The following is a 72089-nucleotide window of genomic DNA, read 5'->3' on the forward strand; positions in this document are numbered from 1 at the left end:
GAGGGCAGGAAACGGTTGCTAATGAGTACGGGGAAATGTTAAAATTAGATGTCGGACTGTTTGCACACATCTCCTAATGTTAGGCATGAACTTTAAGCTGTAAGTGGGTGAATTATATCTCAGTGAGATTATTTTTTATAAGGCATAATTCAATTTATGTTTTTGGAAAGGTCACCCTGGCAGTAGTGTGGGAAAAAGTCTGAGAAGTATAAAAAAAAAATTGAACACAGAAGGGCCAGTGGGGAGGCTACCCTAAAGGTCAAGGTATCTGTTGACAGACGAGACCAGAGAGGTGTGGAAGGAGGAAACTGTCTGAGGAAGGCCAAGATGTCACACCCAGGTCTTGGTGCCTGGTTGGCTCCTGAGCACCGGTACATCATGAAACCAGCAAAGCTCCTGGCTAGACTTGAGGCTTCATTCCTTATACTGAAGCAGAAAGCAAGGAGACCAAGCTTGTTGTGATGAAAGGACAGCTTGTGGCTGAGACTGGGTTCCAAGTTTTGATGGACGGCCAGAGGAGGACAAGCAGCATGGGAACTGCTGGAGAAGAGCCAAGCCATGTTCAGGAGAAAGCAAGGGAGGCCTCCCAAAGAAAAGCCGTGCTCAGGAGCAGAGCTGACTCAAGGGCACAGAGGCCATCTTCAAACCTTGGATCTGCTGACGTAGTGTCCCGGGGGCCCCATCTGAGAGCTGCCTCCTTAGAGTGATGGGGCCAGAAGCCACCCACACTCTCATGAAGAATGGAGTCAAGAAACAGAGGTGAGGCCTTTGAGTCAGATTCCACAAACACACACAGAACGCTTACATCTGGGATCCACAAGACTGGGCCAGCAAAGGAAGTGGGGACTGCTACCAAGGAAATGCCTCATTCTCTGAAAGGCCCTAGAATCAACCTGGATGCCACTGCATGCAAGCCAAACCACATTTCCTTAGTTGGCTTAAAAATAGATAAATTTGGGGGCCACTCGGTTGAGTAAAATGTGATCAGCCTCCCACTAGCTTGCTGAAGGTAACACTTCTGTTGGTGGTTACAATCACTGTTGCCTAGGTTACCTGACAGAAACTTGTAGGCCACTTTTGTTAAGAGTTCCTCTCTAAAGCCAACAAATATCTGATGGATGACTGGAATAGGATCCAAGGCACGGCCTGTTATCTTCCTTTTTAAAATTTATTAATTAAGTTTTTTTATTTTTACATCCTGACCACAGCTTTCCCTCCCCCCTCACATATCCTCCCCCACTTCCCCTCTGACCTACCTTCCCAATTCACCCTTCCTCCACCTCTATTCAGCCCCTTTCTGAACTTGAGGTAGGACTAAACTCCTCCCCTTGTATTAAGGCTGGGCAAGAAGACCCAGTACGAGGAATAGGTTCCCAAAAGCTAGCCAAAACATTAGGGACTAAACCTGCTCCCACTGCCAAGAGTTTCACAAGTAGACCAAGCCACACAGCCATCATACATGCAGAGAGCCTAGGCCTGTCCCTTTCAGGCTTCCTAGCTATCGGTTCATAGTCTGTGGGCTCCCAGGAGCAGACCAGTTGCTTCTGTGGGTTCCGTTAAGGATGATCCTGACCCTGCTGACTCAAACAATCCTTTCCCCCTCTCAACAAGATTAAGCAGGTTTGGATCAGTGCTTAGCTGTGTATTCTGTTTCCATCAGTCACTGAACAAAGGCTCTCCAATGACAACTGGGATAGTTACCAATTTGATTATAGAAAATGGCCAGTTCAGGCTACCTACCCACTATTGCTAGGACTCTTAGCTGAGGTCATCCTTGTAGATTCGTGGGAGATTCCTTTGCATCAGGTTGCTACCTGACCCTGAAATCACCTCCCCCCCCCCATCAAGACATCCTTTTCATTACTCTCCCCTTCCATTCACCCTCATGTTGCCATCCCCTCCTGGCCCCAGTCTGCCCAGGAGATCTATTTCCCCTTCCCAGGGAAATCCATGCATCCCCTTTGGGCCCTCCTCATTACCTAGTCTCTCTGGGATTGTAACATGGTTATCCTTTATGTTACAGCTGATATCCACTTATGAGTAAGTACATACCATGTTTGTCTTTCGGGGGTCTTCATTACCTCACTCAGGATGCTTTTTCTAGTTCCATTCATTTGACTGCAAATTCCATGATGTCATTGCTTTTAACAACTGAGTAATATTCCAATGTATCCATTCTTCAGTTGAGGGGCATCTAGGTTGTTTTCGGGTTCTGGCTATTACAAATAATGCTGCTATGAACATAGCTGAGAAGGTGTACTTGTAGTATGATTGAACATCCTGTGGGTATACGCCCAAGATTGGTTTAGCTGGGTGAAGCACAATTAATAAAAGCTCAGGGTCAGAAATTAGGGTTCAATCTGAAGATCTGAAAAGCAAAACAGTCATTGACTCTTACCTCAATCTCGGACCAAAATGGTGATCCTGCCTCCCAGAATCTCAGAATGAGACCATGTCTGATAGCTGCCTCACCCCATCTTACATAACTCTCTAGGGCAGGGATTAAAGGCATGCACCACCCAATTTTTATGGCAACTAGTGTGGCTACTGGGATTAAAGGTGTGTGTTACCATAACCTGGTGTGTAAGACTGACCAGTGGGACTGTTTTACTCTCAGATCTTCAGGAAGTCTTTATTTATTAAAATACAATTGAAATGCCACTACATCTTGGTCTTGAGGTAGATTGAGATTGATTCCCAATTTTCTGAGAAACCACCATATTGATTTTTAAAGAGGTTTGCACTCTCACCAGCAGTGGAGGAGTGTTCTGTTTGCTCCACATCTTCTCCAGCATGAGCTGTCATTAGTGTTTTTGATCTTAGCCATTCTGACTAGGTGTAAGATGGAATCTCCGAGTCATTTTAATTTACATTTCCCTGATGGCTAAAGATGTTGAACAATTCTTTAAGTGTATCTCAGCCATTTGAGATTCTTCTGCTGAGAATTCTCTGTTTAAATCTGTACCCCATTTTTTGTTTGGTTTTTTGATATCTGGTTTCTTGAGTTCCTTATATATTTTGGAGATCAGCCTCTGTCAGATGTAAGATTGGTGAAGATCTTTTCCCATTCTGTAGGCTGCTGTTTTGTCTTATTGACAATATCCTTTGCCTTACAGAAGTGTTTCAGATTCATGAGGTCCCATTTATTCTCTATCTCAGTGCCTGTGCTACAGCCTTCACAATAGCCACAAATTGAGAATATCTTGAGGTAACTCTGTTTCTTTCATGTCCGTTCCCTTCCTCTTCCTGCTAACTTGGCTCAGATTTTGCTCAGCTTAGTATATAGACATAGTGATCATCTTTTAAAAAATATTTTATGTAAGAATGTAATACAATGAACTTGACCTAGAGTCCTTTGAAGCTGCCATGTTTCTTCCTGTAATTGTGTTCTTTCCACTGTCCCTACAAGCAACAAAACCCTAAAACCTGAAAATGTGGAAAAAAAAAAAAGTAGAGAAACCTATGCCCTGTAACACATTGTCAGTGAACGGCAAGTCCAAACTGGAAAAGATGGCCAGTGTGGGGAGATCTTCCCTTTAGCTTCCCCTTTGCTAATAGAAAAAAATTCACAGGAAGAAGAAACTGTGAAGTACTGTGGAAAGCTGTAACTGTGGGCTGTCTCCTTCTTGCTGAGGAAACTCTCCAGAAAGAAAATCTGTTCCTACACATTTGCAACACCCACAGAGTCATATTAGAAAGTTTCTATGAAGAGCATCCTTGAGGAAGTCTACAAGCTGGGATCTTTTTATTTGATAACAAAACCCACATGGGAAGAAAACCCTTTCTTCACAAGTAACTGAAGACTGATAGGAAAAGGAATCGCCAATGGGAGCTACTGCCTCTGAATGAGTCCTAAAGTCAGTATGATTCCCAAGGTGCCACTAGGTAAGAACACTAGATGGAGAAAGGCTAGCTGAAAATCTCACACAACACTGAATGAAGAGACGCATATGCTATATATGAACTCACTCACCAGCTCCATACACTATCTCTGGAGGCCACACATCATGTTAAGGCACAGGTTTCACTGAGGTAATTCTGAATGGACAGGCCCTTGGTTTACATGTGGAAGGAAATAGTGAAGGGGGGCGTGTTAGGAGGGGTGGAGAAGAGTAGAGGGTGAACGTAATAAAAATCCAGTGCACGAAATTCCTAAAGAATTATAAATATTTTAGAAAGTAATCTGAAATAGGATGTTTTTGTGATATATCAGAATGAAAACATCACTAAAACTAAGATACAGATACACAGATAGAGATTTAATATGGTGTGTCTTCATCCATCACTGTTTGGGTCTCAGATGTCCCTCATAGGTTTTGAAGGATCATACTCCAGTTGATGGTACTACAGGAAGGTGGTAGAACTCTTCAGGACCTGGGGCTTAGTGGGAGAATGCAAGGCCTGCATTTACCTGATGGTGTGGGAAACCCTTTCCATGTTCCCTTCCTGATCACCACAGGGTAATTTCATGTAGCCCCACCACATCACTTCTGAAACCATGAGCCAAACTAAACTTTGCCTCAACTTAACTTTCAGAGGTATTTTGTCAGAGCAATAAAATGGAAAGCTAACATAAAATTGTGGTACAATATTAACTTATGTTAAAATCATATACAAATTTGGCATGGTAACGATACTGTTTTAAATTTTTTTTTGAGGGCTGGAGAGATGGCTCCAGTGGTTAAGAGCACTGCCTGTTCGTCTAAAGGTCCTGAGTTCAATTCCCAGCAACCACATGGTAGCTTATAACCATCTGTAAGAGATCTGGTGCCCTCTTCTGGCCTGCATGCATGTATGCAGAATACTGTACACACAATAAGTAAATAAATCTTTTTTAAAAAATAGACTATTTCTTAAGCAAAGATGTTAAAGAATCGTTGTACAACAATACTACCTTATGCTAAAATCATATACGAATTTGATGTGGTAGTAATCATGTTTTAAATTAATATTCTAAGCAGAGCTATTGAAAATGAAACACTAGTGTTTTGTTGATGTAAGTAACAAGTAAAACATACTGAAGCTTCCAGATACATGAAAAAACTTTACTTGGGTTACTACAGGATAACAAAAAATGCTTTTATAAGAAGTGTAAAGGTGGGGCTGGAGAGATGGTTCTACTGTTAAGAGAGCTGGCTGCTCTTCCAGAGGACCTGGGTTCAATTCTCAACATCTTTACAGTGGCTCACAGTGATCTACTAACTCCAGTTCCAGCATATCCAACGCCCTATGGCCTGTGAGCAAGCACCGTACTCACCGTATGGTACACATACATACATGCAGCAAAAGCACCTACACACATAAAAATTTTTAAAAAAAAAAAAAAAAGTTAAAAGCATAAGTTACGCCGGGCGTGGTGGCGCACGCCTTTAATCCCAGCACTCGGGAGGCAGAGGCAGGCGGATCTCTGTGAGTTCGAGACCAGCCTGGTCTACAGAGCTAGTTCCAGGACAGGCTCCAAAGCCACAGAGAAACCCTGGCTCGAAAAACCAAAAAAAAAAAAAAAAAAAGCATAAGTTACTATCAAATTACATTCACCCCGTCTTACCAGAAACAAACATTACTGGTAAGGTGGAATTAGCTTCTGAGATATTTGGCTTGATACATTCTTTCTATGCTAAGCATGAGATTAAAAGTTGGAGAAAAAAGATAGACGTTCTTTTTACTCAACAAATTTTAATGGTAAATTTACAGTCCTTATCAGTACTTTTAACTGTGCAGTCAAACCCAGAAGGCATGAAGGAGGAACTAAGGATGGACTAGGGAGAAGTTAAGAGCACAAAAATGCTAGGGCATATTAAGAACACAATTTTGCTAGGCCACAGAGAGAAATTCTGCAAACTCCGTTTTCAACCAACACTTTAGAAATGCCAAAGTTTGACTTTTATAAGGGTTTTCCTTCTTTAGGCAAAACATCACAGTGTACCAGAAACTCTTACAATATCGTTACTCTTCAAGCTTCATGACATCCTAGAGAACCTGTTTAGGAAGCATCCTTTCTTGAGCAGCAATAACCAAGAACACACTGGAAATCAGCTCACAATAGACAAGCAGCAGATGCAGGCAGGACGCATGGCTGCCATTCAGCCCGGTCCAGCATGCAGCGTTTAACAGCGGCTCCTCTTTAGAGCATTGCACACGGACACACTCTTCCTACAAAGGGAACTCACACAGAAGATATTTTTCTAAAGGTCTTAAAAAAGTTGTATTCCATGAAATGTGCTTTAAGGCTGTAAAACGCTTAGCATTTTACCAGCTTGCTGTTCTGGATTCATCTATGTTTAAGCAATGGCGAAGAATTACAAACTTTATGGAACACTGCAGACGTGGATGAGAATTCACAAGCTCTCGGTTTTAGGCATCAGGTGCCAATTTCAGCTCTGCTGTAGAGTCAGCAAAACCTAAGGTTGCACCACCACATACACAAACAACAAAACCACTCAGGCAGGTTGAGTTCCCGAGCATGAAGCAGAGGCGGTCACCAGGACATGTGCTAGTGACAGTTATTTTATTGATGTTCAATTATTCCACATTTAGCTTATTTCTAGAAAACAGTAAAGAATGGCTCAAGGAACCACAATGCTTACACATGTGTATATAATCAGAGCTTTCTTTGAAATTCCTTAGTTTTTGTCCTAGCTAAACGACAATTAATAACCCATGGGTTTCATTTGGTTAGTCTGGGTTTGGGGGACAGGGTCTCATGTCTTTTTTAAAAATCTAAAAGATTTCTCTTCTTGAAACAAAAAAAATATTGATGGATTTTTTTCAGGTCACCTTGATTGGCTAGAGAAATGGGTCATATCATGTTCTACTGTGGCATGAGTCTTCCCCTCTGGTACCTTAGAACTAAACATAATCCTAAACTTAAGTCACGCAAGGAAGGGAAGGGAACTTGATCGACTAGATATCTTATTCGCTGTTCAAAGAAATCAGCCATTACTCTGACCTGATGAGACACCTCTTAATCTGACATTTCAAGTCATAATTATCAGGTCTTTCCAAAAGCACTGAAGCTCACATATCTATATTTTAAAAATTCCTTGCCGGGCGGTGGTGGCGCACACCTTTAATCCCAGCACTCGGGAGGCAGAGGCGGGTGGATCTCTGAGTTCGAGGCCAGCCTGGTCTACAAGAGCAAGTTCCAGGACAGGCTCCAAAGCTACAGAGAAACCCTGTCTCGGAAAAAAAAAAAAAAAAAAAGGTAAAAAATTCCTTTGAATATAGGCTGGAGAGATGGCTCAGCATTAAGAGCAGAGGGCTGGAGAGTGGTTCCAATCGCCCACATGAGCCTGTAACTGCAGCTTCAGAGGGCTACACGTCCCCCACTGCCCTCTTCAGTCAACTGCACTCACACACATACCCCTCCACACATATACATATAAAGGCAAATCGCTTTTTAAATCATTTTAACACAATTATTCTGAAGGCAAGACATCGGACACAAACGCTCCTCACCCACCACAGGATAATTACCAGCTCCCAACACTAATATTGAGAAGCTCCATTTACTTCTTTCCACGTTTTGCCTTCTTTGGGAAGTTGGATCGTTTTCTCAAACATAACCTAAACTTCAACAAAGAAAAAGCATCCAAAACACAATATACAAAAACACTCAATCCTGGGCTGGGATGTCTCCAAATAAGCAGTTTATGATGTGAAGGGAACTCCAGGCTCTGGCTCCTCTCACCATTGCGTCCTACCCTACTGCTGACACACACGTAAACCTCACCTATAAAGATCCGCGTTCAGGTGCTTTTTGTTCTCGATATCCTTTTTTTAACTTTTGATGCCTTAAGTAACTGAGATCAAGAAAAATTGTCTGGCTGGGTATGGTGATGTATACTACTTTAACCCCAGCACTTCTGAAGCAGAGGCAAGAGGATTCCTGAGTGCCAAACCATCCTGTTCTACATGGCAAGCCCCTCTCAAGAAGTGGGGAGGGGAGAGATGAAGGCATGGAAGACAGTCTGATGAGTACACAGCCCTAGGTTGAGTGTATCCTAACTGAAGCAATGGGGACTCTTCGCTAAAATGACACAGGCAAGCAGTGCACATGGACACACTCAACTGTCGTGCTCTAGTATGAGATGCTACGGTGCTTAGGAAAGGTGACGTCAGTCAACAAGCTCCCACCACTGAAATATCCGTCTACCTATCTCTTTACCTCCTGCACTCACTCTCTGGAGCATGCGCACGAGTACTGAAACAATTCTAATTTTTAAAATGAGAACTATATGATGGTAAGAAGTAGGCGAGTTTGAACAGAATGATTTTCTATGACTGAGGCAAAGAAGTGCACACACAACAAAAATAAACAGCCAAGTTTCTATCCTTTATTCTGGTTCCTTCCTCCCCTGTGAGGAAGGCTCTCACTGTGTGACGGTGGCTGACCTGGAACACTCAGTGTAGACCAGACAAACAGACTTGCCTGCATCTGCCTCTAAGTGCTGGGCTCAAAGCCGTGTGCGGCCAGCGCCAGCACTCACAGCTCTACCCTTCATTTGTCAGATTCCACTGTGGTTCAGAGTGTGCCCATTCTGCTGTGACCTGAGGAGCGCCGTGACAAGCACTGGGCATGCGGATGGCAGCGACTGAAGGACCAGCAGCCGCTGCACATGCTGGGCCAGCACTGCCCCGAGCTCCATCTCTCTCTTACTGCTTCGTTCCATGCAGTGCCAACCCTGCTGTTCCCCCAGTAGAAAAAAATCAGTGTACAAAACCAACAGTTTCAGGTGTGTATCCGCAAAGTCTCAATTTCTTAAAACGTAAGTCTGAGTATATTTATTTCTCTCAAATGCATACAAGACAATAATTACACAGCAACAAATCTTTTGTTCAACAGTGACTTGATTCATAAGCATTTAAAATTTACATAATTTCACATTGATACCCTTTTATTTTTAAATACAATAAGTAAAAAAGCCCCCCAAATAACCAATTTTTATATTTCCTATTTATCCTTCTATACATCCAAACTTTAAAAAGTTACAAACTGAACAATTGTACAGAACATATAAATCATGTTTAAAAACTTGAGGTTTTAAAATCACTGCTTCCTCAGTAAGATTCAGAAAAATTCTCCTATTGACACAGTCATAGATGCCAAAGCAAACTGGAGGAGAGGGAAGAAACAGACAGACACAAGTTTGCTGTCTTAATAGTTTACTAATCCTGTCAGTTAAAAATGGTGACGTGGTGAGAAATAACAGCTGGGGTTTAATATGAGGAATGGAGTTTGCCTCGGCCTGAGACGTACATTTCAAGTATTTTCCTATTTGATCTGAGCTCGCTTTAGCAAACTGGTGCCAAAACTAATTATTTTCTCCCATACATCCGCTCAATGTCTGCCTGGTAATGTGTCTTAAGTTCTTTGCGTTTCAACTTGAAGGCATCCGTCACCAGACCAGTTTCAGGAGTCCATGGGTCAGGGCTCAAACGAATTTTTACTGGAATTTCAAACTTTTCCAGACTTGCTGAGATGATGAAAACAAAAGAAAACACAACAATAAGAACCCACACACATTAAGAAGGCCGTCAAAGTGCTCAGCAAAAAGTAGAGTTCTTCGAGGCACACCCCCCAAATACCCAGAACAAACAGGCAACCCATCCGTACCAGTCTCACTTCTCAACCTCAAACATGCAAGTTTCTGAGACACGAGAATTACAACAGCAAAAACCATTTAACAAGTTAACTTATCTATAGGAGAATAACTTAAATAAATGGTATAGGTATAAAATGGAAGGCAGTTCTGTCATTAAAACAATTGCCTCTGTGTGGGTATATACCCCATTACTGAGCTAGAAAAGTGTAGCATGGAGCATTAACTAGACAGACAAGAGTACAAGCAGATTCACTGGACAGGGGTATACACCACACTAGCTTGTGCACCACCAGGGCTGGGACCAAGGAGGAAGAAAAATGGGGAATTTCACTACAAAAAGAATGAAATTAAGACATTTGCAGGAAAATGGATAGAACTAGAGATTGTTATGCCCAACAAAATATGCTAGACTCAGAAAGGCAAGCATTACATGTTGCCTTCACATACATAACCTAAATTAAATTTCTGTGTGTGTGTGTGTGTGTGTGTGTGTGTGTGTGTAGAACAAGCAAGTGAGAAGGGGTCTGTGAGGGGAGAGAAAAAAGCCTGAAGTTGAGAAAGAAAAAGGTACAGGATATGTATGACATTAAAACAGAGGGGAAATTACTTCGAAGAACTAGGATCGGAAAAGAACAAGAGAGGGGAGCAATGTACAGTGAAATGTATGTACAAATGTGTCACAATGGAACATTAATCTAGATGCTAAGTAGTAAAAAAACTACATCTTCTGGCTAAACTACTCCTGGGAAAATATATACCTAAATGATTATAACTCAGCATAGCACAGAGACACAGGTCCAGGTTTTCTGCTGCACTATTACAACAGTCAAGATGTGGGACCTGGCAGGTATAGTGTTATGCACCTCTAATCCAGAAAGAGAGAAAAATATGAGATTGGCCTAGCTATCCATCAACAGATCGGCTTACAAAGTGAGTTCAAGGTCAGCATGGGCTACACTCTATCTCGAAAACAAGCAAATCAGAGAGAACAAAGACTCTGAAAAAACATCTGCCAAAGAAGATATATAGGCCAGTAAGTCTGAAAGATAATCAGTAAACATAAAAAATGGCAATCAGCCCATAATAAGATTAACACAAAAGGTGCCTGGAATCAGAAAGCAATCAATAGGGCAGGGATGTGGAGAAGCTGAGATTCTTAAACAACAGAGGTTAAAAGGTACCAATTTGGCAAACCATATAGAAAATGATGAAATAATGTTTTAGAAAAAGTCTGTCTACTCTTTAAAAGGATTATGAAAAGTTAACCTAGAATCCATTACTTTCACTCACTGGCATGAATGATCATCAGCCCCACTTTCAACAGTCAAAAATGAGAGGCAAATGTCCATGATGAACACTCAAATGTGGCCCATATCCATCCACACAATAAGACACTATCTGACAGTAAAAGAGACTGAGGACTGATACACGCTACAACACAGGTGGACTTTGAAAACACGCTAAAACATCATCTACAAATCATGTATTATGAGTCCACTTATGGAAACATTCCCAAACTGGCAAGTCTGAAAAGACATAATGTCTATTAGTGGTTTCTGAGGACAGGAAACCTCAAGGTTAAGGGACAGTGGCTGCTAATAGGTAAGGACTTTTTTCTAGGGGTAGAGGTGGGTGATGTAAATTGACTATGGTAACGGCTGTGCTAAGCTGTTGAATATAAAAACCATGCAATTATACATACTAAAAGTGCCAGTTGTATGGTATGTTCACTGCACTGCAGTGAACTTGTTACATGTAAAAGTAAGTAAACGGTATATGGCCATTTTTTTTATTGGTGTGTGTCTGTATGTGAGTGCACGTAAGTCAAGTGTCTACACCAGAAAAGCATGTCAGGTGCCCTAGAGCTGTGAACTGACCACCATCCAGAGAGAGCAGCAAGCACCAACTGCTGAACCATCTCTCCAGACCACTATTCAAGCCCTAATGTTTCCATATTCTACCTTACTTAATAATGGCATATGTTTTAATGACTATTAATAATAGCATTAGTACTGGATATATATATAAAATCAATTTAGAATTAATCCAAAGTTTTAAGTTACAAACTAATTTCAAGCCCATAAATTCCCAAACATAATCAAATTGAAATAATGGATCAAAATATTACCTCATTTGGAAAATGCAAATTTAAATTTTTAAAAAATCATATTTAACAGATCCAGGTAAAAGTAAAATGTAATGCTTGTATTATATTTAGTGCCTGGTTCACTTAGACACAGATGTTTATTACTGAACAAACAATATTAGTCTTTGACAGAAAGAAAAGCAGAGGCCTCCAGGCAGCTGTGAACACTTGCCAGGAGCAGGAGCCACTCTCCAGTGGCGTGGCCACCAGTGCGATGCCCCTGCTCCTTCAAATGCCCCTTGTCCATGCTCCTGTAAGTCGTCCATGCAGAGAAAGTCGAAGTGGAACTAGCTGGGAAGAGGAAGGAACTAAGGACAACATAACAGGGGATAGTCAAAATACATCATATGCGGGTATGAAAATGTCATGAGACCTGTTATTACATATCATTAACATAAACTAGTCAAAACTTTAAAATACAAAAAGAGGTTACAGGACATCCCAGTATAACATACTGGGACCTTTCACCAAGGACTACTGCACCCTGGAAACAGCAGTGCCCTGAAGAACAGCAGAGAAAAGGCAAAGGCTAACAGGATGAGAACAGCCAAGGAACTGTAAATCCCAGGTTGGCACTTCATGGTTCAGTGCTTAATATTGTCAACTTAGTAAGACCTAGAGCCACCTGGAAAATGGGAGAATGCCTATGTGAGATTATCATGATTAGGTTAACTCAAGTGAGAAGATTTGCCCACTGTGAGAGGTACCATTCCCCACGCAGCATGAAAAGGATGAAAGCCAGTTGAAGACCAGCACTCACCTCTCTGCTTCCTGACCCTGATGCAATGTGCCTGGTTCCCTTGAGCTTTCTGCCACCATAACCTCCCCACCACGGTGGACTGTACCCTCAACTGGGAGCCAAAGTAGACTTTCCCTTCAGCGGCTTTTAGCAGGACATTTTATTATAGCAACAGAAAAAGCAACTAAGATGTTGATAAATTTCATACTACATAGCCATATACACATTTTTACAAGAAATTACAAATTTTTTAATTTATTTTTTAAAAAATCAGTTTAGAGTCAGGCAGTGATGGTGTATGCCTTTAATCCCAGCTCGGGAGGCAGAGGTAGGCAGATCTCTATGAGTTCAAAGCCAGACTAAACTACAGAGTGAGTTCCAGAACAGCCAGGGCTACAAAGAAACCCCATCTTGAAAAAAACCAAAAAGAAAAAAAGAAAAAAAAAATTCAGTTTAGTAGAGCAAAAAATTGAATGTCCTGCAGAATAGCCTGAATAATGGTTTAAGGTTTCCAAGAAGAAAAGGTTGCATTCTTGCCCTGATAATGTACAGGTTAAATAAATGCATGTAGTTTTTCACATCTCAGTTCTAAGAATCAGTTTACCAGAATACTCACCTGAAGTAGCAGCTTCAGAAAGCACTTTAAGAACTTCATTTTCCATTTCACTGCTGTTACACAGTTCTTCCCAAGTCCCTTTAAATCCTTTCGTTCTAGCTAGCTCCGTGAGTTCCTTTTGATTTGGCACAACAAATCCAATTACATAAGAGTGGTAACTGAAAACACACAGAAAGGGTAACTTAGAAAGGAACAAAACAGCATGCACTGTGCTTACTAATGAAACCAATTACCACGGCATTTTATAGCCAACTCTTCACTATTGGAAAAACTATGAACATACATAAAAACCACCATCATACCTACCTTATGCAATGCCTCTTACCACTTAGCACATCTGAGAGCTCTGGCAGAGTTCACTGCTAACAAACCTTATAAATTCTGTGTGCCTAACAATCAGAAATGGTAATGTAATATACACATTTTTAAAAGGAATTTACATTCTTTCTCAATTCTTTGAAATGATCAGTAAATTCTTAGAAACGAGATGAGAAAAGTAAAACCTATAAATTATGTTTCTGAAGAACTGCAGCAGCAAGACAAAATCTTGTGATGTGCTAGGTGTGGTGGCACAAGCCTTTATCCTAACACTTGGGAGGAAGAAGCAGGCAGATCTCTGAGTTTGAGGCCAACCAGGTCTATAGAGTTCAGGACACCAAGGGCTATACAGAGAAACCCTGCCTTGTCAAAAGAAAAGAGGGAGGGGAGGGAGGAGGAGGAGAAGGGAGAGAGAGAGAGAGAAAGAGAGAGAGAGAGAGAGAGAGAGAGAGAGAGAGAGAGAGAGAGAGAGAGAGAAGAAGAAGAAGAGGAGGAGGAGCAGGAGGAGGAGGAGGAGGAGGAGGAGGAGGAGGAGGAGAAGGGGAGAGGAGGGGAAGGGAGGGGAGGGGAGGAAGGAAGTCCTGCAATGATACTCATTTTCTTCAGATGAAGAATTTGATTACCAAAGAAACTTAGTATGCACAAAGACAGGTCTGTTTGAGGAATACAAAAACGGTGTAAGACAGTATACCTGCTGGGCAGAAAGGCGGTAGACCCCACACTAGAGAGGTTAAGGCAGGACTACCATGAATTCAAGGCCAGCCTGAACCTGAAGAAATAACAGCATCATGAAGAAAGGAGCATCTGGAGTTATCCTTTTGTTGTTGTTGTTTGGTTTTTGGTTTCTTTCTTTAACACCTCTGGCTATCCTGGAACTCACTTTATAAAGCAGGCTGGCCTGGAACTCAGACATCTACCTGCCTCTGTTTCTCTAGTGTGCCACCACCAGCAGGTTTGGAGGGATTCTTAAATAAGTAAAAACCAGCTCTGGAAAAATGCTGAAAAAAGCAAACGGCTGATTAAAGGGCAGAGTCACTGATGAGCCATGTACAGGGTGCTAACTAGTCAAATCTAGACAAATATTTTTAAAATCCACCATTTTGGGATGGGAGTGTGGTGCACGCCTTTAATTCCAGCAGCACTTAGGAGGCAGAGGCAGGGGCAGGGGGATTAATGGTGGCTTGGACTACACAGTGAGTTCCAAGACTGTCAGGACTTGTAGAGAGACCCTGCCTCAAAACAAGAATCCACGTCTCCAAAATCTAGAACGTTTCTTGTCCCAATTATTTCAGAAGACAACTATTCCATTGGACGCTCATCCCTAAGTCTACCTCTAAGGTGATTTTCCCATGAAGCCATAACTATGTCAACTGCTACAACAGGCTTCTCGACTTACTTATATATAAGCGACCAGGATCACTGGAGAAGAATTGCTACTTCATTATCATTTCTGCAACTTCTGTTACAGAAAATGTAGTCAGGTCTCATCTCCGATTCCATCACATTTCCCAATACAGCTCTAGGCTTCTAAACTTCCAGGGGCTGTGAGGTTGTGGCTACCACGGCCAGCAGTAAGCATGCTCAAACTGCAGGTCAGAAGGACAGGAAGAAGGCCGGTAGGAAGACACTGCTAATTCCCCTTGCCTCTGATTGGTTCTGCAAAGTTTCCCTGTGCAGACACACAGGTAACTAGGTGCTGAGGCAGCAGGAAGGAGAATTTATTTTCCTAAACTCTGTCACTCAGGACACTTACAGAGAGACAGACGTAAAGCAGCACACAACAGGAAGATGAAGGAGAACACTGCAGAGAAGTACCAGTTCACTAGCTGGAAAGAGGTGGTGGTGGCCATTAAGTCAGAACGGTTTGAGTGATCTCTCAACAGTCCATATGGGTTGTGACTGCTCACTGTATGTCCACCAACTCTATACACTCTGCGCAGACTCCACGGCTTACCTGTTTGCATATGCACAAATGTTATCTATCAGTGGGAGGTTCTTCAACGCCGCCTCTACTTTCCCAAGAGAAACATACTCTCCTGCCTGTAGTTTCACCAGATCCTTTTTACGATCTGCACAGAACAAAGGCAGAAACAATGAGAACAACAGTTAACATCTTAAGCACATATAGATACTGTCACCAAGTTATTTAAAATTTTGATCAATTAAGCATTGATGGATGCCCTAAAGTTGAGATTATATAATAAAATCAGACCCTAATTTTCTATAACTAAATAAATCCTTTAGAGGAAAATTTTACTTAAAGGACATCATCCTCACGGCTTCAATATATTCTACTGAGCAGATATGTTCCTGGCAGTCACTAGGACCCAGCAGGTAAGGCAGCTGTGCGAGACAATGGGCAAACGCATACTACCCAGGGCAGAGTGACACAAAACAGCATCCACACAGCACAGCATCTGTGGATTTGGAAGGGGTTCCTGCAAGTAGGGACTGAGATGAGTTTTGTTGATAAGAGTTGAAAGTATTCTGGTGGAACTGCACTGGCAAGGGCCATTCCATGAAGTCACTGGAGCATAAATGAGGGGGAAACAATCCCAACGAGACAGGGAGGTGCATGATGGCTGTGAAAAGAAACACCCTGAACTGAACTTCCAGCGGCCATTCAAGGCTTTTTAGAATAACAAGGTTTCCCCAAATACATGATGGAAGTAAAAATGTTTGGAGGGGTACAGAGAGGCAGAAAGAGAATCCTCATGAGAGGGTGGCAGAAGGCACAGGCCTGGCCTGCAAACGTAGAAAGAGAAAAAGATGTTGAGACACATGTCTCTTAGCGGTACATGAAGCAGGGATGCAGAGCTCGTGGAAAGGAAGCCTTCCAGTTATGGTGAGGTATGGTGCAGCAATTTCCCACAAGAAACCAATGGCTTTCCATCTGCAGGGAAGAGCCTCAACACTCAGACGTTATGAAGAAGGCTTACGTATGCCTATCTCATCTCTGCACAAACCTATGCAAAGGCTCTGGGACTGCAGTTCTCAACCTGCGGGTCGCGACCTCTGCTGGGAGTCAGAGGACCCTTTCAAAGAGACTGCCTAGGACCTTCAGAAAATAGAGATATTTACACTGTGGCAAAATTATAGTTATGAAGTAGCAAGGAAATAATTTTATGGTGGGGGTCATCAAACATGAGGAACTATATTAAAGGGTCGCAGCATTAGGAAGGTTGAGAACCAGTGGTCTCTAGGAAGTCCCTGATGCACTAGACCCCTCCCTTCTCAGGCTTATGTAAGCAGTAAAGGCTACTAAGAGATACTCTCAGATAATCCAAGCTGCCCAGAGAGGCTCAGACGAACTGAGCTGCCAAGAAGAGACCTCTTCAACTTATCAGTCTGCCAGCAAAGTCATGCAGGAAGCTCATGAGTTCCCACTTCACTCATGCTGGGGTGGACTTTTGCTGATGTCACTTGACTTTGAGTCGTTCCTGCTTCGATGCGCAATCTTTCGCCCATTCACCCACTCCTTAGTCACAACTTCCTGTAAGTCCAATAAAACGCCTTAGTGCACTATGTTGGACTTTGGTGATATCAACATCGACACAAACCATGGAGAATGACTAAGGTTAACTAACAATGATTACAAATCTATGGTCGAACAGCTTTTACAGCCTTATCCATAATGTGTCAAGCTTTAAGAACACTTGGTCCCTCTTTAATATGTTGTATTTTGGGGATAAGAGCCCTTATTATTACAGAGATAAGCTCTTTCACTGTTAAACAGTCTCTCTAAACACAGGCACCTCTCTGTAAAAGGCATTTCGGAAGCACTTACTTTCAAGATAGGATTCAGGGGCTGAAGAGATGGCTCAGCTTTTAACATCATGTACTTAGAGGACATGGGTTCAATTTCCCAGTGCCCACATGGTGACTTACAACCATCTGTAACTTCAGTTCCAGAGGATTTAATATCTTCTTCTAATATCAATACACCATGCACACATGTAATGCACATACATACATGTAGGCAAAACAGTCATACATATAATAAAAGATAATGAGGGAGGGAAGGAGGGAGGGAGGGAGGGAGGGAGGGAGGGAGGGAGGGAGGGAGGGAGGGAGGGAGGGAGGGAGGAAAAAAAGAGAGAGAGAGAGAGAGAGAGAAAGAAAGACAGACAGACAAAGAAACAAAGAACTCAATGGCTCACCAATAATCTTCAGACAGCCATCAGGGTCAAACTCTCCAATATCTCCAGTGCAGAGCCACCGCTGCCCATTTTCATCTTCAAAGAAATCAGTTTGTGTTTTTGCTTCATTTTTGTAGTACCCCATTGTCACATTTTGGCCACCAATAAGAATTTCACCTCTGGGATGTGGTTTATCAGTATTAAAATAGCCACCTGAAAAGCACAAATAAACCATATAGGTATTACATAAAAATTCAAAACTATTAGTTTCTAAGTATAGATCTTATTCTAACCAATTAGAGTCCCAGGATAAATTAAGCAGATACCGTGGCTTAACATTATCAATAAGCTAGCACCAAACTTTCAATCATTCAATAATGAGCATCCACACTTTTTAAGCTACTATTTCAAAAAACTGAATATTCTAAATTCCAGCATCCTTCACCTATTATGTAAAATAATTACAAAGTTTCTACTTGGTCCACATATCATGCTAGAAAAATTATAAAAGAATTGCCAAATATTAAATAATAGAACAAATCCCTTCATAAAAATCACACTAATATATACTTAGAAGCTTGTTCTTTCGGATAATTTTAGATTGACTGAGTTCAAATTTTATTGACTATTTCTAACGTATGCAAAAAACAGATGTTATCAGTCTTAGAATCTTTAGAAAGGAGAGGTATGTCCCGATAGACCACAAATAATCCATCCATATGCTTTGATATGACACAAATATCTCTACAGTGGTTTTTATTTTAAATAAAATAAACAATGAATTTTTATAGAATTAAAGTACAATTTTTTTCCTTAAAAAAAAAAAATCTTCGCTTGAAGCCCTCGGGGAAAAGGAAAATTATGATAATCCATATGGAATAAATGTGATTTTTTTTTCTTCTACTAAGTGAAATTATGACTACTCTTTTATTACATTTATTCTTCTCCCTTCCCATCTCAGCCCTGGTGTATGTGTTGTATGTATGTGTGTGTGTGTGTGCAAGCATGCATATGCATGTACACATAAACCACAGCATATATATAAAGGTCAGTTAATTCGGTTTTACAACCATGTGGGTTCTAGAGATTGACCTCGGGTACTGAGGATCAGAGATAAGTGCCTTTACCTGATGAGCCATCTTGTTGGCCCTCCTAACTTATAACACTATTCATGTAGCACATTGCTCAAATTTCTGCTATCATTTTCACTTTAGGTAACTTGGGTAATAAAATGGTAACCAATAGACTAGGGGAGACTACTCAGTCAGTAAAGAGTTTGCTGTGTAAGAAGACATAAGGTCAACTGCCAAAAATCATATTAAAAAGTCGTGCATGGTGCACAGGATTAACATCTCAGCACTCAGGAGACAGAGACAGATTCCTAGGGCTCACTGGCCAGCCAGCCTAGCCTAACCCACAGTTTCAGAAAACAAGGTAGACATGGCCTCTGAGGAATGACATCCAAGACTGAACTCTAGCCTCCACACATACGAACACACACACATATACAGTAAGTAAAAAACAAAAAATTCTATTCTTAAAAATCAATTCTGAAGCATGCAAATTAAGTACATCTGCTCAGTTCTGTATAAACACAGGTAATCAACAAAATGAATGCTTAAAATTTTACATTCTAAAATATGCAACAAAAGGAACTAGAGTACATTTCTATTTCAATCTTATAAAAGTTAATGTTCTGTGACTAAAATAAGTTTTACCTTCCTCCCAGTTCTTTAATTTGATTTCACAGCAAACTAATGGTGCTCCCACTCTGCCGGTATTGTAGTCCCACACTACGAGGCAAAGGGAGAAAAGGTATTTGAGAACTGTGGTTAACCAATTGCTTCCTTTTCCTAAGTGATTTAAAATGATGATTTTTCCTAAGCCTTGGATAGCCAGCCTCATCCCCAAGAGAATCCTTACCAACAGAAAGTGAGCCACAGGACACATGCTCTTCTCAGCCCAGGGACACTTTTTAAAGATCTGAATTATTACTGAAACTGATTTTACTTGTTATGCAGAGTTTGGGGCTTATTAAGACTTTTCAAACAGATTTTAAGCAAAAGAGTTACAGAAAGAGAGGCCTTCAGGAAGTAAAACACACCCAGGTACATGGGCATAGCCTTCTCTCAGTTTCAAATCGTCTGGAGTCTACATTAGCAACTGAAGAGTCATATGGAATCAGGCACACCTGCTCTACATCCCTGGAATCTCTGCCTATCACACGTCCTCACACATGTAAATGGCTGCCCACATCCTAAGCTGGGCGTCCTATCTTACAGGACAGAGGAGCACAGCAGCTTACACCTATCTACTTCCTTGCTAGATCTTACAGCATTGCAATGCTGACAGTCTCTTCCCATCTTTCCCCGTATCACTATTTCAAGGCTGTGGCATCTCTCACATCATCTTCAACAATCATACCATACTTAAGATTCTACAGTTACAGCTGAAAGCCAAAAGAAAACTCCCAAGATCTTGTAGCACAACCCCAGAATGATGAATTATTAGTACACTGTGATTCTTCATCAAAGATCATTAAAACACCAGAAATAAATCTGAGCTTTGGTACCTAAATGACTAGTTTTTAAAAAAAAAAAACAAAAAACACTAGTCTGTAATTGCTGGGATAAAATAAAAGTACAAAACAATGTTTCTTGCAAAACGTCTTTCCCAGAATATTCAGTTTTTAATATCATATGACAATATATAATACAAAAAGTTCTTGTAGATGAATTAACTACCACTTAATCCAATACATCCTAAAAATATCTATCAACAATTACAGTATCCGAGTTAATCACAATTCTATTATTCAAAACCTTGATTACTCGTGTATTTTTAAAAAATAATTCATAACAAATTGGGAGGGCTACACTATACCCCAGCCTCTGATAGGCACCCAGGGGACATCTCAGATGACAGCACCCACCTTCTGTAATCGTTCCAGCCCCTGTTGATTCCGTGAGTCCATACCCCTGACCAACGGGACAGCAGAAACAGATATTCATGAATCGTTGTGTCGTTGCAGAAAGTGGAGCACCACCACACAACAAAAGGCGAATATTTCCACCCAGTAGCCTTCGAACATTCCGGAAAACAAAGCTAAAAGTACCAATAGAAAATTCCAAGACTTTTAAAGCAGAGTGGTAGTTTGAATAAAAATGGGCAACACAGGCTCATATACTTGAGTGTTTGGTTTCCAACTGTTTCAAATCAGAAAGGATTAGTAGGTGTGCTCCTTCTGGAAAAGGGGCGACACAATGACTAGGCTTTAACGTCACAAAGACCAGCGCCATTCCTAGTTGGCTCCTTGGCTTAGGGTGCAAGCTCTCAGTTACTGATCCAGTGGCCAGCGGGGTGCCTGCCTGCCTGCTGCCATGCTCTCTGCAATGATGGGCATGGAGTAGACCCTCTAAAACTGTAAGCAAGACCCCAATTAAATGCTTTCTTCTATAAACTGCCTTAGTCATGGTGACTCTTTGCATCAATAGAAAAGTAACTAAGCCAGCAGAACGTAGTTTTCCAAATCTCTAACCTCTCTGTTAAATGGAGCTTTTGAGATTAAGTAATGTAATCGAAGTGATACAGCCAGTTCAGATTAGCCTGAGTCACTCTGTCTTAAATATCAGAGGTACACCAGCAAAGAAAATGTCATTTCCTCAGTTATTTTTCATGTAATAGACAGATATAAAATTGGTATACTTAACTGTTTATAGTAATAGATTTCCTTTTTAATGAACAGAGAATTTGCTATCATAAATGCATATTATATGCCACATCTTCAAATAATTTATTAGAAGCAAATTAACTTTCTGCTTGTATCTATTCATTAGAAATTAATGCCAGTTTTATGTACAGAAATCTCTTTTAAAAATCTGTCTAAAAAATCTATCTAATACAAACTTTGAGGTGTTTATATTATAGCTTTAAAAATATGCAAATCATCTGGAAGCAATTTTAAAAAAAAGTATTTCAAATATTTATTTGATGTGCTTCTGAAAAACACTAGCAAAAAGACTGCTTATAACTCAAGTAAAAAGCGAGGAGCAAGGCTGGGAGTGGCTTAGTGGTGCTGCTTGCTTACCGAGACGCACACCCTAGGGTTAGCTCCTAAGCTCTGGAAACTGAAGTTTGTTAAACATTTTCAAAAGGATGAAGACTACATGGCAATCATTTTATTAGTTGTATTAAGGCTGGATGTGGTGGCATACACCTTAAGTCTTATGCTTTAAAACTGAGCTATCCAGTCTCTTAACCTTAGCCCTCAGAAAGGAGACTCTATCATCAAAAAGAAAAAAATTTATTAGACTCTACATCTTCCTAAAATAGATAAAAAGTCTAAAACAAAAACAATACTGTAAAGCATCTGAAAACTATGCTTATATTCTCATAAAAAAATTAAACATATAGTTGAACAGTGGTGGTGCATGCTTTTACTCCCAGCACTTGGGAGGCAGCGGCGGGCGAATCTCTGTGAGTTCAAGGCCAGTCTGGTCTACAATGAAGTTCCAGGACAGCCATGGCTGTTACACAGTCAAACACTCAAAAGGAAAAAATCTTATTTTCACTTTAAAACTTTCAAACTATTTGGTACTCTTTATTAATAGTACAAAAACAGAGATGAAGGATGGGGGACAATCTTTTAAAGCTTTAAAAATAAAAGCTGATAATTTTCACCAATATGCATATCCAAATAAATTTTAAAGTAGTGTTTTGAAACTTACATCATTAAAAATCTAAGTACTATTAAACACAGCAAAATGATAACTAAAAATTTTTCAGTTCTTATGCAGGAAGGATTGTTATAGTCCCTTTGACTTTTCAAATGAATTTCTTAGTACACAGCTCAAAATGGCCTGGAACTTGCTATGAAGCACAGGCTGGCCTTGGACTTTTTTAAGAGGCCAGAAGGCAGCGCTGTTGTCCAGCTCTCGCATGCTCCCACCACCCACCCTTTCTGCAAAACACTGAATCACCTCGGCAGCCCCCAGCCACAGGGGTCTCAGGCCTGAGCCACCGCAACCATGGTGCGTAGGCCTCAATTCCCTGGCCTGCTGAAGGTAACTGGCATGAACACAAAGAACTGGCTTTACTCACCGGTCACACAGTGGAGTACTGCACCCTTTGGCAATCTGTTCCATCTTATAATTATAGGCCAAAATAAACAAGTTTCGTTGGAAACTACTCATTTCATTCACTTTATTCATGACGTTTTTGTAGATCCGATCCATGATTTCCTAGACATATAAATAAGTTCATTAATTATATGAGCAATCTTCATATTTATGTCATATCTATATCATCAATATTCCTAATTATCATGTATATTATGTAGGGTAGTTTTGGGGTGCATGTGCCATGGTGCATATGCAGCTGAGTCTCTCCTTCTGCCATCATCTGGGACCTAGGAATTGAACTCAGGTCCTCAGACTGTGTAACAAGCACTTTACCCACCCCACTTAGCTACCTTACTACCAAGACACTGAGTCACTTTAAAGATAAATTCTATCAGGACTAAAAAATATGAGTAGAATCACAGTTAGTTTTACCACCCCGTCACCTGCGGCTGGCAGCACGTCCTGTGTGCTTGGCATGAAGGAACGGGCAGTTCTTACCGGAACAGCTGCCATCAGGGTTGGCTTCAACATGGATGTGTCTCCTTTGCTTCCTTTTTTTATTTTTGAAGACTACAAAACACAAAAAATAACCTATATATATAAAGATCTTGAACTTAAGCCAGACGGTGCTGATGCACACATTTAATCCCAGCACTGGAACAGCAGAGGCAGGCGGATCTCTGCGAGTTCAAGGCCAGGCTGATCTACAAAGCTCCAGGACAACCAAGGCTACCCAGAGAAATCCTATCATGGAAAAAAAAAATCTTTAACTTAAAAACTTAATGGCATTCTTAGCTCGAAAGCATATGATAAACTTATCCCTTTCAATGTATTTATATTCTAAAATGTCTACTTAAAAATAACTAGCAATATGGCTGGGCAGTGGAGGCACACACCTTTCTCTGTGAGTTCAAGGCCAGCCTGGTCTACAAGAGCTAGTTCTAGGGCAGGCTCCAAAGCTACAGAGAAACCCCTGTCTTCGGGGGGAAAAAACAGCAATAATTTAACTGATTTAACTTGAAACTGATAGGGAAAGAAATGTTAAAAATACTTTTTAGTATATCAAGTCACAGATACTTAATTTACCTGATCTGCTAAAGTCTGTGGTGAAGAGTAGCCAATTCGACATCCATGAGAAAGACATACAAGCTCAGCACTCAATTCTAGAACATGGGCCAGGGGCAAATAGCCAATGTATACATCTTCCTCTCTGAAAGAAATGACAGATAAAAGCAAGGGTCATGGGAGCTCTCTGCCAAAGTGACTACAGCAAGCTTCTAGATACATGGTAGAATAGCTATACACCCACTAAAGCTCCCTGCTGATGGGGCACAGATAAGACAGACAGAAAGAAAAAAAAAAAACATTTCAATCCAAACTACCATCCAATCCAAAAAGAAAGAGAATGTGGTCTGTTGCAGAAGGCTGGGGTTTGGGGGGGGGGGGGGTCTTTTAAACGACAGGAAGCCACTGTGTAAGAGATGACCTTTAGAGTTAGTGGGTATCTACTGTGACTCTCTTAGAACAGATGCCGGTTCTAGGAGCTGGATCCAAAAATAAATTGTAAAGTATAACTTAATATGTAAGAAAATATGTGTACTCATGTATTTTTCAAGAAACGGCCCTGCATTTACGAACATGAAGAACAACTAAGGCAGTCTAAGGGAAAGCACCAGTGGTTCAGGTTTCCCAGCTCTGTTCCCACATCCCGTCCACAGCTAACTGCATGTGTCTCAATGCATGTGTGTCTGAGCAAAAAGGCAACAAAAATGGCAGTGCACCAGCTCTGTCATCAGAAGAATGATTTCATCTCTGAGGTATCATCTTAACTCCTCTCACCCCATCTGGTGTCTTCTACCATGTTTTGCCTACTCCACTCCACTCTCCCCTGATGCCCCAAGAGCACAACCTCAAAATCCAATCAGTTGACTATGACTACCTCTCTGCCCACCAAGGCTGCACGTAGCACACAGAAATGACTACATACACATGGAAGCAAAGCCAACTGACTGAAATAATTTAAACTTAAAGTGTTTACAACCACAAAGTCAGCTGAACCCTGCATCTTTAAAGTACTAAGCCACTGCACTATCATTTTAAAATCACATGAAGGTAACTATTTTAGGGGCAGGAGAGACGGCTCAGCAGTTAACACCTCATGTTATCTCAGTCTGGTTCTCAACACCTATGCTGGGCACTCACAGCTCCAGTTCCAGGGGATCTGATACTCTGGCCTCTGCAGCTTCATTCATGAGCAGGGATAGGGACACACATACACATGTGTACACTTAAAATAAATCTTTTTAACAGTGTTACTATTTTTTAATTAATGTTCTCTAAAGTGTCTACTTTCATAGACACTTGGGAATAACTTAACCATCTACTAAAAAGGCCCAAATGCTTGAATTCTAACAGGTACAAATACAAAGTTACTTTGCATTTTACCATGACATACCCCAGACTTGGAATCCTTCTTGCCATCCCAGTTATAGAAGCAACCATGTTGCTGTGGGAGATCATGACTCCCTTTGGGATTCCTGTGGACCCACTCGTATACATGATTACTGCAATGTCTGAGGGCAACGGCTTGCTGTGAGCTTTGTTTTCTATATTGGAGAAAAGAAAAACACACACCTCTGAGGAACTCGGCTACATCACCAACTTTCTTTTCATTCATTTTTATAATTCAACCAAAATACTCAAACAACAGTCAACACATAAGGAGGCATAAACAACACGGACAAACCGGTTACGTTCATAACATGGTAAGAGTCACAAAGAAAAATAACAACAAGGTGAGATAATAAAAGATGCTGCTCGGATACAGCATCTGGTAAAGTGTCTCTAAAGAGTAATTTTAGTAAAAACCTGAACGAGTGAGCAAAGTAGCCACAAAAGTCCTGGGGCTGGGAAGCCAGTACTTCAAGAAGTAAAAACAAACAGTGGGCATGGTAGCGGATGTCTGCAATTCCAGCACTCGGGACACTAAAATGAGATCTTGAGATCAAAGCCAGCCTAGGCCACAAGGTAAGCTCTGGACCATTTTAGAAACACTCTGTTCTGTTTCAAAAAACATAAAATAAAATAAAGTAGTACAAGTAGTAGTAGTGATGGCAGCTAGAATAGTAGTGGTAATGGTAGTTAGCAGCAATGGTAGTTAGAGTAGTAGTGATAGCAACAGTAGTTAGCAACAGTAATGGTAGTTAGAGTAGTGGTGGTAGTTAGCAGTAGTAATGGTAGTTAGCAGTAGTACTTGTAATGGTAGCTAGAGTAGTAGTGGTAGTAATGGTAGTTAGCCATAGTAGTAAATAACCCAGTACAAAAAAGCCTTAAAGTAGGAATGTGCTTGGCATCTATTATAAGACGAGGAACATGGTAGGACTGGAGTAAACCAGAAGTGACCACAAGTAACAGTGAGCAGCAACCAGGACCACAAGCAGCCTTGGCGGGCACACTGAGAACTGCACTTGGTCACTCTGGGGTCAAAAGAAAGGGAATTTTCAATAGCAGCAGGCCATCATCTGTGACAAAAATGAAATAAAAGAACTGAGAATCCAAAACCTACTCTAGTAACTTAAGAGATAAAAGGGGCTTGAGCTAACACACCTACAAACTTACAAAAATGTTCTCTGCTTCATGAGATGACTTTGTTGGTTACTCTAAGCACCTTAGTGTTGCCTGTCTGTGGTAACAAAACTATAAGCCTAAGGACAGCAACCAACACACTACGGAAAAGGCACAGGACATGGATGAAAGACATCAGCACCATCCACCTGCCTAACTCATCCCAAAACTAATGCACATGTGGACTTCTAAGGAAAATGTTCAAGTATACTTCCCTTCCGTCCTACCTGTCCAGACAATTTCTTAATGATAACCACACACCACATATTTCTTTTTTTTTCTCTAACTAGACATCATTGACCAAAAGTCTCTGAGTGTCCACCAACACCTAAAATTCAACATGCTCAAATATTGTTGTGCCTGTTATACCAAGAATGTCAGCATGATCCTGTCCCTGAGCAGCATCACCAAGTTTCCTACTACTGAGGAAACAATGGGCAGCAGTCTACACTTTCTGAAGCTCGTTTCTCTGGCAGTTATGAATTCTACAGTTTCTACGCCCTGTGTGGGTTCAAAGACAAAAACTCTACAAAGGCAAGTAAAAGTCTGAGAAAGAAGCAAAAAGGAGGGGCTCAGGCTTAGCGGCTCTAGCTGTAGACACACTAATTCTAATTGGGTAAACTTAAAGGTGTTACTTTAAAAATCCACTTCAAAACTTACAGAAAATTGAGTGATGTAGAAGTATTTTAAATTTAAAGCAAACACTACTATATTTTGGTTATTGTTATCAATGCTGTTTTTAAGATAGGGTCTCAGCCTCAGTTTGGTCTTGTACAAGCTACGCAGTCAATGATGATCTTCAATTTTTGACTTTCTTCCTCCACCTCCCGAGTGCCGAGATGTCAGGCATGTGCCCTCATGTCTAGGGTTATGCAATGCTGGGGATCAAATCCAGGACTTAGAGCAAGCTAGGCAAACATTCTGCCAATTGAGTTACATTCCCAGTCCATACTTAAAGAATAATAATAAATGCTGGCATTTTCCTTAAGTCTTTCTTTAAAGGCTAAATAAAGGCATTTGTAGAAAACCCCATTTCTACATTTCAGAGTCTAGGAAACTCTTGTGTCTTGTGATCTAACTCCAGGATCACACCTCTGGTTAGTTCTAGAGAACACAGTGAGCAGAGTGCACATATGGAATGGTGACCACACAACATACCCATGTTGGCCTTCACTCCGAGAGCCTGCACTGCAGTCATGGTGTGTACAATGACACCCTTGGGGAACTCAGACCAGGTTGGAGGCTTCCTATCAACCGTAATGATATGGCGCAGACGTGGGACCAAAGAGACTATATCCTGAAGAAACACAAACATTCACCGTGATATGTTAACCAAGTTCACCACACTGAATGACCAATTGATTTCTTGCCCCCAAAAAGTTCAGTGATGGGGCTGGGGAAGAAAGGAGGGAGAAAGAGAGGGAGGAAGGGAGATGCAGGAGGCGGGGCTACATTCACTGTTCTATAATATTATGCATACTGTTGTTTGATAAAATCCTTATCGAAATGGACATATAATCACAGAATACCTGAATTACATATAGGGAAGCCCCAAGTCCCTCAAAAACATAAGGGGAAGGGAGAAAATCCACTTGTAAATTTACTAAAAGAGAAAAACAAAAGCATGCCTGAGATGGTAATGTTTTCAGGGGAAATTGCCTAAGAAACTAAGAATCATTTTCCTATTATTTCATAAAATGTCTCCCATTTTAGTACTTAAAATCTTCAAGCAAATCATTACTCGGTGATTCCTAAATGAATTTAAAATATTCAGTGGTCTGGAGAGTGGTTAAGAGCACCCATATAGCAGCTTACAATTAACTCCAATTCCAGGGAACCCAATGCCCTCTTCTGGCATTCTTGTAGACTTCTTGGCACCCCTCCCTCCATCCTTCCTTCCCCTACTTCCGCTTTTCTCTCTTCTCTTCTCCTTTCTTTCTCTCTCCCTCGTTACTTCCCTCCATCTTTCTTTTCCTTTCCTTCTTCCTTCCTTTCTTTCAGGAGATAAGATCTCAAGCCCCTTAGGTCCTACTTTCAGCTCCCAATGCTGAGATTCTGTGTGCACGTGTAGGTGCCTACACACGATTCTGTGTGTGTTCCCCAAGCCTTCCCCCACAGGGTGCTGCGGCCTGGAACCCACCCACTAGTTCCACTCACACTGGTACTGGGAGTGTGAGCAGACACCACCACACCTGACTACTTACAGAGTTCGGGGAATCAAACGAAGGTCCTTGTGCTTACAAAGACAAGCATTTCACTTGAACTACATGGTACATATACATACATGCAGGCAAAATACCTATCCACATCCACATAAAATAAATATAAAATGTTGAGGGATCAGCAAGATAGCTCAGGAGGCAAGTGCACTTGTCACCAAGCCTGATGACCTGAATTCAGTGAAATCCACAAGGAATCTCATGGTGAACAGAAGGAGAATTGATTCCTATGGGTTGCCTGTAGAGGGCAAAAAAGCCTTGTGCACACAGGTAGACCCTGGAGAAGTCAGGAAAGTTAAATACACAGCTTACCTCTTCAATGGAATAATGTGCATAGCTGTTCTTCCTGGAACACTAGGAATGATGCCGTAGCTCCCACAATTTATGCTCTCGCTTATCTAGGCCCCTTTTCCCTAAATCCTGGGCACTGTTTTTAGACCATAAACCCCACTCTCATGAGTGATGTCACTTGAGCTTTACAGCAGCCAAAGTGACTTCTGTTATCTTGGGGCCAGGTCAGTCCTGACTCCCATAGACACTATGTTTACCTCAGTCAAGCTCCCTAGACCCTAAATCTTGGGTACTGTCTCTGAGTCAACAGTACTCATACTTGTGAAAGAAATCAGATGTACTTTGGAAGGAATCTCAATATAAAGATGTTTTAAATAGTTGTGCACTTGAGACTGAGTTATGTGAATACATATTCAAAAACTGTGCTGTGCTTAAATGTGACTAAAGTGAAACGATCTAGGCCAGACTCTGGACGTCCTGGTCCAGCACCAGTTACTTATAGTAAAACCCAGCTGAGCCGAATTTCATTCTTGTCTCATCATTTTTTCCCTACCTGCTGTAAAGCCTGCAGAGGAATCAGCACAGCTATCCTCATTTTTAACAGGTATGTCATGGCACATGTGACCACACGTATGCATGCACATGTGCACAGAAACACAAATTCAAAAAAAGTTTAATTTACTTTAAATACACTATGAAACAAGCACAATAAAGCTGTCATCCTTTCAACAGACACTAGCATAGTAGTAATTTTTAACAATTTTTTAATTCTGGTCTAATATATATGAAATCTGCTTTTACGTTCTAAAGATAAAGAACAAAATCTCACAAAGATAACTCAGGATCAGTATGATTCATCAAAGCATTACACACTGAGAGTTAACTCCAGTCCTCACCTTCAGCTTGGTCTGCAAAAGTTCTTTGCTAGTGATGATGTTGGTCACCTCTGTCTCATTTAGTCCATGAACAATGGCTGGACCTCCCAGGGTAGCATACAGTGTAACAACTACAAGGAAGAGGACACAGGTCACACGTGGAAGAAAGGCACAGCTGTTACACAGTGCGCTCCTCTTCCTCTCCTTCCTCTACCTGCTGAGAGTGAACATTCTCAGCATGTGTGCTTCACCTGCACATTCTTCTAGGACTAATGTCACACAAAGGAATTATACCTGATCCTACAATGTCAAAACCTTCCTTGTTGGCTGCTGGAACTAGAATGTGAAAAGAGACAAGTCCAGTGGTTCTCAACTGTCGTAAATCTGTGACCCTTTAGTACAGTTCCTCATGTTGTAGTGACCTCAACCATAAAATCATTTTCATTGCTACTTCATAATTTTGCTGTTATGAACGACAACGCAAATACATATGTAAAGTCTTATGCAACCCCTGTGAAAGGGCCCTCCCTCTCTTCCACACACACCCCAAATGGGATGAGGCCCACAGGTTGAGAACCAATGGACAAGCTGGCACAACAGCACATTGAATGTCAGATCTTAAGTATCACAAGTCAACAAAATAACACATGCCAGGAGTAGTGATGAGACCTATAATCCTAACACTTGGAAAGCAGAGACTGGAGGTCGCCCTTTATTACACAGTGAGTTTGATCACTAAATGAGACCCTGACTCAAAAGGTAAAAAATAAGGAAAAATAGTGTCCATACGTAGTGGTACAGCTTATTCTAGAATCAAAAAATCAAGTATTTTAGGAACACTGAAATCACATAATATAAACCACATGGGTTTCTTTTATGTTTACTTCCCATATAACTGGAAATAGAAATAGAATGATTTTGAAAACAATAATTCTTTCAAAACATTCTCAAAAAAAATGTAAACTCAAACCTTGGAAACAAAAAGGCAGTCCCTATTTTACAAAGTAGAAGAAGCAGGCTGGGTACAGCAGTACATATATTTAATCCCAAGCAGGATTCAGAGCCAGTGGGGTCTCCAGACCAGTCAGGGACAAACGGTGAAACCCTTGATACCTGTCTCAACTAAAGAAAGAAGAAAATGGGCCAGGCAGTGGTGGCGCACACCTTTAATTTCAGCACTTGGGAGGCAGAGGCAGGCGGATCTCTGTGAGTTTGAGGCCAGCCTGGTCTACAAGAGCTAGTTCCAGGACAGGCTCCAAAGCTACAGAGAAATCCTGTCTCAAAAAAAAAAAAGAAAAGAAAAGAAAAGAAAAGAAAAAGAAATGGCTCAGAGGTTATGAGTCCTTGCTCTTCTTGCAGAAAACCCAAGTTCAATTCCCAGTGGCTAACAATCACCTGTAACTCCAGTTCCAAGGGAATCTAGAGTTTCCTTCTGGCCTCCACAAGGAATGCATGCACCATCACATAAAATAAAAATAACTTAAAAAAAGAAGTCTGCCGGAAGCATCGTTTTTATCTCATGTTCATTTACCATGACAGTTGGCACCAAGGCTCCCTCCCAAACAACCCTCAAGGACTGCTTTGCAGGGTTAGCTGCCATGCTCACCACTCGAATAACTTCAGCAAATACTAAGATTCTTTATAATATAACCTAGTGCTTAGAAATTAACCAAGGTATGATAGGGATGTATTCTAGAAGTTAACTGTAGCTACTAGCAGAAGTGGATTAGCAAAATGGCAGCCGGGTTCAGAAAGGTCCCTGAGAGATGGTAGCCGAGCAGTGACCCTGTAAGCTAGGCCTAGTTTTCCAGATGCAGAAAGACCCCTTAATATTTGACCAGTAATATTTGACCCAAACTGATGCTTTTTGCAAAACAGACAAATGAATAAACAAATATCTGAAACATAATAAACACCCCTCCACTAAACAGATAAAGGAAAAAACTAGTATCAGAGTATCAACCTCTTGCTTAAATACTATTTTAGGGTCAAGTGTGGTGCAGACAACTCTACTACCAGCGCTGGGCAGGTAGAAAGAGGTGGGGACCTCATAGTTCCAGGACAGCAAAGGCTTCATAGAGACTTGTCTCAAAACAAGAGGACAAAAAAGAAACATTATTTTAAAAAGCGTGGTCCATACGTACGCTGGAAGTTATACATAAAACACGCCTGCGCAGCAATCATCCACTCAGCCCTGGTCTCACAGAAGATGGCGATGTTGGTCTTTGGTTTCTGGCCCAACATCTGCAATCCATTTCCAAAGTCAAGGGCTCGAGTGAAGACATCTTCATAGGAAAGCCAATTATAGTGCCCCAGAATAACCTGACAAAGCAAAGTATAAAAAGCACAAATGTCTTTCAACATGACCAAAATGCTAATTTATAGAAAGACATCAGAGCAAATTTCAAACTTCAAGTTATGTGAATATAAAACATATTCACTAATATGCATCTTAAAACTTAGCTTTGTGACACTGTCTGTGACATCCCAAATCCCATGCTAAGCTTTTAACTATGACAGAGGGGGAAGTTAACTTTATTCTTGGTATTTGAAATTATTCAGAATTGAGCTGAAACATCAGGATCTATACAGTTCAAAACCAGCAGAGTTATACAGTGAGGTCCTATTTTTTAACAAACCAAAAAGGGAAGCTGGCATGGTGACACACTTGAAATCTCAGCATTCAACTAGTGAGCGTGAGGTTACATAAGAAGGGGACAGGGGAGAAACCTGGATATGACTGACGGAATCATAAAGGTCAGTTTCCTAGACAAATGGCCCTATACTAATAATTCATTTAGAGCAAAACTTTACTTATTCTCTGCTTGAAAATTCTGGATTTCAGAAACGATGATATGTGGTCTATAGCTAGAAAGTGACCCTACTACCCATGTTCACAGAAATATTTATAGGAAATGAATCTGAATGACTACCCATCATGATAAGCAAAGTACAAAGTCTCTCTACAAGCAGGTGGAGACTGAGTTATATTATTCAAAGACGTCTGATACTTAGCGAGCCTGTAATATTTTATTTGGATTTGTCAGAAGTATAGGTAACAAGTTTACATTAATAATAAGCTCCTTTAAAAGCTGGTTAACATATTGTTGTCTTTAGGGATTTCAACTTAAACACAATCAGGAATTCTCCATTATAAGTAAACCTGAACAAAAACTACAAATACAGCTGGTTTCCAAGCATGGCTGTGTTAATTAATGTCTCAAGCATCTTAAAAACCATCTCAACAGGGACTAGAGATATGGCCCAGAGCCTGCTTTTCCAGAGGACCCTGTTTTTCCAGGCCACAAGTGGTGGCTCACAACCACTTGTAACTCCAAGTCCAGAGGAGCCAACATTCTCTTCTAGCCTCCAAAGACCCTGGCACAAAAGTTATGCACAGACATACATGCAGGCAAACATTCATACACATAAAATAAAAATCATCTGACCATATTTATTTCTAAAACTGCAGCATTCAAGAGAGTTCTCTAAGAGGTTAAATGAAGAAGACGAAGCATAAATGCTGCCCTCTGGTGTCCTATTGAATACAGATGTAAAATTATACTTCTTTAACTGTAGTAGTCCCAAACTCTCACCTTGCTCTGCACCCCCAGGAAAGGTTCATCATGGGAGCTCCAATGACTTCAAAAGGAGCTCTGTGTGGGTGAGAAGAAAGATGAGAATTTGGCCCAAATGTGTGGGAATCGGATTATAGTTACTAAGAACTATAAACTCCAAAGATAAAAATGGGGCACCTGCCTAGATTCTAAATCTAAATGACCAGTACTGTCCAACAATGTGAAAAAAAACAAAACACCTAATATACAACCCAAATACATAAACTCATGTGATGATGTCAGCATCTCACAAAAAAATGAAATTCTAAAATTTAATTCAAGTGCCCATGTCTATAATCCCAGTCAGTACTCGGCTGGCTGAGGGAAAGGACTGCTTTGAGTCTTAGGCCAGCCCAGGCTACATGAGAATTCAGGCCAGTCTAGGCTACAGTGTGAAACCCTGTCTTAACAACGAAGGAAGGAAGGAGGGAGGGAGGGAAAAAGAACTAGCCAGGCCTAGCAGCACAAACTTTTAATCCTAGCACTCAGGAAGCAGAGGCAGGCAACTCTCTCTAGGTTCAAGTTCAAGGCTATCCTAATCTACATTGAGATTCCAGAGCAGTCAAGGCTGTACAGTGAGACCCTGTCTCAAAAAAAAAAAAAAAAAAGGACAAAATAAAAAGGAAACCTGAATCTGTGCTTCATTATTTAAGTCACTGAGTACTGAGTGTTTTAGTTAATTACCTTTCCTATTAGATTACATTTGTGGACACGATTTACCTGCTCATCCTGAAGTTTCTAATCCTGCCTGTATGGCCAACTCAAAACTAAGCTCATTAACGTCACCCATGCTGTGAATGCAGCACTACAGATGTCATCAGCCCACAGTCTAAGACACCCCCTCCCCGGTTACTAATTTTCTCATCCTCTAGTAACTCTAAATGCTTCTTCTTTTTAAATATCCTTCCTCTCTACTTGAAGATGATCATCGTCGCTTACCTCACTAAGTCATTAGAATTTAAACAGAAATTCCTCAACCTTCAACTTCCAAACTTAAGAGCCTATATACACTGGTGCTCACATCCTGCGGTCCACACGGCTGAATGTCCCCGACAAAAGCCAGGCTCTCAACGACTGCTTCAGAAGCTCCTCAAACTTCCACCTCCACTGCACCTTCTGTTTTCACTTGCTCAGCAGGATACCAAACAGGTAGAGCAAACTTAGCAAGCCCCGAGCCAAACACTCTCCCGCTTCCTCTCTTTATCCATCTTCCTATGGTAGAGGACAGTGCACCATCCGCCCAAGTGCTCCACACAACTCAAGTTACTCACCTTTACATCCTCAGGCTCATTGCTAGATCTATCCAGAGTCTACCACCTTTACAAAGTATGGCCTGAACCCAACCACCTCTTTCATGTCCATTACTGTCATGCCAGGCCATCTTCTCCACAACTCATACCACTCTTAGCCTCCTACACACACATGAACACGGTCCTTTACTTCCCTTACTTCAGATGCAGCCTCTGCCCTTCCAGTAGCACTGAGGCCCAGAGGGACTGGAAGTTTTCTAAGCCTCTGTGTAATCTGCAAACCCCCTTTCCAAACTCACTTCCTAAAGCACAACCCCCATCCTTTCTGTTCTTCGGAAATGCTAGAATAAGGGAAGGAGGACCTTATATGATTCACCCCATGAACCTCGCTCAGATGAGCTCATTCTTGTCTGGGACCCACTACTCTGTCCTCCTGCCCAGAGGTTCTTTACCCCACTTTGCTAGATCCTGTTCAGGTCTCACTTAAACACAACCTATTCAGGCAGGCAGTCCTTAATCACCAATCTGTTTTCACACTGTGGATGGCCTTTCACCCTCTGGTGCCAAAAATGTAAGACCCATGAAAAATTACCCAGTGTGCCTTATTAGTGTTAAGACACTCAGTGATGGTTCGCTTAACGTGTGGAATAGCTGGAGCCATAACCTTCGCTCTCATCACCATTCAGTCACACAGGGTTTGCTATAGATGCAAACAGGTTCAGCATTCCTGGCAGCACAGTTCTCAACAATTCTCAGGCCTCCTCATTTTAACCTTCTTAAGCATTCGACCAGTGAGTTATACATCCCCAATCCTCATAGAAACCTTGGGGTCACCTTGTTTGTTCATACTTGACTATTTTTTTTATTCTGTCAAAGGAGTGACACACAATATCACTGTGCATGTCATAACATCAATTATCATTCAGAGCCAGGCGGTGATAGCACATGCCTTTAATCCCAGCACTTGGGAGGCAGAGGCAGGCCAATCTTTGTGAGTTCGAGGTCAGCCTGGTCTACAAAAGCTAGTCCCAGGAGAAGCTCCAAAGCTACAGAGAAACCCTGTCTCAAGAAAAAAAATTATCATCCACAGCATCCTGTCTAAAAGGAGTACAACTACCTGGAAAAAGAACATTAGTATTTTAGAGTTTTTCTAAGAACATAAAAAATGCAATGCTTTGATGACAGTGTCTTGCACCTCAAAAGACAAATAGTAATAGCATACAGAAATTATTAAAATAAAAGCACACCAATATTTAACCACTTAGACCTCTGGTCTAGTAGAAATCAAGATTTCAGGTAGTTTTAGCTACGAGGTTCTTGGTTTTTATCCTCATTTAATATCTAGAACTATTTCAAAATTACACATTTCCTGTCTTCTTCAACAAAGTATGCCTGGCTTTCTTTAACCTACACTTGTGTGGTTTGGGACAGGCAGTTAAGAAACAGAAAGTGGGGACAGCAAGCACAAAAGGAAAAGCCACAGGAGAGTGAAGAAAGAACAAAGCACAGATCCCAGGCCACAGAACCACTACTTTTCATATGAATTAGGATGTAAATGTTCCCACAAGTCAGGAAACGAGGAGGGGCATGTTTAAACAGGGTTATACTACGTAGTGCTGGCTGGCCTGGAACTTGTGTCTATCCTCTTGCCTCTGTCTCCTTCCTGAATGTTCGATCATAGGCTTACAGGGAGTGTGAACCCAGTCAAAAGGGGAAGGATGTTCTCTAATATTTTTGTTTGGATTTATTTGGGGATGGGGAACCACCTGAGGATTGAACCTAGAGTCTTGAGTGTAACAGGCAACTGATCTACCACGAAGCTGTAACTTCAGCATTTTTTTTCCTTTTTTGGTGCTTTGAGACAGGATCTTGATAGCCCAGGATAGTCTTGAACTCATATCACACTGCCTCAGCCTTCCCTGCTAGGACTGCGACCACACGTCACCACGCCACTTTCCAAAAGCAAGCATCATAACAAGCCGGAGTGATAAAAATGTGACTCTGAAGAAAGACAACACAAAAGCCAGCATTGAGAAATAACAAAGAAGGAAGCTACATTAGCTGACAAAGCCCGCTCGCTGACTTTCACGGTAACTCAGATGTCAGTGAAGTCTTCCATAACCACTGGCAGCTACATAATCCCTCATTCTTTACCCATATTATATTCTATGCTGCTGCTCCCCAAAGTAAGGACACTTTGAAATATTAATGCACACAAGCTTCTCAAACTGAAGGTTATCTTCAAATGCGGTAACTATTTCTAATGAAAACAAGTCACCAAAAACAGGTCTTCTGTCTACTGTAGTAGCGCAAACCAATGCAATCAGGGAAGTAGGAGGATCAAGAGCTTAATACCAGCCTGGCTGCAAGAGACTTTAAAAATAAATGAACAAATATAAGCCTTCTGACCTCCCTCTGCTGTTTGGCCAGTAGGAAAAACTAAGTTGTGTGACCCATTCCCCGCCATGACAGCTGCTGGTCATGACACAGGACAATGGGTGACAAGAACCCAGAGCGTGTGGGCGGGCGTACGGCTGGCTCCTTAACTCACTCTCTGGCTTGCAGTCCACTCCCACAGCTGCCACACAGCCCAACAGTAACATGGGTCTCAGCTATACTCTGACACAGACAACAGACAGTAGATTTCATTTGTTATACATACAAAACCTAAAAATTAACTCTAGGTCCCCAAAACAGCTAATTCTAGACAAGAAAAACAGAATGTTTTGTCAATCTATATATAGATTCTGAACAAACTGATAAACTACAGATGCAAATTTCACAAGTACTAATAATAGGCATATCTTCTAACATAAAGAATTAAAGGTAACATGCCTTGGCTCAGTGGTTAAGAGCATTACCTGCTCTTCCAAAGGTCCTGAGTTCAATTCCCAGCAACCACATGGTGGCTCACAACCATCTGTAAAGAGGTCCGGCGCCCTCTTCTGGCCTGCAGGCATACACACAGACAGAATATTGTATACATAATAAATAAATAAATATTTAAAGGTACATGCCTTTAATCCCAGCATTCTGTGGAGGCAGAAGGTGGGTGGACCTCTGAGTTTGAGAGCAGCCTGGTCTACATAGAGTTCCAAGACAGCTAGGACTACACAGAAAGAGACCACAATTTATAAATAACTAATAGACAGACAGACAGATGGGTAAATAAATAGGAAAATGATACAAATAATTGTTTTTTTTTCTCCTCTCCTATAATCCGTAGTTAGCTACAGAGTATGAGTTTTGGAGATGAAAGGCCTGAGTTCAAGCCTCAGCTTTGCCACTCAGCAGCCTTAGGGTCCTGAGGTAAGTTAGTTACCTAACTCATCTGTGTGTCAATGCTCTGGTCTTCAATAGAGACAGCATCATCTAATCCACAAGGTTACTTCCAGGTTGAAAACAACTTGGTACTAATTAAAACAGCCTGGCTCATAAATACTAATGCCACAGTCATTAAATAACTTTTCTAAAGCCACAAGACTAGTAAGTGGTGAAACCAAAATTTAAACTTGTGGTCTGGGTCTAAAGCCCATGGTCTTAACCACAATATTTCTGTCTGTAAAGACAGCTCATCTCCGTTTCAAGCCAAGATTCTCTACAGTAGTAAAAACAAAAAGTTAAACCATGCAACTGCCATAACCAAAGTACCAAGATATAAACACCCACTGTGAATCCCAGGAAAACCAAAACAAGTGACATGGTGCCAAGCACTCTAGAATAGGGCTCCCCACCCTAAACTATCTAGATGTTTTATCGCAAGCCATGGAGATGTCAGGTTCAAGAGCACCACACCAAGGCACATTCTCCATGTCTTCCTAAAAAATAAGTCAAATCGGTGGAAGTGAGGACAGAGGGATGAAAGAGTCTAGGGCCCTAGATGGAGACTTTCTACTGCAACACCAGCAGAACCCAGCTGCAGGAGACTACACTTCCCATAATGCTAAGTGTGTACACGGAGAGAAGACTTGTGGGTACAAGTATGAAGGGACTCAAGGCAGCAGACATCATCTCACCTTTTTAAAAATTTTTCCATTTGGTTGAATTTCATCTTCCTCATTCAAAATTTCACGCGTTCCCAATAGTCTCTTGTCCTTAAATTTATTTTTTGCATACAGAAAGACTTTATCAAGTGTATTGCAGCCAGGGTACAAAACTGAAGCCAAACTGTCCAAGCTGTCAATAGATCTGTATGCAGAATCCGGTTCTGAACTGACAGACTTTGCTTTAATTTGGTTTGATTTTTCTTGTCTTGACTCACATAAAAAGTAAAATGGAATGTATGTTAAAATAGTATAGACGTATATTACAAAACGTATGAAATATAAAAGTATAGGATTGATGGTCTGTTTTAGCTTCATGGTAGATGGTTTTGAAGACGCGTGGTTATTCATAAGTGTTCAAAAAATAGAATTAACAGATTTCAACACGAACCTACAAGAAGAAAAAAGAAATAGATTAGCTCAAAATCACTTTAAAAGAAAAACTCTTCAGTATTAGCTAGGCAACTAGAGTTGTCTTTGGGTCAGAGTTAGTATACTGGCCCTCTGTAATATCCTACATTTAAGAAACCTAATTTGTACCATATATCTACTAACAATGGAATTACATGGAAATTCTCCACATACTGTGAGCAAAGGTAGCCTTTCCAATCCAGCCTCAAGTATCCACAAATACTTCAAGTGGTGAGGACAATGAGAAAGAGGAAAAGAAACCATACATTTGCCTGCTTCGTGGTCTCAGGTTACACTGCATCAGCCCCTGTAAATACACACTGCCTATTTCCCAGTAATTTCTACCTGGACTCTACGTAGTAACACTGAACTTAACTGGCAAACACGCACACTAGATTTTATTTTCCATAGTAGTTCTGAATATTGGTCAGTTTTTGCAGACCAAATTATGAAGCAAGACAACAACGAATACCATTGTGTCTTTGTTTTAAGATTTATTCATTTTATACAGTGTTCTGACTGCATGTGTGCCTGCATGCGAGAAGAGGGCACCAGATCTCAGTATAAATGGTTGTGAGCCAACATGTAGTCGCTGGGAATTGAACTCAGGACCTCTGGAAAAGCTCTTAACCTCTGAGCTATCTCTCCAGTCCCTATTTATTTATTTATTTATTTATTTTTAACATATAAATTGTGTGTCTTTAGCATTTACCAATTCCCTGGTTGTCATTGGTAAAGTCATTATGGAAATCAGTATGAAGAATTCTCAAAAAGCTAAAAACCTACCATATGACCCCAAAGGACTCAGCATCCCACCCCACAGATACTTGCTCAGCATTTCCACTGCCACTCTATTCACCATAATCAGGAAATGAGAATAATCTAACTTCACCCAGAATGAATAATATGTGATACATATTCACAACACAATCCTACTAATATGTAAAGGACAATAAAATCATAAAATTTTCAGGTAATTGGGTGGGACCAGAAAATACACTGAAGAGGTAAGCCAGATCCAGGGAGACAAGTATCACATGTTCTCTCTATTTATGGATTCTACCTCTGAATCTGTAGATATGAGTATATAACCTGGAGTAACCACAGAAATCAGAAATCAGAAGAGACCATGAGGAGGGGCATTTCTCTGGTGGGGGAAATAGAAGGGCAAGGAGCTATAAAGGGAAAGATGGGAAAACTGGGAGGAGGTGGCTTACCTGGAAATGTAAAGGGAGGGAGAAAGGACAGGTTAAAAAATAACATAATGCTTGCACGCCATGGGGAAACACTTTGCTAACAAATACATTTAAAATATATGTATAAGTATGTGTACACATACATACATACATACTTTGAAGCTATGCCACTTGAGATGATAGTGCTCTCCCTAAGAGTCATATACTACCTAACAAAAACCCCAGTGTCAGGCAGGGGAAAACTTCAAGTTGGTCAAGAGAGTTGAAAAGACTCCCAGTAATAAAAGCTATTGTCGCTGGTTTGGTAGTCTTCCAGAACAGAGAGGCAAGATGCTATTGCTAAAGACACCAAATACTTGAGACACAGGACTCAGAAGAATCAAGCTGAACTGACCTGGAAGCCGCCTGGCTGAGGACTAGCTCTCACAGCATCTGAGGGTGCTACGCAAGCAGCCAAGGGAGAAGAGTCATCAGCAGTCCCGCTCAGCTGTGATGCCTATGAACCACAAGGGCCAGCAGGGAAATACCCTCAAGGGTAAAATAGTGATACAAACTTGAAGCAACCACAACTGTCTAACTGAACTTTAAGGCAGCTCAGTAGGAAGGAATTCATGCCTGGCTGTAACCCTAGCCAACTACCTGTGGCTTCAAGTTATGGAGCCTGAAGGAGAACATAAACATACTACTGCTGCTTTCCTAACCCAGCATAATTTCTAACTGCATTCTAAACACGTATCCTTGTACCCACGGATAAATGTAGTTTTTGCCCTTCATCAAAGAAGCTTTTTTTGCTGCAGATGGACATGGCTACAGAAACCACAACTGGTTAAAATGCAGACAACTGACTCTGCAGGATACAATCCCAACTGATACATCTATAACACAAGCCATACACCTAAGGCTCAGGGGACACACAGAAGAGTGGACAGAAGACTAGGAGCCTCTGGACATCATCTGTGAGATGCCTTCTAGATATGACAGGAAAGCTGTCTTAAAAATACTGCAGCTTAAATGGAACCTGTACAATCTGAACAGCAACTGACATGCCAGTGTGAACTGTGAAAATCTCACAAGGCCCTACCCCTAGATGAAGAACTGCAGACAAGTAAAGGCTGCTGAGAAGACCAAATCAGTCTTCTCCAGAGAGGAGGTCCTTGATAGATTATCCAATCCCAAGTGCCCAGTCCTAAACAACTGTGTGTGTGTGGACGTGCTCGCACACGCAATACTAAATGGACTCAGCAGGAGCTCCCCCCCTTGTAGATCATGGATTTGAGTAGGGAACACGGTAGAGGTGTTTAGAGAAGGAAGGGTGGAAATGATGTAGATACAATACTTGCATATAAATTTTCAAAACATTTATAGTAAGGGAGAGAGATAGTCAGTCAACCTAACTTACAGAATAAAAAAGATAGTTTAGCTAAGCCGGACGGTGGTATAAGCCTTTAATCCCAGCACTTGGGAGGCAGAGACAGGCAAATCTCTGGGAGTTTGAGGCCAGCCTGATCTACAGGATGAGTTCCAGGAAGGCTCCAAATCTACAGAAAAACCTTGTCTCAAACAACAACAACAACAAAGATACCCAAACCTGCTACATTCCACTAGTGGGAAGTCAGAACTCTCTACTGCACTGGATTCCTCACCAGGCTTCCCACTAGTAGTACGTAGCACTAGTGCAAGGCTGATATTTGTTCTGTTGTCAACAATCATTGCACAGAATTATGAAGACCAGTCCAGAGAATATGGATTTTTGTCCTACAGTGGGTGGGTATCGTCTGGCTATCAAAGCTTCTATACAGGTAAATGGAGTAGCAAGAAAATAAAATTGTCTTGGTAGTCCCAGAACATCACAATAGCAAAGAACAAATATATCCTAATAACTCCAAAAAACAGAATTATCTAATGTGGTGGTATGAGTAAGAATGCCCCATAGGCTCGTTTATTTGAAAGCTCAGTCACCAGGGACTAGAACAGAAAAGATTAGAAAGATAAGGAGGTGTGGCCTTGTTGGAGGAAGTGTGTCACTAGGGGTGAACCTTTATTTAGGTTTCAAAAGCCCATACCAAGCCCAGTATCTTTCTCTCTCCTGGCCTGTGGGTCAGGAGGTAGCTCTCAGCTGCTGCCCTAGTGCCATGAGTGCTGCCATGTTCCTGCCAGGCTCCCACCATGAAGAAAATGGACTAAACCTCTGAAACTAAGCTGGCTCCAGTTGAGCTGCCTTGGTCATGTGTCTCTTCTTTCATAGCAATAGAACACTGACTGAGACAGCTAGCTACTCCCTTTTAGACTTAATTTTAAATGTTTTTATTTAACGAAAAAGCTTGGTCCTTCACTACCTCTGAGGTTTTCTTCAGTCATCTGCATTCTATAGACACTGAAGAATGATCCAAAACAAGGAAGTGGATGCCTTGTGTACCACACTGCAGACTCACTCCCATCCCCGATCCAAAACAAGGAAGTGGATGCCTTGTGTACCACACTGAAGACTCACTCCCATCCCCGATCCAGCATAAAGTGTTAGAACTAGTAAGGACGACAGCTACCCTGATTTGCTAGTCCACGTACAATTTCCCAGGATGTAGAACCCTCACTACTGAAATGGAGGAAAAGTCCCACGCAAGCAGTGATGAACAGGTTGGTTTATCTATAGTTAATTATTTCCTGGAGTCAGCAAAATAATGGTGACCTAAGCTCTACCACTAATTAGGTTTGGTCTTTCATCAAGAAATAACTTTTTGTACCTGATTTCACCCATCTGTCACCATTTATCTAATGCACAAAATTAAAATAAGGATAAATGTGAAAAGCAGTAGGCACAAGCAGGGCTCTGGGAAAACACAAAGGCATCATGAAAAGTGGCCAATACAGAGCTAAATTAAGTAGAGTTCAGTTTCATGCATAGTTAACACAACATATAGGGGAAAAAAACATACAGAAACTTGTTTTATTTAGATGTCACATTGCTGTGAGACAATGGTCTTTTATCCTGTCACTTGTATTATTTTAATAAAATGCTGACTGACCAGTAGTCAGGCAGGAAGTAGAGGCAGAGGAGAATTCTGAGAAGAGGAAATGTCAGTCTGCAGTCGTCACCCAGCCACAGAAGAAGCAAGACGAGAATCCCTCGCTGACAAAGGTACCAAGCCATGTGGACAACACAGACAAGAACTATGGGCTAATATAAGTTATCAGAGTTAATAAGAAGCCTGAACTAATAGGTCAATCAGTTTATAATTAATGTAGGCCTCTGTATGTTTAAACGGGTGTGGGACCTGGTGGACAGAAACCTCAGCAACATCACATGACTGACTTAGTACTATTGCTGACAGAACTATTTTGATAACAAGTTTACAAAACCTCCAAAAGACTTGTTCCTTTTAGAGCAATGGTAATAAGGACTTGGTTTAACGCTGGCTCCCATTTACTCATCATGGAAATATGGTATGTCACTAACATCCTAAAGCTCCAGGTTCAAGTCTAAAGCTAAACAGACAATACCAAGTACTCCAAAAAGCTCCTACTAGAAGCAAACAAGAAAAACATGGGACAATCCCTACACATACTGCAAAATGCAATACATCTGCTAGCAAGACTTGATTTTCACCTATAAAACTACAAATCCCATAGTCTAACTTTACCTTAAGTACTTCTCACACCTCGCTCATCCTGAAACACTGAAGTCTGTTTAGCTTCATGCTTAAGCACTTAGGCTATGAAGCCAAATTCCAGGCTTGACTCTCAACAACTTACTAAAAATGCCACCTAAATTGTTTCTACTTCTTGTTTACAGGAGTGAAGAATTCTTTTATCATGATGTCACTATGAGGATTAAGGCATTAACATATTTCAAGTCTGTTGCACAGATCAAGGTGATCTCAGCCAGGCTTTCATCAATTTGCTTGCCACACTTAAGCTTCTAGGTTCATACCAGAGACTGAAGTCCTATCTACCCATGAAGTACCTTATGAAATGAAACAGTCATCAGAAGAAGTCACTCACTCAAGGGAGAGCCAGTGACAGCATCCTCAGCAGCAGCAACACTTTCTATACGACTGAGGTAAGGGTCCCAGCCAAGCACCACACACTAGGAAAGTCAGATAACCCAGAGCCTAAGTGCCCAAAGGTGCCCTTCGCCAACCATTCTCAACAACAAATCAGACTTGGTTTTACAAAGTAAATAAAGTAAATAAAAAGGAGCTAATTTATTTAATATATACTCAAGGTTACACAACAGTAACCTTTCCTATGTCTAGTTCATAGTACACTAGATTTTATAGCACACAACTATGAAAACAAGTGTTGAAAGTTACTTTCTAGACCTCACAGCAATTCCACAAGTAGAAAATGCATTTAGAAATAATTCAACACAAATTTTGACCAGTTCTACTTATACAACCTTCTAAACTACGGCCCTTTAAGAAGTCTCCTTAGGGTCCAGAGGAAGATATGACAGAACCCCTAAAGTGCTGTGGTCCACTCCACTGCCTTGGCTGTTTCACTGACTCACTCACAACTCTACACACACACACACACACACACACTTGCTCACCCCAGGAAAATCTATTCCTACTGTTCTAATTTACTTTTCCAACCCACAATCTAATCTTCATACTATATCCAAAGGAAGTGGTCTGAAGTTTTCTCCATTCAAAGATGCAATTTTATATGAGGATTTGATTAAAGGGAAGGGAATGAGGAGGAATGGCACAAGTCCAACTATCTTTGTATTATCAAATGTAAAAGCAGAGTGACTGGAGCTGGGTACCCACATCCCACTGACAGCGATTGTGTTATCAGTAATGTACCAACCAGCCAACGACTGAATGTCTTGTGTAGTAACACAATAATGACTAGAACGATGTACTTTGTATGCTACTTCGTATGTACTCAATCATTTTCTGCAAGTGAGAGCCAGACATATAACATATATACATTCATATACACATATATACATACATTCGCCACCCCCAGATCATTTGCTGCTAGATTACATGACAATCCAACCGTTTGTCTTAACAATTCCAGATCCAGAAATAATACATTCAGTATTCCACGAACCCAGTCCATTAAAGTAAACTGCCTAGTTTTTAGGTAAAGGCTGTTTTAAGTAAATAAATAACCTCATTTTTGAACTTTCTTTCCTAGAAAAATAACAAGAGCGTGGAGGTGGTGGCACTCGCCTTTAATTCCAGCACTTGGAAGACAGAGCCAAATGAATCTCTGAGAGTGCAAGGCCAGTCTGGTCTACAAAGTGAGTTCCAGGTAAGCCAGAACTTTTGTTACACAGAGAAACTCCATCTCGAAAAATAAAAAATAAATAGAATGATGTAGAACCCGGCCAGTTTGCGGATTTAAGCCACACTGCAGGCTCGGATTTCAAGCTCCTCCGTATCCACCTACCACTCCAATTTCGTCCTACTTAGACTACTCTGTTCCACCTCCCAGACCTCATCTCAGCCCTAGCAGTCATTCCCTCTCCCTTACTGGGTTTTTTTTTTTCTCGTACCCAGAAAATATACAAACTAAACATCTTTATTGTGTAAGAGAAGTCTCTAATAGCTTCAAACATCAATGCTCATGTCAGGTCTAGTTCGAATTCTACAAGTCTAATAACCAGGCAGTGGTGGCACATGCCATTAATCCCGGCACTTGGGAGACAGAGGCAGAGGCAGATGGATCTCTGTGAGTTCTAATCCAGCCTGCTCTAACAAAGTGAATTCCAGGACAGCCAGGGCTACACAGACAAAGCCTTTTTAGAAAAAAAAAAAAAAAAAATTGTTCAAGTCAGAGACAGCTTAATGGGTAAAAATATTTGTCACCAATACCTGTCAGGCTCTATCTTGGGAACTTTCAGGACGGAGGGAGCTGTCCTGTGAATTCCACAAGAGGGCAACAGCATGCACCAATATGCACACACACAAATAACAAGTCTTTATAATGTTTCTGTTACTACTTTCTGGGTACAGAAGAAATAATTTTTATTTAATACGGAATTGCTTAAACGCAGATTTTCAAAACCATACTTTCTTCATAAGCAGTCCAGTTCTAGCAATCCTATCCCACCCTTCTCTGACCATCAACGCCTCCATTTTCTTGGACATCTCATGGACTTTCTGGCTCTAATTCATCTCTGCAACCCAAGTGCTGCCTTCTCCTCTCCCTTCCACCGCCATGGCACATCCGTGCCTCTCTAGTCTGTACTAGCCGTTCTTCTACCCCACGGCCTTCCCCAGTCTCTATCACCCACATTCTGGAAGGTAAACCCCATGACTTAACATCACTACTTTAGACTAAGCCACCCTTTATTCACTCCATCCCTTCAAACAGCTATCTTCTCTACTCATTTGGTGTTGATCTGAAAGTAAAGAGAGTATCTTAAAGACATAAAGTTATCATTTGCTAATGCTCAAGCACCTGTTGCCGATGGGCATGTGCCCAGTGATGGAGTGCACACCCTAGCCCTTGTGAGGTCCAGCTGCTGGAGGATTTCATACACCATTGGACAGGGCCATCATAGCTACTCGGAGGATTTACAAATCTCCCTATTTTTCTCCTCCCAACTTGAATCCCAGTGCTTTTTAGACAGCTCCAACTGTCCCAACTCTGATGTCACCTCTATGAAACCTATCAACTGCTTGTAGTCTTTCCCTCTAAGAACCCAATACTTTGAATAGATCTCTACAGATTTTGCTTGTTTCCAACTACACTTGAAATAAGTGGGGATATTAATGAGTCAGCTATGAAATATTTAGACCAAGAAAACCAGAAAACATTATATACCATGTATGCAATAAATGTTTATAGTTTAACTTTTTGTTGTTTTATGAACTTATTTCCAACAGTAAAACAAGAACCATCACATGAAAATAATAAGGAATTTTGTGTCTTTGCTTCTGAAAAACAGGCTGGAAATCTCAAAGAAAGTAAGGGGTTTTTCTATAAACTCACTCAACAGTCAGGCAATCACTAAAGGGTTATCACCTACATTGTCCTGTCTTCAGATCTTTCAGTAGAATATAGGATATTGCTAAGTATGGTGGCTACTGAAATCAGAACATCACTGAGTCTGGCTTAACCAAAACACTCAAGAGGCTAAGTAGTTTGGGGAGAGTCATTTTGTGAAATTATATGTCACACTAAGAATAACAGATGAATCTCTGTGAGTTCAAGATCATCCTGGTTGGTGTACATAAGTTCCAGGGCAGCCAGTGTTACATAACCTTGTCTCAAAAAAAGGGGGTGCTTTCTTCTTGGCTACATAAATGCAATCACCAATAAAATGTAAGTCACCCTCATGGTAAGGACACAAGAATGAAGGACCACCACTTAGAAAGCCAGTTGTGATTTTTATTAAGAGCAATGAACTTACCCAGTATTTTCACTTCTAGGAATCTTTAATAAAAAAAATTCCAAGTTTTCCATAGTCATTTGTAACAGGCATTCAAATAGAAATAAGCAAATACACAGTAACACTGTGACACATACATTCACTAGATTATTATATAGCCACTAAAAATATTTCAAACATCTATTAACATGGTAATTGCTTGTGACATAATGACAAGGAAAAGTAGGCTGAATATTAAAGATACACAATATAGTTTCACCTGTTAACAAACAATAACACCAAAGTATCAGCAGTGGCCATATTGGGGGATGAAGAATTAGTACTGATTTTTAATTTTTCATCTTCATGTTTTTACACATTTTTTATTTTTCATATAGAACATAATAAACAAAGAAATATGTATATAATGATTTCTACACATTCAGACAGGAACAAATTTTATATACTAAAAATCACAAATTATTGAGCTAGTATATGACCTTTTTAAACAAGAAACAAAACCTGGAAAACCCAAACACTAACTTGAAATGTGGTTCCTGATGATCTCAGCATTTAAAAGAAGCAGAGGCAGGTGGATCTATGCGAGCTCCAGGCCAGCCTGGTCTATAAAGCAAGTTCCAGGACAGCCAGGGTACACAGAGAGATCTTATTATAAGTAGATAGGTTGGGGGGATGAGGGGGGCTAAAACAGAAAAATAGCTACAAATTTAAATCCAGAGTTTTAGTACAACGGAGTCCAAAACACTGCTCAAAACTTAAAAGCACGCAGTAAAATCCTCATTCTCCTTTATTCTTCAGATCTCTTGCCAAGTGACTGTTTTACTTCCTATCATCCATCCCTCCTGCCCATGTTCACTCTGACTTCTACAAGCTGAGGTCTTTAACTCTCACCCCATCAATACATATCAATACATCCAGCAAGCACACTGCCAGCTTGGCACCCACACTCCTTTAACATAGACATCAGCACACCTAAACCCTTTACAAGTCTTATTTCCTCTACAATGCCTAAAAGAAGAAATAAAACATAATTTCAAATGTCTATGCAAAGCATTTAAGGCCCTCCACAACTGACTTCTCAATACTCCCAATTCCCTGTCACACTTTATTCTTAAATTCTAGTCACTTCCATCTATTTCACTGTGTTCGCCAATCTCTAAATTTGTTCACTTTGCCTGTTAACTCTTCCTAGAATACTTTCGGGATTGTTTGTTTTTTTAAGCCAAGTTCTCACTCTCTAGCCTCAAGTAAATGATCCTTTTGCCTAGGCCTCTCAGAATGCTGGATTACATATAGGTGCCACTACATCAGGAACTATTAATTTAATATCTAGAGTAATTGAGCAGTCTTTGCTGCCCATGATTCCTCTGCCCTATCCCAGCCTGAACTTCTGTCCACTCACTGATCCCTCTTTAATCCTAGGACAGGACCTACATAGGTACTCTAGCTTATGGTAGTCATTTTTCCCATTTCTGACTTTATCACATATCTCAAAATGGAATAGAAACTCTTTACTAGATAAAAATGTCTTATTTCTACAATGTGGCTGAACTACACAGTGTTCTGCCAATTAAGTAAATGTCCGTGAAGCACTATGAAACAACCAAAAGAAACACTCAAGGATCCTTGTCCCAGGAACCAAAATGCTAGTCCCCTAGCAGTTCAATCGGCAGAGCCTGCCTTCAGTTGTTTTTGCTGCTTTTTGGAGAGACGCTTCCGATTGCTCTGTAGGACAGAGAGGTCGGACCTTGAAGAAGAATGGTAGCCCACATTTTCTGCTTTTAGGGGCTTAATGATATGGCCTAGTTTGGTGCCAACCTTGGGAACTGTCAGCTTTTGGAAGGCCCTCTGGGTGTTCCATGTGTACCCAATAGGGTTCTGGATAGTCCTTTCAAACTGCTGGTGGTGGGTGAATGGGTGTGGAAGAGTGTGCACCTGATGAGCTGCTGCAAGGATATTGCGCTTCTCATTGAGAATCACATTTGGCAAGTTCTTGTCTTTTCTTGGAGAACTTTCAGGAGCTTTAATAAGAAAACGGCGTCTCTTCTTGGCACTAGGCTTCAGGCCCATACCAACCCACTCACCCCATCCAGGCAATGTCAGATCCAAGTCCTTTGGCTTATTTGCCTCGACAGCTTCCCTTTTCTCTTTTAAGAACTCTCTGATGACATCATCCCCAGCAAAAGCTTCCTTTATGATCTGCTTGTGGTCTGTCTCCACTTCATCTTCCAACTCCACTACTGTGGGTACTGCCAAGGATTTCACAGGAGATCTAGTAGTTAGGAGTTTCTGTAGATCAATCATCTGATCCTTCTTCTTCTCCCTTCTAGAGACATCAAGTACACTGTGTGGGTTCCTCTCCTTCCATTCTCCTTTTAACACGGGTCTGGGAAGCCCCTTTTTCTGACAATGTCCCTCTTTGCTCAACTCTCCTTGTTCTTCCAGAACATGTGTTCTCTCTAGCCTCTGAGGTACCAGGCTCTCCTCCTGAGCAAGCTCCTCTCTCTGGATCTGGAGAACAGTTCCCACTGAACTCACTTTTTGCTGCTCAGATTGATCATTTTCCTTGTGGAGTTTCTGAAGCAATTCCCTCCATTCAGATACTTCCTCCTGGCAATCTGAAGAGACTTCTGCTTCTTGGCCGCCCATTGGCTTAGCACTGTTGGATTCAACTCTTTCTTGGAAGGATCTTTCTTTCAACAGAAGTTCTTCTGCCACTGGTCTTTCATCTTCCTCACCTACAGAAGACCCACTGGCCACCTGTTCGGGCAGCTGTTCAGGGTCAGTCTTCAGTTCACCCCTTTCTACGCTGCTGTTGCAACTCCTGAGCATCCAAGGATTTAGACCAGCTGCATTCATCTGTAGGTCGTTCATTCCATCAGTGGCAGAGATTATTCCCTCGTCTGTGCATTCCTCCTCCTCCTCCTCACTCTCTGAAACTACTTGGAGTTTCTGTGTCAGTTCTCTCTTCTTAGCCAATTGTTCCTGCATAGCTTTGCGAGTCTCCAGGTCATATCTGGCCATAATTGCCTTTGACTTTGCCCATTTCCCACTGCCCTGGTGCTTAAGGCTCATCCGCTCCAGCACTCTGGCCTTTTCCATTTTTCCCAGTTCTTGCAATGCAGTACTTGGGTCATCCTTCCACAGCTGCTCAAACTCTTTGAAGGCTTTCTTGGCCTTTCCTTTCTTCATAAACTTGTGATACTTTTTACTTTTGATTTTCTTTTCTCTTCGAGCTCTGGCCTCATAGTAGGACTGCAGAGCTCGCGTCTTCTGAAGCTCTGCTCGGTGTATCTTGGCTTCTTCCAGGCTCATGGCTTTGAGGGAGGCTTTCTCCACAGGAGTCAATAAAGGGTCTGTTACTGGCTGCTTGTTCTTACAGAGAAGGTTAAAAACTTCTTGCTCCAGGGGGGTTCTTGTTTTCCAGCCAGTGAATGCATGCTCGATGGGAGTAACAGCTGGCAGCTCCTTCTCCATGGGAAAAACCAGCTGTTCTGCTTGCCGGTTCTTCAGAACAACAGGATCCCATTTGGAGAGCACTTGTGAGGTTTTGCTGAATGCTGCTTCCCTGAGGATCTGGTCGGCCTCTCTTTTGTCAAGGGGTATCGCCAGAGTCTTTGGCTTGACTCTAAGCAGCTGTTTCTTCACAGCAGCCATCGAAGATAATGCTGTAGCAGGCTCAAGCAAATCTGAAAGAACCAGCTTTTCACCTGACCCGTCACAAGTAACACTGAACTCTGACACCCTCAGAGCAGCCTCAGATCTCTCTGACAGTTTCCATCTACTCTCTCCACACAGGGAACTGACTGCTTCCAGAAGCTTTTGACATTTTCTTTCTCCATCACTGTCCCCCTCATCTTCACTTGTACTCAATGGGGAGTGGTTTGGCAAATCCATTAGTTCTTCCTGTTGGCTCAAAGCCAGAAGATCTGCCACATTCCTGGTCATGTTCACGGTAGCAGCCTGCTTTCTCTCACCGAAAGCAGTTAAGCTCTTGAAGAAGCGTCTGGTGTCACTCTTTGGCTCCATCTATGTACTGCCCACTGTCTCTGACATAGATGTTTTCTGAGAATCTTAGTTACTGAGACGTCTAAAGAAGAAAAGACCCATATAAATACCCCAGTAATTTCTAAGTAGTCAACACATAAAATTTACAAGCCAGTCAGGATGGTAACATACAAGGACAGCTTAGGCTACATAAAGTCTTAGTCTGTGTCTGTCTGTCTGTCTCTCTCTCATAAATGTGTGTATATATGTGTGTGCACATGTGCATGTGTGTATGGCATATAAATTATGGCACAAGTAATAAAAATCTCAAGCCAAGGAAAAGGAAAGGGGAAGTGAAAATAAAGAACTATGATGGGAAAGAAGATTTTATGGCAAGAGAAAAATCAGACAGGAAACTAAGTCCAATGGGAAGGCCAAATGGTTGTGGACAATGCCACATCACCAGTCCTAGCAGCATCAAGGCAACCAACTCAAGAGTGTCTCAACATAGTTTCTGTATGTAACAAGTGAAAAGCTCCTGCTGCCTTCTTCACTTGCCAAATTCCAGTTGATTCACTGAATGAAATTCATGCAGGGTCTTCACTGGATCTATATCTCAAGCCCCTGTTCCATGCCTCCCCTACCCTCCTTAGTCCTCAATAGCTGACCCTCAATGTTGGCTGAAGACGTACTTCCAACACTGCCCCTCAACATCCACTGTGAGCATGTTCCTTAAACTCCTGTTTTCCTCAAACTCACCTCAAGGCTCACTTCATTTATTTAGCTGACCCTTCCCTGACTACTCTGATCAAACAGGAGCTCCGCACCCCTTGGCCTTTACTACACTTTATAGCACCTTCACAGAGCTTCATAGAACATAAGGAATACTTTTAATCAATCCCTTTAAAATGTAAACTATAAAGTTTGTTAACCTACCAGATTCAGAATGTTTGCTACTATGTAACACAAAAATATGCAGACAGGAAAAGAAGAAAAGAAAGAAAAAATAGGAAAAAGCAAATTACAACAGAGGAGAAAGGCAGAGGGGTAAGGAAAGCAGCAAGCACTTAGCTGTGTCCCCTAAACTACTGTTTTCTTCCTTGGCCAGAAAAACTCTGTGAGGTAAGAATTTAAACTGTCATATTACAAAGACTGAAATGGAAAGCTAAGAAACAGGCAGTGTTGCATGTTTGTAACCCCAGCACCTGGGAGACTGAGACAGGAGATTTTTAGATCAAGGCTAGTAATATAGTTACATTAAAAAAAAAAAAAAAAAAAAAAAAAAAAAAGAAAGACCTGCCCCCACCCCACCAAAAGAAAAACCTTTTTTATAAAGAAAAAAGTCTGAGAAATAAGTGACTAGTTCCAATTTACATACCAAGTTTTATATACACGGGTGGCAATGGTGCCTCCTCCACTCTGCAACTCAAAGTTGATTCAGGAGGCTGAGGCAGAAGGATCTCACCTTCAAGGCCAACCTGAGCCTCACTGCAAGTTCAAGGCCACCTTGAAGTAAATAGTGAGACCCTGTTTCAAAATAAAAAGAAAGAAATGCCACCTGAATTATTATGTCATATGGCATAAACCTTTTAAATAATAAAAGGAATCTGCCTGTTATCTGGATGAAAATGCCACAATGTCAGCCTGCTTACATTGTGTTACACACAGAAATTTAGTTTTCCCAAGAAAATTAAATCACAAATCCAAAATAACTAACGCTAAATAAAACAGAACAAAACCAGAGGGTCAGTGAGATGGCTCAGCCAATGATGGCTTGCTACCTAAGCCTGGTGAACTGAGCTCAACCCCTGGAGCCCACATAAAAGCAAGAGAAAACCAACTCCAAAGTTGTCCTCTGACCTTTGCATGTGTACTGTGACATGCACACAGGCACACATAATCATGTGTACATGCTATTAACTTTTAAAATAATAGAACAAAAGCTAGTCAGTGTTCTTCAATTTATTGGTTTCGATTTACATACAGTATCTCTAACGCCACTAAAAAGAGGTTCTAACACATATGGCGCGACTGTATACAAAAAAGTTAATGCTACTTCAAGAAGAGAAGCTAAGTGGTGGTTACGCACACCTTTGATCCCAGCACTCGGAGGAAGAGGCAGGCAGATTCCTGTGAGTTCGAGGCTAGCTTGATCTACAGAGTTCCAAGACAGCCAAGACTACACAGAGAAACTCTGTCTCAAAAAAAAAAAAAAAGAAAAAAGAAAAAAAAAAGTGGGGGAAGCAATAAACTTTGGATTATCTGAAAACAAATAAAATTAGCTCATGTTTATTGACAACAATACTACAGACACATAAGTTCTCACTCTCACGACAGTCAGCAAAAGGTTCAATTCCCATGAATTCAGTAAATACACCAAGGCCCAGAAAAGTTAACTAAGCTGTCAGAGGACAGTCGTCCAATAAGTGAGAGGATTCAAACCCTAGCACCCTGCCTCCTGTTTCTGTCCACCAAACCACAGTGGGGGACGATGGTGTGCTACACTTACAGGAAAATTCTTGCAGGAAGCAAGTACTAATGCACAGAATTGGCAAAATGACTAGTACTTACAAAAAACACTCAAGGAAACAGTGTTTCTTTGTGAATTTTCCCTACAGCCTTTTATGAAATAAAGTAAAGTGATGAAGATATGCACAAATGCAAAATGTTAAGAACATTTTGAAAACTAGAAACAAAGAAAGTAAAACTAGGCTGATTAAAATTTAAAAATTACCAAAAAAAGAGCTTTAAAAGAAAGTATCTATGGAGTTTTATACTCTTGATTATGAGTGCAAAAGTACCAATTCTTCCCATGCCCCAGCAACTTACTCAAATAAGTAACAATCCACCAAATCAAATAGATCAAAATAAATAGACCAAAACCTCTATTAACAGGCTGAGCTGTGGTGGTGCGTTTCTTTAATCCCTGCACTTGGAAGGTAGAGACAGACAGATCTCCAGTCTCAGGGCCAGCCTCTACATAGTGAGCTCCAGAATAGCCAGGGTTATACAGAGAAACCCTGTCTCAAGGAAAAACAAAAAAATAAAAACAAACAAAAAACAAAAACTCTTGTTAGTAGTGAGACATGATGGCACAAGTTTTTAAACCCAGCTCTCAGGAGGTAGAGGCAGTAGGATCTCTGTGAGTTGGAGCAAGACCAGCCTGGAAGACAGCCAGGACCACATAGAGAGACTCACTCTCAAAACAAACGAACAAAAAACCTCTGGGAAATACTTCCGATTGTCTCATTTCCTCACCTCTGGCTTGACCCATCCTACCACACTGACAGGGTCACCAAGAACTCATAGGAGCACTCTATAGTCCTGACTGCCTACCCTGCAGTGACTACCTCTGGCTATCTTCTCACTGTCCTAAAATGGTTACTTCCAATTGTCAACTTGACTGGATTAAAAAATACCTAGGAGATTAGTAAAGCATACCTCTGGTTAGGGGAGAGGGTCTGTGAAGGCATTTCCAGAGACAATTAGATCACAGAGTTCCAGCCATCGACACACTAACCCCTTGATGGATTCATAGCACAGCATAACTAGGAGGTGGTCTTTGGAGGAATGTACCACTAGGGGGAATCCTTGGGGTCTTATCTTGTCCTGGGACCTTCCTATATTCCCCTTTCTCTACTCCCTGGCCACCTTGATATGAAATGCTCTCAACAAGCCCTCCCCCTATAATAGAATGACATCTTAGAAACTATAAGCCAAGCCGGGCGGTGGTGGCACACACCTTTAATCCCTGCACTCAGGAGGCAGAGGCAGGCAGATCTCTGTGGGTTCAAGGTCAGTCTGGTCTACAGAGTGAGTTCCAGGACAGTCAGGACTGTCCCACAGAGAAATCCTGTCTAAGAAAGAAAGCAAGAAAGAAGGGGGGGGGGGGGGGGGAAAGAAAGAAAGAAAGAAAGAAAGAAAGAAAGAAAGAAAGAAAGAAAGAAAGAAAGAAAGAAAGAAAGAAAGAGAGAGAGAGAGAAAGAGCGAAAGAGCCAAAAGAAATCTTTCCTGCCTTCTCTGAGCAGATTGTTTTTGCCACAATAACTAATACACCACTCTTTTCTCTCTTGCAAACTACCTCTTCTACTCAGTACTAAAGCAGGCTTCTTTCTGCTCTTCTGTGATCCTCTATAGGCAGCCTGACATGCTCATGGTATCAGATATTATCTCCTCTCCAACAGAAGGTCCCCAAATGGCTTAAGTCCACTCTCCTTCTGAACACTAAACCAGTACCCTAGAGCGAAGGTAACTCCAACCAGACACTGCTAAACCTAGGAACTGTTCTATCACATCCAAAACCTACTTCTTCCCAATAAGCTTCAACAGTACCTTCTCTCAGCTCATGGATTTATCACCATGCCTTGAAACTTTATGTCTAAAATCTCTACTTTCTGGAAATCCCTGCTCATCATATTAACCTCTTTAAAGGCTCAATTAATCTAACAGATGACTAAAGCTTGACTAAAATATTTATAGAGTTAGCACTTTATACTTCCCAACTCATGCCTGGTTCTTCTTGCATCCTAAGAACTGGAATTTGTTTGGCTGGTTGGTTTTTTTGAGACAGGGTCCCACTATATGATTCTGATTGTCCTGGAACTATGCAAACCAGGATAGCCTCAAACCCAGAGATTCACCTGCCTCTGCCTCCCAAATTCTGGGATAAAAGGTGTGTGCCACTACATCCAGCCAAGAGCTGAAATATATGTTACTCAGTAGGATATAAACTACAAAGAACTTTTGAATGATTCTGCTTATCAAGAATTAGAAAAGCCTGTCACTTTGTGCCAACTTAGGAGTTAGGGGGATTGTCTAAACCATACCTTCAAATCCAAAGCTCATATAATAGATTCTTGCTTCTGAACTATTCATCGGGAGAAAGCTGAAGCACTACAAGAATAGTTAAACTTTAAGCACCCTAAAGGCAGGTAGAATAAATGCTTGGAAACATTCCCTATCTCATTCAGAGATCTTGCAATGTGAGCTGGAATGACAATCTGGTGGGAAAGAGATACTGAAATAAAAAATTAATAGTTGCTCAAAAAAGTTCTTAAGCTACTGTTCTATGTGTAATTATAGCCTCAGAACATGAGACTGAAATCTAGGAAAATCTCCCACTATCAGTTTTTTGAAAAAGAGAACTCCCTAGATTTCCAACTAAATCGAAATGCTTATTATAATCTCCACCTCGCCTTTATTGTAAGATGGCTTGCAATCACCCATTTATCTACAAGATCATTGGCTTAGAGTCTAATTCCTGCCTAAGGGCACAGGGTCACATCAATTCTGTCCCTGTTGTATTTCCCCACATCTGACAAGGTGTCTAACACGGCAGAAATGAGAAGGCTCTCAGTGAGCAATTAATTAAGTGAATCAGGACTGAGCCTGTGATGTTTCCCTCTAATGTCCTTCATTTTGCCCTTCTTCTTGCCTTGCCTTCTTCAAAGGAGGACATCTTGGAGTCACAGAATACTTGTGGCTTTAATAAGTCACTCAGTCCAAATGTCCTACAAATTCAGTAACTGAGCTCCAAAGACACCTGATGATACTCTCCTGTGGCCAAAAACACGGTCATCAAGGCACTCTGTGACAAAAGACTTAGAGAACTTAAGAAAATACAATCGGCCACCATCTCTGCATAGGACGATACCAGAGAACACAAGTCTGTGTGACCGACTCGGACGTCCCAACACGTTCTCTCAGCCCAGCGGCACTCCTCAACCCCTCTCAGAACCAACGTGGACATACAAAACTGGCTACCACAGACAGGAAGAACACGGAAGCCCTGCAGAACCCCCAGACCCAAAGCCACGGTGCTAACTAGTCATTCAGGCAGCACAGAGCTGCATGCTACTAAAGCCGTCAGACAGGCCCTCTTGGGGTTCCAGTTTTTCCTACTAGTCAGATCTGGGCTAAGTTAATGTGTCCACTCTAAAATGGGAATTTGCACCCGACCTGGGGAACTAACAATGTAAACATAGCTGTGCATAAAGTACTCGAGTGTGGCGTTTAATAAGGGCTCAATAGATGTCAGCTCTAGCATTCTGATCGGTTATCACCACTTTCACAAAGCCGGCCCCCTCTCCAGTTTCTATGTAATTCCCAAGAATTGTCCTGCCCTTTCTATCGGAGGGGCTCTTTGATCGGAGTACCTGTTCTAGAGCAAGAATGGGCACTGAAGTTAGATCTTCACCTGTGAAATCCCTTCACCCGATCACACCTTGACCCCCGGGGCTGCTGCTATGTGCAGCGCGTGACTGACCCGTGCGAGACTAAAACGCACCTAAAAGGGTAAACCAGAGAGGTCCCCACGCCAGTCCCACCGTCCAGCACACGCAGTTTCTGCCCCACGCCCGCAGCAAGCCCCGGCCGGGCTTTCGGGGGAACCGCTGCGCGCGGGTTCCTCCCACGGACGCCGCGCGGTCGTGTGGAGCGGGACGACGCCACCCCCGCGCCCGCAGCGGAGGCCACGGTGCATCCTTCCTCCCGCGCTCCCGGCTCCACAGCGGCGGTTTCCACGACCCCGCGCGGACGCCCCACTCCTCACCCTCCACCAACCTCTTTCCCCGACCCCGCCGACGGCCGGGCGTCCCCTCGGGCACCGGCGGGCCGCGTGCACGCCGAGGGGAGGCCTCGCCGCCATCCCGCGACCCTCGGTCTCCTCACAACGGGCGCTGCGCACACTCACCGTGGGCTTCGACCCACGCAGGCCTGGCTGTTCCCAGGAGCGGTTCCCGCCCAGCGCCACCTCCTCAGGACCCTGACGGAGCCGCCGGGGTCGCCCTGCTAGAGAGAAAGAGAGACGACCGCCCGCCGCCCGCTCAGCCGCCGTCGCCTCGCCGTCCCAGCCCGCGGCCGCGGACACAACCACAGCGACACTCCCCCGGCGCCGGCCGAGCAGCGTCTGTTGAGCCGCAGTCCAGGACGCGCAGCCCCAGCCGGCGCTCGTTGCATATGCAAGAAGGCCGCCGCCCATTGGCCCGCGGGCGGTGGCGCGTGCGGGGCTGGGCCAATCAAGGGCCGGCCGGGGGAGCGCGGCGCCGGCGGCCGGGGCGGGGACGAGGTTACTATAGGTCATTCCGCAGAGCGGCCGCCGCCGGCTGGACCGCGCTGGGGCCCGCGTGGGGCGGGGATGGGAGCCTCCGGGACGGGAGCGGCGGGACCAGCCGGCTGCTGCCGAGCGGAGCGGGCCGGGAGGATGGGGAAAGGGGGAGTAGATGAGAGGCAACGACGAGGTGGTCCCCTCAGGAAGCGCAAAACCCGCTTTCGCTGCCGCGATGCATAAATCTCAACGTAGGGCGAAAAATAGCATGCTTGTTGTTTTTTTTTCCTTCTTCTCTGGAAAGGATTCGTTATCCTAGTTGAAGCACGAATTTCTAACCAATCTTGCAAGGGAGGAAAAATGACGTTTGGGAATGCCTGTGGAGGGAAAAGGCTCGAAAGCTTGAAGCACGCCCAGCGTTACTTCTCTTGCCTGGGCTTCGTTTAACGCAGTGTGTAACCCGTTTACCCCGCCCCCCCCCCAATTTTTGAGTACCCCAGGTTTCGTGTTTGTTTTCAAAGGATGAAAGTTTACTCCAAATTATTGTTTAGGAACGGGAAATGTGTGTCTGTTTAATTTGCCGTTGTATATCATTTTGGACACGGCACCAGGGAAAGGCATTTTTTCTAAGGCTGCCTCTCTCCCCCACCCCCCAGTTCAAACAAAACACAGAGCAAAACACAAAGGACTAAAACAACCGCTCCGGTGTAATATTAGAAGGAAGAGTGTTCATGCCCGGGGTTTTTGTTTTGTTTTGTTTTCCCCTTAACCCAACGTATTATTTCGTTGGTCTGTGAACTTTTCTTTAAGTAGGTGAAAGGTTGAATAGCTGAGGTAGCCTCAAGCAAAGGCAGAGGCTCACTTCCCAGGACGAGCTAAAAAAAAAAAAAGAAGGCAGGAAGCCGCCAGAACTTGAACTAGGTGGAGCCACACACTTACTAAGAGAGCTCACTCACCTTGGGCCCCTGGCCAGTCTAACTGCCTAGAAGATAGTGTTTGACTCAAGCAACCTGTTCCTACCAGGAAAGCCACGTATCTGTCGCTCTTGATCTGTCCAACAAATGGAATGCAGAATTTCTGCTCTGTAGAGGAATGTGTATATCTTAGAAGTCGTAATCCCGGAATCACAACAAAACTCTAGGAAAACTAAGCAACTTCGAGACAGGAAAATGAATACTCAACCTTCTTCCCCCATTAGTAAGCATAAAGCACATGGGTACAATTCCAGGATGTCTTTCCTTCGTTCTCTCTATGTTAGACAAGATTTTATGAACATCTATTTACATTTAACAGAAAATACTCTTTGAAATTCAAAGGCTAAATTTGAATACTAAGGCTAAACAGAAATTAATCGCTTTTCTATTCACTAGGCTTCTTTGTATGGTTGTTTGTTACTTGAGGGAGAACAGGAGCCAAGACCTCCCTGTGTAGTTCAGACAGGCCTGCATTTTTCCTAAGCAGACCAGGGTGGCCTAGAATTTATGGTGATTTAGATGATTCTAGGATTTTAGGTGTGATCCACCATGGTAGGCTTTGTTTATGTCGGGTTTCAGAGCTTGACACTGTGTCCAAAGCCTGAACCCTACCGGGCAATCTTCCTGCCTCACCTAGGTTTATTTAGTTGTTGCTTTAAAAACAATAGAGCGCTAGGCAGCGGTGGTGCATGCCTTTAATACCCAGGAGAGGGGGCAGACCTTTGTGAGTTCGAGGTCATCCTGGTCTACAGAGCAAGTTCCAGAACACCAGGACAGTCAGGACTGTGTATATATACATATGTGTGTGTGTGTGTGTGTGTATTCATGTATATGTAGAGAGAGAAAATATGTATTATGTGTATACATATATATGTAGAAAGAAAGAATATATATATATTAACATAGACATAGATATATAGAAAGAAATCTTGCCTCAGAAAACCAAAACATAAAACCCCGCAGGGTGTGATGGCACACATCTTTAATCTCAGTACTGGAAGGCAGAGACAGGTAGGTCTCTGAATTTGAGACCTGCTTGGTCTGCTTAGCAAGTTTCAGGTCAGCTAAAAGACCTTTCCTGAAATTCTATCTCAAAAAAATAAAAAATAGCCAGGCAGTGGTGATGCACACCTTTAATATCAACACTCGGGAGGCAGAGGCAGGTGAATCTCTCTGAGTTCAAGATCAGCCTGGACTACAAGAACTAGTGCTGTTATTACACAGAGAAACCCTGTCTCAAAAAAACCTAAATAAATAAATAATACAAACAAAGGCGGCTCTTGGAGTAAAGGTGCTTATTGCCAGGCTTGGTGACCTGAATTTGATCCCTGGACACATACTGTGGAAGATGAGAACTGACTCTCAAAAGTGTCCTTTGACCTCCCCTGAAGCATCCTGGGATGCATGTGCCCACATACAAAATAAAAACCTATGCCAAAAAAAAAGGGGAAGACAGAGTCACAACTGGGTGTAGCGACTCACGTGTGCAATCCCAGCCCTAGAGATGCTGAGGCAGGCAGGAGAGCTGTCATGACAGTGAAACCAGCCTGGGCTGAAGTGAATTGCAGGCCGCTTATCCTCCAGAGTGAAGCCTTGCCTCCGAATAGCGGGGTATCGAGTGCTGATTACATTTTCCTCCTTTTTATAAAACTTCAAGTTAGAAACCACTGTGAATGGTCCACCAAATGAAGTCATGAATAGGAGCAAGGTAATCCCTTTTGCAAACTCAGAGGGACATTGAGGTGCATTGTCGATAATTGGCATAAACGTGGACTGGTCTGTTTCCTAGAAAAGTCACAGAAAGATGGTCTTTGACCATATCACAAGAACTGAATTTTCCATTCTGATACAACAGCAGGACCAGCTGATATTTGATTTTTCAACAGGAATGTTTTGGTTGTCTCACTTCCAGCGGACGGGTGGGGAGACTACAGCACATGACACAGTTTGGATTCAGCAGGCTTATTCCAAGGAGCAGAACAATCAACGAAAGCAACTTTGAAACGTCCGTTACAACCTGGCATGATGGCCTGGGCCTTTAATGCCACAGGTAGGAGGCAGAGGCAGGTGGATGTCTTTGAGTTTGCGAACAACCAGGCCTACGGGTAGAGAGACCCTATCTCAAAAAAATAAAAATAAAAAAAGTAAACCAGTTATTGTCTCACATAAATGACCTCAAAAGACAGGGCAGGTAGAGGCAGATGCAGGAGGATCTGCTAAAGTTCAAGCCAGCTTGCTCCACAAACAAGACCATCCCGGGTGACTTTCACTGTCAGTTTGACCAACCTAGAGGAGCTGATGTAGCAGGGCTCAACCCACTGTGGGCATCACCAACCCCTAGGCAGGCGATCCTGACCTGTATAAGAAAGCTAGGTGAGCATGGGCCAGCATGTGAGGCAGTTGGCCAATAGCATCCTCTGTGAGACCTGCTGTACTTCTTGGCTGTGCCGTGGATTCCCTGGTTGGAGGTAATGTTGTGTACAATAGTACCTTTAGTCCTAACGCTTGGGAGGCAGAGATAGGCAGGTCTCTGTGAGTTCGAGGCCAACCTGGTCAACAGAGTGAGTTCCAGGACACCAGGACAACCAGAACTACACAGAGAAACCCTATCTGGAAAAACAAAAAAGAAGCAAACAAACAAAAGGATAAGTAAATAAGGGCTGAGGCGGTGAGTGTAGAGTGTTTGCCTTCCTTGTACACACAAAAGCTTGGGTGCAATCCCAGCACAATATCACACCTGTAATCCCAGCATTCAGGAGATGCAAGGAAAAAAGATCAAAACCAAGGATGTCAAGTGAGTTTGAGACCAACCTGGGATACAGGAAGCGTTGTCACAAAATATATGAAAACAGTAAACAAGATAATAAATAATCTGGATGTGGTGGCTCACACCTGTGATCCCAGCGCTCCAGAGGCTGTGAGGCCAAATGACCACCTTAAGGCTATCATGTGAGACCTGTCACAAAATAAGACCATTAAAGATAATGACAATGGTCACGGAAATGTGAATAAGATAACTGGGGAGAAGGCAGAGAACAATTTAGATGAACAGGTCAGGAAAGACGATTCTCAGAGGTAATGTTAATGCTTAATGAGAATCCGACTTGTATTAATGGCAGAAGAAAAAAAATGTCCCTGCACTTTAGAGAACCTTGCCGAAGCTATGATCTAGCTGTCACTTTAATCCCACAACTCAGGAAGGCAAGACCTACTAATCTCTGTGAGTTCCAGCCGAGTCTACATAGTGAGTTCAAGGCCAGCCACAGGTACAAGAGTAAGACCCTGATTCAAGAAAACAAAACAACATAGTTATGTGAGATTTGAGCATTTAAGGCAATGAACTTGAACCTTGAACATGCCAAGAGAAACCTTTATACAAAAAAAAAAAATTCTCCAATGCTGTTGTTCATGTTGTTGATTTATGGTTAGACGTCTTTAGGCTAAAGGGAAGAGAAACACAAATTAAACTCACTACAACAAATGGAATGTATTAGCTTATAAAATTAAAGGCCCCAGGAGTATATCCACCCTCAGAGTCACATCTTGATAAAGATATCAAAAACCAGGTTTGGGGCTGGAGAGATGGCTCAGAGGTTAAGAGCATTGCCTGCTCTTCCAAAGGTCCTGTGTTCAATTCTCAGCAACCACATGGTGGCTCACAACCATCTGTAATGGGGTCTGGTGCCCTCTTCTGGCCTGCAGGCATACACACAGACAGAATATTGTATACATAATAAAATAAATAAATAAATATTTAGGAAAAAAAAAAAACAGGTGTGGCGGCACATCTGATTCCAGCACTGTGAAGGTGGAGGGAGGAGGACCAGGGGTTCCTCTGCTATATACTGAGTTCCAGGACAGCTTGATACAGCGCATCAAAAACAAATGAACAAAAGAGACATCCACATGATTGATGTCATCACCGCACAAGTCGGCTTCCTTACTGCTGGTTTTTGACCACTCAGGTTCCCATGGCGGTAAGATGGCAAGAGGCCTCTCCTGCCTCTCATTCCACTGGAAATTCAGGTCTCCTCCCAGAAATCTAATTTGTTTTGGTAGGGTTATGTATCTCTCCTTATCCAGTCTTTCTGTTCATCCAGGGCTGACTTACACACTCCAGTTGGGCTCCTCGGATGGAGTTCTGCCGTTTATACCCCTAAAATATTGAAGAAATATGTTTGGGAAATAATAAAACTTGCTTCAAGAAACTCAGCGTGCACTATTTGTAAAAAGATGAGAGCGAGAACAAAATATCTGATGTCCCCACCATGAGCTTCATACAGTTTAGCTTGTGGTTTGCTCAGTTGTGGTTCCTGTGATTCTGCAATTAGCTCTTTGAGAACCAGGATCATGTTGCCTTCCTTTTCCAATCCCCAGGGTCTACTGAGGTGCTCCAGGTACAGTGTCAACATCCAGTCATCTCAGTACAGACCTCCTGAATACTGAAAATGCATGCATGTCCTCGGAAAAGTGCCACGTGTCAGTATGGTACTAACATGTTAGAAGTACCGATGTTAATATGGATGGCTCACATCTAAATATATTTTATATTAAAGTGCTTCTTCAATGTTTCACAGGAAGATAGTCTTTGTGCGACCCAGCTTCAGTTGTTTCTCCAGTGATGTTTATCATTTTTTTTTGCATAATAAGTTCATTCTCATTCTTTATGAGCTTTGGATCATAGCCCATATTGAACTGGTTACCTCACGAGGCCTCTAGCCCCTAGTACTCAAGGAGTGTTCTGTGGCACAGCCACATCAACCCAGCCTGGAAGTAAGAAAATGCAGAATCGTGGGTCATCCAGACCTACTCAGATGAGATCTGTAAAATGTTTATGTGATGGATTGATCAATCAGTTGATAGATAACCAATTTTCTAGACTAGCACCATTCACTAGAGATACGAGAGAGGCTGAACATGGAGTCTCAGATTTTCTGATGGCATCAAACACAAAAAGAAAAGTAAATCAAGTTAATTTTAAGCCATTTATTTTTCACAACCTAATGAATCCAAAATATTCTAACAGTTTGAAAACAATTTTTAAAATTATTAATGCTGGGTGGGTGTGGAAATGCATGCCTTTAAATCTACCCCTGGTGACCTACTTCTGCCAGACAGACCCCTAAAGTTGTCACAGCCTCCCCAAACATCGCCTCTGGCCAAGAGAAAAGCACCAAAACATAAGAGGACATTTCGGATTCAAAGCGTATGCTTGTTGTTTTGCTGTTGTTTTGTTTTGGGTTTTTCCCTGTATTTATTTATTTGTGTGTGTGTGTGTTCCCTTTTGTAAAACAGTCCTCCTCATTCTGACTGTTTCTGGGAGAAGTTTTAAGACACCAGTCTTGTTGACCACAGTGACTGTAGAAGGAAATACAGACCCCCAATGACAATGAGGTCATTCTTTTTCAACTTTTGCCAGGAGTATCGTTTCAAAGAGTGGCTCCATCATCCAGAGAGGACCAACCGGAGTCCATCCCTGGTGTGGTCTTCTGTATCTTGACAAGGACACAGGCTTGAAAGCATATGGGCCTGAAGTTGAGAGTCCATAGCAAAGTCTCCCGAAAGTCAACCATCAGGTCAACACACACCAATGAGAATGGGGATCCCTACATATAGAATTGGGGTCAAAACCTACCATTATTCTGCCAGAAAATAAGTCAATATAGCAAAGTAAGAATGTTTGCTTAAGCTACTTCTGGCTCCTTCACAACTCGGGCTTCCTCACACACAAACAGGAAGGTGGAAAAAGGATTTTAAATTGAAATTCACTGCAACTTAAGAAGGTAGCTGTTGCTATGGTGAAATAGAAGCTCGGCTTACTAAACAAACATTTAGCCAGGGCCTGTGCTGGTTTCTGAATGGGCTGTATTCTATCATCCCATCTCTGCACGCAGGAATCATATTTCAAGGGTTTCTTTCTTCCTTCTCTAGGACATGCAAGATAAGGTTTCTAATCTAATACTGCAGGGAAGATGAAAGTGGGAAGGAGGCAGTTCTTTTCACGAAATCCAACTCTCTTTCTGTCCTGGTTGACTCAGGGGAAGTTAGAAAATTTCCATCAATTATTTTCAAAAATTAAAAGGTTAAGATGGGAAAATGGAACACATTTATTAAATCAATGTCACATGAATGCCATTTTGTGTGTGAATGTGTGTAGCTTTTAGAGACAGGGCTTCTCTGTAGCTTTGGAGCCTGTCCTGGAATTCACTTTGTAGACCAGGCTGGCCTCAAATTCCCAGAAATCCGCCTATCTCTGCCTCCCAAGTGCTGGGATTAAAGGCATGTGCCACCACTGCCCAGCTACATAAATGCCATTTTTTTTTTTAATTAGCCATCTTCATGAAGTATTTCCCTGGTTTAGAGAAAACATTAAAACATTGAACCTTTGCTGGGTTATTATTTTTCTTGCCTGGAAAGGGTCGCCTGCAGGTTCAGATGGGAAGGTAACCTTAAACTTATGATCCTCCTGCCTCTACCCAAAAGAGTTGAAATTACAGGTATACTCCTCTTCACCCAGTTTTCTATGATTCTGGGAACCCAACTGAGGGCTCTGCACAGGTCGGGCAAACACTCTATGAACTCAGCGATATCCCCAGCTTACTGAGCAGCATCTTAAGAGCCTACACATAGTGGGTGGTAGAACCTGGACACGACTCCAGGCCTTTTGATTGCCTGAGCAGGTCCCTGTTTTCTGAGTTCTGTGTGTCCAGAGGACAGGTTGGTATTGTCTGCCATCCTAGCGCCTCACTTGCCGCATCCAAACCCACATGCTCACAATCTTCAGAGTGGATCCAACTATCCTTAAGTCTCTGTGTCAAGTATCATACTAATAAATAATCGGATTGAGCTGGAATTAAGTGAAAATCCAAAAACGAAAAGAAAATTGTGAAAATGCACTTCCTGTTTTCCCCTTTCCCCAAAAATTGACTACCGAGAGAGAGGGGAAGAAATGAGGAAAGATGAACAGAAGAAAAGTGAACAGAACGAGAAAGAAGAAATTTCTGCCAGGTAAAAAGAACTCAAAACAAGCATCATTCTTCAAAGACAACACATCTCAAATTACAAATGAGAGGGTCCAACTAGATGGATCAGCAGGTAAAGACACTTGCTACTCAATGGTGCAAACCTAGTGACTGGGATTTGATACTCAGAACCCACAGACCAGAGGAAGGAGAGAATCAAATTATGAATGAGAAATGGAAAATAAATATAGTTAAATTTATTTGAGAAGAAAGTCCACTGTGATAAAAAAAATGTTAAATTTAAATGGGAATTAGGAATATAATATTAGCATCTCATTATTACCACTTATAAAATATCCTAGTAGACTTGGGGTCTGAAAAATATGGCTAACAAAATTGGAAGCTCAGAGAGGTTTGCATTTGACAATGCTTCAGGGTGCTACACCCATGCAGATTTAACTCCACCCAGGACCTTGTAGACAAAACTTTCCTGGCCCTTCTCCACCCTTCAAAACTTGCCCATCCTGTATCTTGTAACCTAAAGGCAGATCTTCTGCATTGTAGAACGCTGTCTTCATTCGGTTGTTTTGAGACAAGGTCTTACTACGTGGTTCAGTCAGCCTTCAGACAGCTGTGATTACAGGTGTGTACCACCATACTTGACTCTTAACCTCTTAGTCATATAATACCAATGTGGAAAAGTCATTAAAATAGATTGCCGTAATGTCTGTAAACAGGCACGGCAAAAGAACCAGACTGATGCACCATATAGTGAGGAGAAGCAGGAACGGTAGAGTGAGACCTAGAAATGAGGCCCGGTTTTCACCTTTTGTTCCGTGCAAATCTGTATTTTTAAATCTGTTGTTACATCAAGCACATGTTCATATTGCTGATGTAATTTTTAAATGAACAAGAAAAGTGAAGGAAATATGTTTGCTCCCCAGGAAAGAATTTTAGAGAGGGTTTTCAAATATCCAAAAAGGATATAAAAGTCAGGTCTGACTGGCCTTCAAGGCATCAAGTTTGAGCCCAGCCAGAGCTGACAATCATGTGCTGCCGTGCTGGGTGGCTGGGACTTTTCTTTCAGTGTGGATGTGGCCAAACCGAAACAATCTCAGTCACTGGTCCTCAAAGAGCCACAGCTCAAAACAGCTTCTATATTCTTATGCGTACATATATTGAAATTTAATGACTTATAGGATGCTGATTGAATACAGGATGGACCTCGGGAAGGAAAAGTTGAAAGGAAGGGGTGTGTGTGTGTGTGTTTTGTAGAATATCTCTTTACACTGTGTGAAGAGATATCACTAGGATTGGTTTAATGAAAATGGCCAATAGCTACGCAGGATTTTCAGGCCAGAGAAACAGCTGGAAAGAGAAAGGTGAAGTTGCTAACCAGACGGATAGCATGGACAGTACAGAGTAAGGAAACTGAGCCACATAAAAGGACGTAGATTAAAAGACATGGGTTAATTTAAGTTATAACAACTAGTTAGGAACAAGCCTAAGATATTAGTCTAGCTTTCAGAATCAATAGTAAGTCTCCATCTCCTAATTTGTGAGCTGGCAGCCCAAAGAAAAGTCTGCCTACAGAAATGGTGCCCACATGGGGCACATTTTTCCACATAGACCTGTAAAGGCTTTAGAAATGATTCCAAACACTCAAAAACGCAGCCAAACGTGGCTTCCTAGTTCTGCAGTCTCTTATTTGGGCCACAGTACAGAGACACATCCCCCAGCTGCTGCTTATGGTCTTGAATCCCTTGCACACCATGAGGTAAGCTGCCCAGCAGTTTAAGATTTGGCTGCACAGACAGAAAAGATTACAGATATGCAGTAAAACAGGTTCAGGTAGAAAAAAAAAAAAAAACCTCTAAATAGCTTACAATGTATTTAAAAATGTGTGCAGACTTAAGAAAGAAAAGAAAAAGTATAGATAGTTATAGAAAAAATAGTAGTCTTTAAAGAAATAGTAAAGTAATATAAAGGGAAAAAGTCATGTAAAACCGGAAAATACACAGGGAGTCTGAATCCTGTATGTTACTGTGTTGACTTTGAACTTTTGATTGCTGGTGAACAAAGAGTAACTGTTGAGCGACATTGGATTATGGAAAATGATAAAGTGAACCTACCTATATATTTTTCAAATGTCTTAACTTCAAAACTAAGGTAAAAAATATGTTGCATTGGAGAAGAGGCTATGCTTTTGTTTCCACAGACAACAGAAGGTTATGGATTCCTTCAAGGTTAGAGAGGATCAGGTTTGATCAGGGAAGAACCCATGAAAATCCTTGCTACAGACATAAAGAAATAAACCTAAAAAACTACAGGACAGGTGATGTGTAAACTGATCCCTTGAGATGGGAACAGCTTTGAGATGAGAAGACACTAAAGTCTTGTTGGCTACAGAGTCCTCATGACTTACTCATGTCACCCTTTCATATGGCATGGGTAAAGATTTATATTACAGTTTGATTATACAGTCAAAATGGACTTTTAAAGTTGACAGATGCCTTTTACCTGCTCAAACATAAAAAGAAAAAAATCATCTTTAACCGACTTGGGCACAACACACATTCCATACTTGTGTAAGTGCAGATGTGTATGTTACCTTTGAAAGGCTATGTATTTTCAGAGCCAGGGAACCAGACACCAAGTGAAACAGGAGGCCCAGGTAATCCAGCCTTTTGGAGTGCCTCTGTTGCAGTTTCCTCAAGAATTCTATATTCAAAACAACTTTAAAGCTACTGATTGAGGTGGTCCAGCCTCACAGATTATTCAAGACATACTTGTTCATTATTCTAACTTTCTCAGGGTCTCCCAAAGATGCCAACGGCCTCAGACAACAACAGAACACAATGGCCACATTCCCAAGAGAAGGAATGGGTGGTTTTTGGTCGTTCAGTGGGTTATGGATGTTTGTCATTATGTAGGGGTGTTGGTTACAAATTGTTATTGGTCATGGTCAGGAAAAAACTGAACAAAGGAGATTAGATTCAGGGATCTCTTTCTAAAGAGAAAAAGGTAGGCTATAATATAAAAATTATGGATAAAAAAGTGGATTGTTAAGTCTACTTTTGAAAAATCACTAGCTATAAATTTTTTACATTGGTATGGATTTTTGTATATTGATATAAATTTAATGTTTTTTGTTAGAACATATTGTACATAGGTTTCTACTATTGTTTAAGGTATTGATTTTATCTATGCAACTCATTTAACAATGTAATATAAATTCCTAGTCTTTGAAAGTTATTATTACAAACTATTTATAATAATAAAGAAATCCAGTTTAGTAGTTAGTCACCTATAGCAATCACATTTATCAAACTTGAGGTCATGTTAGGTATGTTGGTTCTTTTTTTTTAATATTTATTTATTATGCATACAATATTCTGTCTGTGTGTATGTCTGCAGGCCAGAGAGGGCACCAGACCTCATTACAGATGGTTGTAAACCACCATGTGGTTGCCTGGAATTGAACTCAGGACCTTTAGAAGAGCAGGCAATGCTCTTAACCACTGAGCCATATCTCCAGCCCCCTGTTGGTTCTTGGTTCTTTCTTTTTTTCTTTTTTTTTTTTTTTTTTTTTTTTTTTTTGCTTTTCAAGACAGGGTTTCTCTATAGCTTTGGAGCCTGTTCTGGAACACAAAGATCCACCTGCCTCTGCCTCCCGAGTACTAGGATTAAAGGTGTGCATCACCACTGCCCAGCTTGTTGGTATGTTTTCAAGGTCAAACAAAGATATATTTTAGATAGATGGATGGTCTTCAAGCTCTTCAAAGACCTACAGAATATGGCAATTGAAGCATTTTGTTGACATAGGACTTTTCATGACAATGGGACATGTCTGTTCCTGGCAGCACCAATTTACTAAAGAGAAGATGACAGACATCAAAGAAACTCTATATGGAGTTTGCATTCAATGTGGCAAAACTAGCCATTTGGGCAAGAAACTGTTCATGCTTTGACTGCTGACAGTATATTGTATAAACTGAACAAGCATGACACAAAGGAAAAGGTCTGTTGAACTTTGCCAAGATAAGGTGGACAGTCCTTCAAAATTCCTGCTTCACAGAGAAGTCTGTCAGAAATTCTAGGCCCTTTGTGCTGAAGACGGATACCCCAATGCTACAGAGCAACCTGGGTGACTATGCAGACAGCCATCTGTTTCTGTTATTTCCATAGTTTTGGAAGTTAATTGCTCTGTACTTTTTATTTACTCAGGTAATATTATATCCTTCTCAGGTTTCTGGTAGAGTTGAAGACTGGATAATTACATAGTTTTCCTTGTTACCAAATTCAGAAAAGAAACTCACAAAAGAAGTACAAAATGTATAAAACTGAGAGACATAAAGGCTTAAATTATTTATCTAAGAAAATGTTTTCAGGTCTAAAAAGTCTTGGGTTGGTAGTAAAAGTTAGGATAGAAAATAAATTAGGCACAAAACTTTGGATATATGAAGATAGGATAATGAAGTATTCTCTATGAATTTGCCAAATGCTAATGGACTCAACATTGTAAATGTAATTCTTACCTGATAATTTTTATTATTGTTTATAATTTTATAATGTTAGAGTTAAAACCTTTCCTTTTAATTTAGACAGAAAGGGGGGAAATGTTGTGGAATATTCCTTTATATTATTTGAAGATATGTCACTGGAATTGGTTTAATAAAAAGTTAAATGGCCAATAGCTACACAGAATTTTTATGGCAGAGAAAATACTGGGAAGAAGAAGAAGAAGGTGGAGTTACTAGCCAGATGGAGAGGAAGCTGTGTGGGGAATACAGAGTAAAGGTAACCCAATCACATAAAAGAATAGAGATGGAAAGATACGTGCAAATCTAAGTTGTAAGAACTAGTTAGAGAGTCGGACAGGAGCAGAGAGTCTTTAGGAAGGATCGCCGCCATGGCCGTCCAGGGAGAGCCACAGGTCCAGTTCAAGTTCATCCTGGTGGGCGATGGTGGCACCGGGAAGACGACGTTCGTGAAGCCCCACTTGACGGGCAAGTTCGAGAAGAAGTATGTAGCCACCCTGGGCGTGGAGGTGCACCTGCTCGTCTTCCATACCAACAGAGGACCCATCAAGTTCAACGTGTGGGACACAGCCCGCCAGGAGAAGTTCAGGGGCCTGCGCGATGGCTACTACATCCAAGCCCAGTGTGCCATTATAATGTTTGATGTAACATCAAGAGTTACTTACAAGAATGTACCTAACTGGCATAGAGATCTGGTACGTGTGTGTGTGTGTGTGAAAACATCCCCATTGTATTGTGTGGCAACAAAGTGGATATTAAGGACAGAAAAGTGAAGGCAAAATCTATTGTCTTCCACCGAAAGAAGAACCTTCAGTACTATGACATTCCTGCCAAAAGTAACTACAACTTTGAAAAGCCTTTCCTCTGGCTTGCCAGAAAGCTCATTGGAGACCCTAATTTGGAGTTTGTTGCCATGTCTGCGCTTGCCCCACCTGAGGTGGTCATGAACCCAGCTTTGGCAGCACAGTACGAGCATGATTTAGAGGTTGCTCAAACGACTGCCCTCCCCGATGAGGATGATGA

The 72089-nt window shown here is 41.7% G+C and overlaps 2 protein-coding genes and 1 pseudogene across 2 annotated transcripts; 1 reads left to right on the forward strand and 2 right to left on the reverse strand.

Moving 5' to 3' along the window:
* Positions 1 to 5712: 5712 nt before the first annotated feature.
* On the reverse strand, positions 5713 to 58375 carry Acsl3 (acyl-CoA synthetase long chain family member 3). Its single transcript, XM_057757898.1, has 15 exons — positions 58236 to 58375; positions 38576 to 38993; positions 31837 to 32014; positions 29714 to 29823; positions 27466 to 27604; positions 25139 to 25289; positions 23770 to 23893; positions 23182 to 23253; positions 22664 to 22803; positions 20496 to 20668; positions 19282 to 19356; positions 17585 to 17776; positions 15379 to 15493; positions 13107 to 13264; positions 5713 to 9476 (listed from the first exon to the last, which is right to left on the reverse strand). Exons 2-15 carry the CDS (start codon positions 38951 to 38953, stop codon positions 9319 to 9321), a joined length of 2163 nt encoding a protein of 720 aa, XP_057613881.1. The 5' UTR covers positions 38954 to 38993; positions 58236 to 58375; the 3' UTR covers positions 5713 to 9318.
* Positions 47580 to 58360, reverse strand: LOC130866430 (U3 small nucleolar RNA-associated protein 14 homolog B-like). The gene is made up of 3 exons (XM_057757886.1): positions 58236 to 58360; positions 52923 to 53071; positions 47580 to 51647 (listed from the first exon to the last, which is right to left on the reverse strand). The coding sequence occupies exon 3, from the start codon at positions 51584 to 51586 to the stop codon at positions 49220 to 49222; it is 2367 nt and encodes a 788-aa protein (XP_057613869.1). The 5' UTR covers positions 51587 to 51647; positions 52923 to 53071; positions 58236 to 58360; the 3' UTR covers positions 47580 to 49219.
* Positions 58376 to 71437: 13062 nt separating the features above from the next.
* Positions 71438 to 72089, forward strand: part of LOC130870203 (GTP-binding nuclear protein Ran-like) — a 659-nt pseudogene continuing 7 nt past the window's right edge.

The sequence above is a fragment of the Chionomys nivalis genome, chromosome 2 (genome assembly GCF_950005125.1).
Source record: "Chionomys nivalis chromosome 2, mChiNiv1.1, whole genome shotgun sequence".
NCBI classification, from domain to species: domain Eukaryota; kingdom Metazoa; phylum Chordata; class Mammalia; order Rodentia; family Cricetidae; genus Chionomys; species Chionomys nivalis.

Coding starts and splice junctions, on each gene's coding strand:
- Acsl3 (XM_057757898.1), bottom strand. CDS start 38,953: ATGAATAACCACGCGTCTTCAAAACCATCTACCATGAAGCTAAAACAG. Junction 22,804..23,181: donor CCCTGATGGCAGCTGTTCCG/GTAAGAACTGCC, acceptor TTATATGTCTAG/GAAATCATGGATCGGATCTA. Junction 13,265..15,378: donor ATTTGTGCATATGCAAACAG/GTAAGCCGTGGA, acceptor GTGTGTTTTCAG/TTACCACTCTTATGTAATTG.
- LOC130866430 (XM_057757886.1), bottom strand. CDS start 51,586: ATGGAGCCAAAGAGTGACACCAGACGCTTCTTCAAGAGCTTAACTGCT.